This window comes from Sipha flava, unplaced genomic scaffold, assembly GCF_003268045.1.
Source record: "Sipha flava isolate LNK unplaced genomic scaffold, YSA_version1 118_pilon_pilon, whole genome shotgun sequence".
In the NCBI taxonomy this organism is placed as follows: Eukaryota; Metazoa; Arthropoda; class Insecta; order Hemiptera; family Aphididae; genus Sipha; species Sipha flava.
In genome coordinates this window covers 652,453-724,541 of record NW_020271743.1, presented here as the reverse complement: position 1 = coordinate 724,541, position 72,089 = coordinate 652,453, and the positions used below count along the sequence as shown (strand labels likewise).

The window sequence follows — 72,089 nt, the reverse complement described above, 5'->3', positions numbered from 1 at the left end:
TTATATCAACTTTATATAATAACTAATACCTAGTTAAAATGTTTTTATAGATTTTTAAATAAAATATGATTTTATGAATTACAAGTATTATTACATGAAAATTGATTTTCTTCTAATAGTACCAAGCTATTATTATGTTTTTATGTATGTATATTAATATATATACTAACCTTTTATAATACATAAGCAAAGTCAGAAACTTGAATTAAGTTATGAATTATTGGAATAATATTTTAATCTTCGCACAAACTTGTTGATTATATTTACTTAATTTTTGATTTTTTAAATATATTAGTTATTAAATATAACTATTGTCACGTTGTATACAAGTATGACTTTATATTGATTATTGCCGTATTGATTGAAACATCTAGATCAAATAACATGGTATGAACAAATGAATTTTGATTTGACCAAAAGCATCCCACTTTATGATTGGCTGTTATTTAGATCAATATTCTAAATATGGACGCCAAAAATATCATTATCATAATTGCATATGGGGTTCAAATGTTTTAAAGTAAAAATAAAAAATTTAAAATTAAAAAAGTTCTAAAAGCTTTTAATATATTTTGATATAAATAACAAATTTAATAATTTATCTAAATGTAATTCGAAGTTTATTTCCATAGTATAAAATCATATCAAATATTGTAGGTGCATTAATCTCTATTAGCTCTTTACTGTCAATATTATTTTAAAAAGTAAAATCTATCAAATAATACTTCATTAGTTCTTAACAATGTTAAAAACATAGCTAATGATTTTGAATAGTTATTAATTATTATTAATCAGTTATTATACCAAACAAGTTGTAACATAACGGATAAGTTAGATTATTATGTGGAAAGTAATCAAATACACCAACATTGCGGTGTATTTACTACATGCGATGTTATTTATACTACCTATGGTAATGTTACAATTATTAACGCACTTAATAAGTTACTCAAAGATTAAATATTTAAGAATCAATAATAATGTGAAGAGGGGAATTTATGATTATATGTAAATGGACATTGCATTTTTTCCGTCTGTTTATTATAATTTAAAATTTTTCGTAAACATAATATATTTTTTTTGTTGTAATTTTTACTAAATAAGTTATAAATATCAAGAAAAATATAATTTGGTATTCCTCAAAAATATATATTAATACTTTTTTATAGAATTCTATCAATAAATGTAGATTTTATGTTCTTTTTTGGTAGAAATAAGATCATTTAATGTGGTACCTATGAACATTATTTTTTTATTAATGTACCTATAGTAAGAAAAAAGTTCACTAAAATTATAATCGTAATCATTTGTTTAATATCATTAATTATATTAGAATTTAAAACGCAAATAAAATAATTTATTTGCTTGTACTAAAATTATAAATCTTTAAAATCAAAATGAAATATTTCTATTTTTTCTAAATAAATTAAAATAAGTCTAACAAAAATTAAATTATCATTATTTACATGAATAATCATTAATGCAAGGATTTCTAACCTAAAGAGATTTGTCGATTGAATTTTCATGTTATCAGACTCTGCAATATTTTTTTAGAACCACATCATTAATGTCATTCTGATTAAATTTTCGGTAAATCTATCCAGCAATCGTTAAAATTGCACTTAGAAACATGATGGGCTATTTTTCAACAACCTACCTGTGTAAACAAGATATTTCTGCTTTAATTTTTTTTATCAAATAAATATAGGAATAAAGTTAATGTTGAGAGTGATTTAAGGCTAAAACCATCCAGGTTCAATCCAGATATGACCCTCTAGTGAACAATGTCGAAAATCACATTAAATTGTTTATCTTTTAAACAATCGGGTTCAATAAAGTTTTTTCTTGATAAACAATTGTTTTCTAATTATTTTTATTACGACTGACGTACATACATATTATGTATATTAGTAATTTATGGGTATAAAGGTTATAAGTTTATATATAAATATATATAAAAAACTATTCGTGGGCTTCCAAGATTTTTTTACAAAATTAGTGGTCCACGCTACTTAAAAGGTGGGGAACCACTGATATAGGTATTTCGATCAAAAAGTATTGTAACTTAAATTTAAAAATATTGATTATCCTTTACCAGTTAGTATCGTTTCAATCCGAATAGAGGAATTATGTAAAAAACACTAGTTTCAAATATCACATTTAATTTTTATAATTTAATACAAACAATATATTATGTATTTATATGACATTATATATATTCTTTACCATTTATTTATGTGCGCAGTGAAAATTTTTAAAACTATCAAGTGTGCCATTGAATAAAAAAGATTGATAATCCCTGTATTAATGCATTATAAAAAAACCTTAAAGAATAAAAATTAATACATTTGTCGACTAATGCTGTGTAAAATATAATTTAGGTTTAATTTATGTTTATAGTGTATTTAGTATTAAATATGTGGTGCAAATTAATTATTTAAAAGTTTGATCATTGAAAAAGCTAAAATAGCCTTGTTGAATAATAATATATTACTCATTTTGTTTAGAATTCAAAATACCATAGGATAATTTTATATGCCTGGCATAAACCTAATTATCAGGCCTATGTATTAGAGTGTACATAATTTTAATTAATTAATATTTTCGTACTACGTTAATCTGATTTACTAAAACACATTTAAGTTTAAATTGACATTTACCGACAAGGTAAATACTCTAGGTTTCTGTGTTACTTGGAATTTAATCAATAATTCTATAATTTGTCAGTATTTGGTTGTGTACAGTATTTTTTTTTTTTTAAATAATGAAGTAAAATAATATTAAAAATGATATTCAAGATTTATATAAATAGTTAACATCATGATAAATCAAAAATAAACGTAAATTATACAGTTCTTTTATAGGTACTATAACTTTGAAAACTTGATGTTTTAGATTAAATATGTTGTCATACTTTTGATGTGGGACAATAATTTTTTTCTAAAAAGTATGGTTAGATTAGGTTATTGGTTTTTCTTGTAATGATTTTGAGTATCACATAGAATTTATTTTTCTTGCCCTTACATTTTGTATAAAATATACATTATAAATATACTTCATCTAACCTAACAAATGTTAAACCTTATCAGCTTGTCTAATTGTTGGTGGAAAAATAATACTCAGCTCGAAATTTCTGTTTTTCGAGATTGATTCCTTTACACTGGTGCCACAGATAAATCTTAATGTTTCCACTGATCTGAGTCGATGCATTACTACTTTTCTAATCATATTTCCTCAACAAACTATTCCATTTTTTAACTTTTTTTTATCTCATGCATGTTGCTAATGGATATTCGACTTTTGAGTTCTGCTTGCTTCAAAACTACATCTGTTGCCATTTAACAGGATTCTTTTTCATTACACGATAGTTAAAACATTTGTGTTATTTGATCAATATTTTATTAGTTATTTTGTTTTGATGTTTTATTTTATTGTTTAACTTATTTTAACAAATCATAGAATGTGTTATGATAATTTATTTATTGTTACGTATTTAGTTTTGTTTAATTTTTTTTAAATACTATAATTAACAGTTTTCATCAACTAAACAGTAATTATTTTAAAAATGTATAGTGTTCATAAATGATCGTAACGAGTATATTGTGCACGAAATTATGACAACAATATTTATTATTCTAGTCATTGATTCAAATATATTATATTCTTTAATCGGTATTAGACATTTAACTCGAGGCATCGTTATTATTACTTAGTACTAATTATTTTTTTATTTTGTGATAATTATTCTACCAATATGTTTAACTAATGAGTTCTAGGAGACCTAACTGATGTAAACTCCTTATCTCCTTGTTTCCAAATAATCCAATATTTATTCTGAGAAATTGATTGAAATAGTTCTATTTACCAGTTCGTAATAAATGCACGTAATTCTCATAGGTAATATGTATATGTAATAGGACATAGCTATTTATGCATAAAAGTTTAAGCATCGAAGGAAGTGTATATTCGTAATTTAATTATTACTTTCATTACTAATATAGAACGTTTTTGAATAGTATGAAAGGTAAAAAAAAAACAACCGTCGATAAAGAAGTCTTGCTTAATATTTTAATGACTCTATAAAAATCATGTCACTGTATTTATAATTAACATTGTGTATTTAAGCATATTAATTATTATAAATGAGAAAATATTTAATATAATATGGATACTGTTTAAAAAGGATTAATTTATAACATCAGCAGTATGGTCGTACGGGGATATTCACTTAAAATATTCCCTGAAATATGAATAATTCAAATTGGACGTCTTGGTTTGCGAAAGAAATATTTATATTAAATTTGAAACGTACAGATAATACTTTATAATTCATTTTAATAACTAGTTAATTTCTATCCGAGTACAATATTAATATAATTATAATCTTATACACGATCTAGCTTATAAATTGTTGTTAGTCAATCATTTTTTTGTTATTAGTTGGTTATAAATATTTTTACTTATGATGGTTTTGAGTTTTTGAATTTTTAAACAATATTTTAAATTAAAGTATGGGTTTATTTTCTTTTTTTATTAGCTACAATACCTACAACATTAAAATATCGTTATTTTGTTCTACCTTTTTTTTTTTTAAAAAAAAGTAATTACAATCCGTCAAATTCGATTTTCATATTTTTGTGAAGTCCTATTATTTAATATGCAATGTTAAGTGATATTTGAATTTCTAAACGTGAATATTTTCATATTTAATGAATATAAAAAACTTACGCGGAATAGAATAGGAGAGTATAGAATTTATATTTTAAAGTAAAAATTTATCACGTTCAAAAAGTAATTCAATAAAACAAACTTATCCTTTCATTGAATATTTATAACTCTGCATACGTGTGTATATTACTAACTAATTGATAATTTGTAAAATTAATTGTATGTCGTAATGTTTTAAAATAAATAGTCCCTAGTGATTAATTAAAGTCATACTATTTTAATTTATAAATGCTATTTATTTTATAGCAAGAAAAATTACACTACGTACATTCAAAACTCAAAACTTAAACTATGTTTATTAAAATGTCAATACTATCTAAATGCTATGGTGATTATTTTCAATTAGATATTTTATAGGTTATTCACAAGAATACAATATCATAGGATGCATTATGATAAAATTAGTTCTTAGTTTTATATCATAAATATTTTAATTCTTTTACGAATGTAACAACAAATTAAAAATAAAATTACATATTAAATTATATGTATTAACAAATTTAAAGTAAAATACGGTACACTAAATTAAATTCAGATCAAAAGAATGATTCAAAGCACATCTATTACCCTAATAAGTAACTGCCTACGAGTACACACATATATGTTGTGAAACATACAGCATCTTTGCTGTTCCACCTGTAATTTAATACCTTGCATACAAATTATTTGCCTTAGATGAATAAAATCATTTTTATACAATTATCTTAACTCATGTTCAAACAGCGTTTTAAATTACATAATTATTAGGGAAAATAACTAAAATAACTAAAAATGATAAATTAAGTATATCTGCGTGAAATGTTAAAATATGTCATTAACGTTAAACATATAATATTTTATATAGAAATTACTAAATATAAATAACAAATATTATACATTATAATATAATTGGGGTAGTAGAATGATTTATGTAATTGGTATAGTGGCATTTTTTAAGTACTAAAATCAAGGGAAATATCCGCATCGGCTCCCATTTATCCGTTTCGGATCCTTCCTTTCATTTGAAGGTGGCTGAGTTGGCTCCGATCCGATGCCAGTGTTATGGACGTATTGGCTCCCAATCAATAATATTTTCTTTCCCATTTATAGGCTGAGGATTGGCTACGGTGAGAAGAAATTCTCTGTAGGCATGGTTAAAAATGTTGTTGACATTTAAAATAAAAAAATGATGTTCTTTTAAAAAAGAGTTTAATAGACTTAAAAAAATTGTGTTGACTTAAATTTTTTTTTTGAGTTTTAAAAATAATGTTAACTTAAGTAAGGTAAAAAATTAAAAAACTTGTGGTTTAAGCTTGAAGGAAACTTTTTTTTACGTATTCCGCTCTGGTAATTTCTTCTTCTTTAAATTGATCAATACATTTCTGAATAACACTACAAATATTTTGCTGGTTGTTAGTTTTTTTCCTAATATTCATGCTGTGGAGCATTATATACGTGTTAGCTTGTATCTACTTCAAAATGTCCATGAAATTGAAAATGTTAAAATGAGCAGACGTGAATTCAGCATTACATTTTGCGTGGAAAGATTCGCAGCAGTTCGTGGTGCGATCGTCTGTACTAGACATATCAGCCCACATTTCCAGGGGAATAATAATGTTTAATTTCATATAACTATATATATGCGATTAACTAGCAATCAAAAAATTCGTTATCGAAACCGGACGCAATACGGCCATTCAACGGACTGCAAGGAATGAACGACCTGGAGCCGATGTGGACTCATTAACGTCCAGCGGGAGCTGATACGGTATCATCCAAATCAAGACAAATGAATAATTTTTGAATAAACATCAATATTTCAGACAAAATAAGGTTTTTTTAAATCATCAAACTGAATATGTTTCTCTAGAAGAATTAGTAATTGTTTGTAATATCTAGGAATGTTTGAGCTTACTTAAATTTTATAGGAAATATGGTGATAAAAAGTATTTGAATTAGGATACTATAAAGTAAATGAGTTTTGAGGAACATTAATCTAACTCTTAAAAGATGAATGTTCATATAATGAATATGGAATGACAAATTATTTTTTAAAAAGATTATCCAAACTTATATCATTACATCTCTCTTTAATATTTAATAAAGTTATTGAATGTGGGATTTATCCTAATTGTTTTAAAAAATGTATGATTATTCCTTTATTTAAATCAGGTAATAAGAACGATTGTGACAATTATAGACCGATTTTATTTTCATTATCTATTAGTAAAATTTTTGAGAATTGTTTAAAAAAACGTTTGTATAACTTTTTAATAAAAAATAATTTTTTTCTAAAAAATCCATATGGTTTTCAGTCAGGTAAATCAACACTTGATGATTTAGTCCAAGCAGATTAGGGTATAATTATAAGGGATATATAATATATACAATATATAAAGGAAAATTTAGATAAAAATAATAAAGTAACGGGTATCTTTCTTAATCTGAAAAAAGCATTTGATTCGGTAAGCCATAGTATTTTAATTAAAAAGCTGGAATATGCTAGTATCCGTGGTAAAGAACTTGATCTATTCTCGTCGTTTTTTGTTGGAAGATATCAAGCTGTTAGATTTGATAATATTTTGAGTAATTTTTTACCAATTAATTATGGAGTCCCACCAGGTACAGTGTTAGGACCTCAATTTTTTATAATCTATACAAATGGTTTATTTGGCTTAAATTTAAATGGAAAATAATAATTTTTGCTGATGATACCTTAATTTAGTCAGTGGTGCCTCCATCCATTAAAACTTATGTCACGGCCAAGAATGTTCCGTGCGAAGCCAGGTAATTAAGCTAGTTTATAAATAAAATTACTAATATTATCAGAACGTTTTAATTTTCAAATTAATTAGGTAATAAATTAGTTTAAGAGAATTTAATACTAATGGAAAAAAAGAGGTATTTAATTTTAATCATCCCTTCGATAGACTGGGATAAATAAAACATTTTAGTTTGTGAATGATTAACTTTTATTTATCATTCACAAATAAATTATATTAATCATAATACAGATAATACAATTCTACTATAGTGCAATGAACAAAATTATAATTACAATTTAGTTATCTGATATTTACACATCTATATAATATAGATAAATACTATATATCATATTATTAGTTTTTTTAATTATTATTTTACTATGCTTCCATCGAACGCAAAATAATTGACTAAAACAATATATAATATAGTATTGCGTATTAATTTGTATTCGTATTTGTTTTATTAATTATGTAACATGCCAAGTATACACGAGTAAAGTATAAAATGAAAACAATAACTTCACATGCTTTCATAAATTTGTATTTATTTTTAATTTACATTCACTTTTCAAATTGTTAACTTTTTTATATTTGTATAAGCTGAATTCAGAATTTTTTTTTTTTATGTATATTTAATTTGTCATGATCGTCGTGTTGATTCAGAAACCTAAGGGAATACAACGCATATTCATTGTTATAATGACAAAAATATATCTGAATAAGGATCATAACTACATTATACTAAATCAATGCTTACCATTCAAGTACGAAGTAATGTTCTCAGTTTTTAATAACAATTTTAACACAAACGTTTAATAGTTTTCGAATTTTATATCAATTGTACGTAATATTCGAAATTAATTACATTTTGTCAATCCACATTTTTCTCTATTGACATCAAACATTTTCAGGTGGAATACATTTTTTTTCTGAAAGGTTAATCTAGTATTTATTATTGTGTGCAGTCAGCTTCAAATGAATTACCTTTAACAACCATTATGCCGATAGTAAAATTGCAGAGAAATTTGTCTCGATAAAATATTTTAAGGTAACTAATGTTACTGCACCCGAAAACAACCATTCAATCACTAAATTCTAACTTATCATTCTAATAGATTAGTCTCAAACACTAACAAATATAAATGTAAAATGTTAATTTATTATTTTTAAACTGTGCGACATTTTAAATGATTATGAATTTAAATTAATTTTAGCATAATTATTTCACCATCTGAACCGCCTCTAAAATTATAATTTTCAATAGTTAATCGAAAAATACACCGTCTCTTCGTGCAATTTTATAGAAATAATAAATAATAACTACTAAGTGACTTTGTATTTTAAAAACTATTTTTTTTTTTTAGATTTCGTCTAAATTAATGTTTCTTTTATAAATGATTTCAAAACTTAAATATATCCATGAAAATATACATTATCAATGGACTTAAAAAAGTTTTCTTGCTTGCAACTATAGAGGAAGTTTAACAATTAAATAAAATTAAAATAATACAACCAAGTATTTTAATTTCAAAATTATAAATTTTATATGAAAAACCCAAAATTAATGATTATTTTTTTTAAAAAAAATATATGATTATAACCAATATCTTCCTCAAAATTGAATACAATCGCCCAAATATTTAAACTACTGAGTATCTTAATTTGAAAACTATGATAAAAGCTATTCTTATTATATTTCAATCTGACACTAAGAATCATTGATACACCACTTACTTAATACTAATCATCTGAAATAGTTTTAAAATTCGAAATAAAAACTTATTCAAACGAATAACACATGATGAAAGATAAAAAAATCATTATATTTAAACACGATTTCAAAGATATGTACGAAAATAAAAAAAATAACACATATAAAACATTAAAAATTACTTTTATCCATTTGTTATTACTTATAATTTAATTACTTAAAATGTACTTATGAAGTATGAATACTTTTTGTTCTTATAATCATCAAAAATATATTATTCTATATTTTAGTAGTATAAGAATAATTATTTTGTTTCAAATTTACATGACATAATATAAATTAGATAATGCATAAAAATAATAAATTATATAAATAATAAATAATAGTTTTGATCTATTGATACACATTTTTGTAGACAAATAGATATTTTAAATCTTTTATCTAAACTCGATCATTTAGCTGATTTTGATTTGTATTTTGTAATCATACTTATACGTACTTAATGTACATAGATTTTTGTTATTAATACTACTCCAGACAAAAATGTATTATTAAACATTATTTTTTCTCTACGTAATAAAATATACACAATTGAAAGAAATATTTTACAACGACCAATATCTGGTACTTTATCTGTATAATTATACTCTATGAATCAGCTATATAATATCTATTATTTATCGTAATTTATTCGTAATTTATCATAATCGGTTACGTGGTAGAGTCAAATTCATTCAATATAATTTTGTCCAGTTATTAAAATCTGCATACCCGTGGTGTCTAATTTTAATTTCAAGTTTTAGTGCACTTTTTAGGTATATCGAATGTAAAATGGTTTTAAACTATTGGACGGATCCTGTATAATATAATATTAATAGTTTAAGTAAAATGACTTATTTAAAGTATTTTCATCTATGATATTTAAATATTAGAATTACATTTTCCAATAAAACTTTTATTTATTTATTATTTATACAGCATTATATTCAAAATATTTTTAAAATAATGTTTTCTACTCAGGACCATTTAATTAATATTCTTTATTCTGTATCCAAAAATAATTCAGCATAAAACAACATAAGAATAATGCTTTTACTAACAATAGATTTTCTATAATCAATAAACAATTGTATATATATTTGTTCAATCCATACGCATAAACATGCACGTATGTAATAACGAAAGTGCTTATGAATTAAATCATTTTTTTTTTTTAATGTAAAAATTTTTTTGGAAATAAGTTTAAGCGGCCCATACACCATCAATATTTGATATTGACAATAATATTGACTGTGTAAGGATCATGTGAAGATATGTTCAATATAATGAAACAATTAAAATTATTTTGATATTTATTGATCGATTGTCAATATTATTGAGCAATAGTAATAATCACATTCTCTTTGTTAGACATTTTGACCAAAACTGAACAATATATTGATAAATATTATTGATCGTGTAGATGAAAAAAAAAGAAACATTTATTGATGGAAATATTGGTTAATAATATTAATTATTTTGAATATTAGTTTACCTGATAAATTAGTATATTTAATTTGATCTTCAGATTAATAAATTAATGAAATACCCATTTATTAATATCTTTAGCAGCTTTCAATAAATATAGGCACATATAATTTTTTTTATGATATAAACTATTATTATTATAGAGTGAATATTTTATGGCAATAAACACTCAATCCATAAAATTAAAAACGATAATGTAACAAACATAATTCGTGTATAAAACATTTGTTAAATAAATAATAATAATCGGTAACAATAATTTGTTCGTAGAATCCATAAATTAATTTATTATTATTAATTTTGACCGTAATACATTTCATAACAATTCATAAATATTATATTTATTTATTTATTTATTGAATGAAATATACGATCGTGAAACCTTTTATAAAATTATAAATTGGTGGTAAACTATAATATACATAGTGAACAAATATCTTATCGTAATGAAAATATTGAAGTGAGTATAATGAGAAAATAATATAAAAATAATATAGTATACAAAGTAAAGAAGAAAAATACAATTATAAATAATCATAAATAAAATTTTTGTCAGCACCTATTAATAGGTAAGCTGGGAAATTTAAAATATAATTTTTATTAGAAGAAAAAGAATAAAATGGTTTAGAGTTTCTAGTATTGAAGCAGTTAGTTCTAAAGCGTACTAAGGATAAGATTTCTGGGAATTCAATATCACCTAGTATTAATTTATGAAGACATTTAGAGTGTAAAAATTTATGTCTTTTATAATGTCAGTCTTTTCACAGTGAAAAGTTGAGAAATTTTATTAGCTTTATTTTTATAATTTGCGGGAAGAAGTGCAAGGAGAGACCTAGAACAAACTGGATGCAAAATATAAGAGAGTGGTTTCAATACAACTCTAGAGAATTATTTAGTTCAGCCAAGGACAAAGATTTTGTAACCTTTATTAATTGATTTCCAACTCTCGATAGAAGAGGAACATGAATAAAAAGAAGATAAATTTCATCTTGTTTAGTTTTTATAATCTTTATTAGTTTAGCTTCATCAGCAAAAGTAAAACTATTATAGTTAATAATAACTTTGGTTAGATCATCAATACGAGTTATTGAAAATATCGAATATATTGAAAAGGAGTGTCAAATAATGTATGTATAATAAATGGTCTCTTTGGGGAACATTTGGAGAAACAAGAAATTTAATAGATTCAGATATTTTAAATTTGTGTGCGTTCAATAAAAATGAATGGAGTCAATTTAGTAAAGAGCCAGAAAAACTAAAATGATGTAATTTATGAAATAAAATTGTACAGTTAACTTGATCATAGTCTTTAGAAAAGTCAGTATAGATTATATTTGTCCGATCATTAATTTCAAAAGAATTAAGGATTATATTTTTTGTTACAGCGAAAATATTGTTAGTAGATCGACGAGGTAGATACCATAATGATCTTTGTCTATGAAAGAGGAAAAAGTTGATAATTTTAATGAAATTAAAAGTGAAAAAAGTTTTGGAATAATATGTAATTCAAAAATAGAACGATTGTTAGAAATTAGTGTTGAATCACTTTTTTTTCTTTCAATTATAGAAATGACATACGTTTTCCAAAAATTTAAAAAAAAATATGTATAAATAGGTATGTAATAAATTATTCATTATATAAATAATAATGAATCTATATTATTAGTAATTTAAATGTGAACATTTGTTCAAATACAATCAAAAATAACATTATTACAATTACGTAATAAGTTGAATTGATTTAAATTTAAGTGTGATTATTTACTAATCAAATAAGATTTTAATTGCGAATTAAAATTTAGTGATATAAAATCCAATTTAATGACAGTAAGTTAAAATCATCTAATAAAATTATTTTTCCTTTGGAATTAAATAAATATAATTCATTTATAGCCGAGAAAAATAATTCGTAGGTAGAGATAAGTGAATAGGAAGGCATTTAGATGTACCCAAAGATAAAAATATTAAAATCGAAAATAATTTTACCAAATACTTGTTTGGCACATTTAATAGAAACAGTTAAAGCTTAAATTTTTAATGCAAAATTGACTAAAATTAATACTCGTGTACTAGAATTATTACAAGGAGATATTTCAAAATAATAGATTGTGTAGTTATTACAATTTCATTAGGGATTATAAATACTACAGGAAAGATAAGTTTCAGAGAAACCAAAGGTATCAAAGCAAGATATATTCAAAAGAGGGATAAGAGTATTCATTTTTGAAACTGAACTTCTAACATTTTCGTATTAAAGACGAAGTTCGGGATTTCTTTTATGACCGGAAGTAGAGATGATTGATGGAATGCTCTTGATGTATTCGATTGAGATGTTTGCTTCACTATTGGAACGGATATCTAGTTTTTTTTCGAATGTTTTGAAAGTACATGCGTTGTTTAGGAGTCTTATCACTTATGATTTTAATTTCATTAAAAATTTGATCCGATTTTAACTGTTAAGATGAACCCAAGATATTAAAAACACCTAAAGTTTAATTTAAGGAAATTTTCAACTGACGGGTTTTTCCCTGACTTACAAAGTCGTTGCATAGTAATTACTTTAATGCCCTAAGAAATTGTATTAAAAATACGGTTAACTGTTGATATACCAGAGTTGCTGGAATCAATAGGGACTTCAGGGATATTAAATACAATAATGTTTTTAGATCGAGATAGGCAATCAGTGAAATCAGAAAATAGGTCTTCATTTGGGGTTTTTTTTTTCAAAAGAAACAACTCTTTTGACTATAGTATTGAAATTATTCCAGAACAAATTTTTCTTTTAAATTTTTTTTCGAATACATCAATTTCCTCATTTTGATTATTAACGAAGCTAATGAGTTTGGATTGTTCGAGTTTTATGGAATCAAATTTATTTCAGACCAGTTTAAGATCTAATGATTCGTCTGATATAAGATGAAATGTTGAAAGTGAATGACAATTAGAACAGATTATTTTAGTTTTTTTAATGCATTTGAACCAAGATTTGTTTACACTATTTAAATAGTGGATATCATCTTATTTTAAATAAGTACAATTAAAATGAAAAATATTCTTACAAGAAGTACAGGTAATAGTTATTTCTTGACCGCGTTTTATATTTACTATACAAACAGCGCGTGAAACTGTTATAATTTGTAAAAAATATAGATAAAGGATTAGAAATAATGTGCGTACACCATGACTGCTTATCAAAAACTGACATGATATGAAATTGATTTCAGGTAGAAAATTCAATTGCTACTTATGAACCACACGCTTGCATTGTTATTTACTCGGTAGTTTCCAAAGGATCGTTCAAAGTGGCTGAAGAAATCTTAAATTATTTGTGGCAAGAGAATTATTCTCGCGAGAAGACTGTCATCGTAGTCGGTAATAAAGCTGACCTAATGAGAGCAAGATGCATTACTACCGAAGGTAAAGAATTTAAATATAAATTAAAAGTTTAAAACTCGGAGATACATCAAATTCACTGAATGGTTTATAATCAAATATAATGGTATTTTATATATGTTTACAAGTGTCATTTTTTAAGGATATAATAAATATATCGTTAATAAAGGCCTGATATGACCTCGAATGACGTTTTAAAAGATCCTAGAGGATTTTAAATAAAATATGTCCGTATGAAAAACATAATTCGTGTTTATTGAAATTAGAGCGTTGATCAGGTTTTAATTAAACATTAAATGAATTTAAGAAAAAAACAAAAGATAGTATTACATTAAACTATTTTTTTCAACTCCATTTTATACAATCGGTATTACTACCAATATTACCTATATACGGTTTTCAATTGTAAAACCAATACATTTTTAATATTTGTAAAACATATTTAACAAATATTTATAATCCAAACATTAAAGTATTTTGTTTGACATCAATACAGTTTTAATTAATTAAAAACTATATTAGAAGGTAAATTAACGTTGATAAAGTGTAAAATAATAAAATATATGTATTATATGTACAGCCCATGACGAGAATTTGGTTTAATGTTATGTAACATATTAAAATATACTCTTTGGATTCAATGTTCTAAGTATCCATTTTGTAGTTTCCCATTATTTATGTTAACACAATTATTAATATTTATAAACAATATTACGAATTTCAAGTGCAAGTGCTTGTTTGAAGTTCTTTGTCTTTGTAAAGAAAGCGTGCGTCCCCAGCTCTGCATTCCCCTCACTTTTGAAATAACGACCCGCTTGCTGGTATAATTTCTCCTTTTCCACCTAGGCAGCTCAATAGCTTGCGGCTCACCTGTTTTACGCAAATTCCGTACGTATAGAAATACACGATTTTCCGCGAGTCAATAAAATATTCACTGTACACATGTATTTTATTCGGTTAAATAATTCATAACTACAGATTTCTGGATTATAGCGTTACTATACACCATGCATAATATTAATGATATTACTCTGGAGCAATTTAATTCAACTATAACAAACGCAAAAACTGTTATTGTTATTTTTATATCGTTTAATAGTTTGAATTTTTGGATATAAATTATATGTATGTAATATGCATAATATGTGTGACTTTTTGATTAAAACGACATTTTATGTTTGTTCTGAGGTTATTAAATGTCCGGATTAAGTTCACCGTTCAAATACCTCTATGATGGTAGAGGAAGAAATAGTTACTTTTAGATTCTAAATAGGCATTTTTCCCCATCTGTTTCAGAAGGTAAACAATTGGCATGCTCGAGGGAGTGTAAGTTCATTGAAACTTCAAGCGGTATTCAACACAATGTGGATGAACTGTTGGTCGGCGTTTTGAAACAAATCCGCCTGCGCGAAACTAGGGACAAAAAGAAACAGAACCAACGGAAGACGGCCATCCACGGATCGAAAACTTCACTTTCGTTACATATCGCAAAAGAAATATTGCAGAAAATGTGTTTGCTGGACTCCAAGTCAAAATCTTGTGGCAACCTCCACGTGCTCTAAGTCAAACAACAACAATAATTACAATTACTTGACGTTTTCTATAATCCCCTTTATTTATTATCTTACATTCGTATACGATTTCTACACGTGTACATTATAATGTATTATGTTGATACGCCTAATACAATCCTTGAACTTCTTTACAGGGACAGAGTTGGAAACCACACGGTTCAGTAACCATGTGATATTTATAGCAGATAGGTATACCAATCGATGATTTAAGCCGACTTTGTATTGGCCGTAGATCTATTTTGAGTGATTGGCGAGAAGGCAGTGGCCGTCGTAAAAACAATTATTACTTTTCTTCGATATGAGTATTCCTATATATGATGTATTTTTGTATTTTCCCAATTCTGCCGTAACAAAAACGAACGTTTATAATACGCTTCCAGGGTCACGGTATTTGAAACCCTTAAGGTCGGCGGGACTAATCCCCCGCCCTTCTCCATCGACTGTTCTATATTTTCTTGTGATAAATTTATGTATACACAGTAATCATTTCAATCTTAATTTCAATCGATCTTTTATCAGATTATAATATTATTATTATTATTATTATTACACTAACTATTATAAGAGTATAAGTGTTATCATTTTAACTATTCGATATACATAACAAACGTTATAATATCAATGAAAATAACGTTTACAGAAATTAAATTAATATTGTTTAAAAAACTTATACAGCATAGGTATATGTTGGTTCACTATAATATTATAAATATTTTTACGGTTTTCAGATATATAAATATATACCTTCCACTTATTATGTAGACAAAAACATAATGTGTGTAATTGAAAATTTTTATTTTCTTCTGTGATAAAGAAGCAAAATCTATCAATATAAAGTTTATATAACTATTAAAGTGTTATATGATTTTACTTATGCAGATGTATTTACTCATTGTTTTTATCAAGAGCCTTTTTATGTTTTGTCACTTTAACTTTATTATAAGTACTATTATATGATAATATGACGTTTACAAAAGTACATTGAAGTTATCACAACGTATGTAACGCTATATATTATTGTATGTTTTACTTATATAATTTTAGTTTATTATACTACTCGTATAACTTGAATGGTTTATTATACATACTTAGGTATATTTTTTATTTGTGATATTTTTCTATGAAATATAAATTACTTATTTAAATCAAAAATGCATTTAAAATACAAATGTTTTGAAGTACATCATCTTGGTTAATGAATTTAAATTATGTACATGTAATTTAAATATTACGATTCGTATTTATTGTATGAGGAAATGTTATTAAATTGAATTCCAATAAGAATTATTTTAGTTTTCAAAGTCAAAGCCTCTAAACAATTTGAAGTATTTTTAAAGTGATAAAAAGATTTTTTCAATTTTAATGTAGTACTACTATTGTTGCTTTTTAAAACTTCATAATACTTAAAAGTATAATATAGTGTATACGGTCTTCTTTCGGAATCAAAATGAACTTAAACGTTTTGTGAAATAGTACACGTACATACTCATATCATAACTATAAAATAATATTAGGATTTCTTCATTCAGCTTTTACATAATTATTTATTTCTTGTCTATAAAGATACAATAATAGGTGAAACTTAAACTCCAATAAATCGATGACGAACAAAACTTTGGCAGTTTGTAATGAAATCTATAACTAAACCGAACCGAATTTAAATATTGTTGAATATTTTATTTTTCAATATTTCTAAAGGACATAAAAAAAATAATCAATTTTCAGCATAAATATAATACAAAATAAGCGTTATATACTCATATATATATTCGTATTAAATATTTGTTATATATATACTATACGATACATATTTAAAAAAAAATACTTTTTGAGATTAAATATTATTAAATATATTTATTTTATTAAAGTATTATAAATACTTTTATATGGTAAAAAGTATAATTCATCTTTGTTCTGTAAACGAATTATATTAAATATTAATATAACCCGCTATTCATTTCAAATCCCGTTGTAATGCGATTGTGAATATAATATGATTAAATATTTTCAATGTCTTGTGTAAGTCTTACGTAAAAAGGTATTGGTTACTTGAATTAAGTAAAAGTTAAATTTTTATTTTATTTTAAACAACTTATGACACAAAATACTTATCATCATCTGATGAATTTTTTTAAAATGCTGTCCATTATGTTAAAAAACATTCTTCTAAACGTTGTATGATTTAATCTTGAGTATATAGTCACCGCAATCAGTTCATTTTTAGTTTGTTTTCGATTGCCCAATGTGAATTATTCCTTCTCTAAAAAGGATTATTTTGTTTATTTATCACACCATTATTTGTGATTTACTTTCATCTGCCCAAAGAATGTAATTTTACCCTAACCTAATTTAACACCAATTGATTTATTTTTCTATAGGGACATTTAAAATCTGTAGTTTATGCTAACACATCGAATAATCTCCAGCATTTTTAAAACAAAAAATCACCTAAACATGCGCACAACAACTGACAAATTAATAAATTATGGCAGCTACTCCAGATAAAGTCATACAACGTCTAGAAGCATGTTTACAACATAATGGAAAACATTTCGAACAATTCATAAGATGGCGATGATTATTTTGTGTTATAAATGGTTTAAAATTAAAATTAAAATTTATCTTTTAGTTAAAATAAGTAACCTTTATAATTCCTTCTTCCAAGTACCCTGTTTTCAATCATAAATCATTTTATAATGAAAAAAATACAGACATTTTGAAATCTTTATAAATTGAGCAAATGTTTTTTTTTATTTCAACTTTCGTTTGCTGTAAATCAGCCAATTTTTTACATAGAAAAATTGTATAGTTAAAAAAATGCTTAAAAAAAATTTGGTCTATTCGAATCTGGAGTTAAATATACCTATTGCTATAAAAAAAAAAAAAATAATAATAATAATAAAATTGTTGCACATGCGCGCATTGAAAGAATTAGAAATTTGAAAATCGCCAAAAAATGTGTATTTCAGTATTCTCTGTCTCCCTCTGAAAAATACCCATTTCAATCCGAGGTATCGAGATAGAAATATTTCGTGTTACTATTTGAGTGAAACACACTTTATATTGATATGTTCGAAACCCACGCGTTATAATATTTTGCGATTGTGAAAAATCAATCACATTATCAATGTAATAAAAATATATAAATACCACACCGTCGTGGAAAAAGAGGAAAATGGCAATCCTTTCTACGGGTCCTCGGTCTACATAAAGTAGGAATGTGTACGGATAACGAATATAGGTATACATAATACACCCATGGATATAATAATTCGCAAACACGTATCCAACGGCATTTTTTCTGCTCTTGCATTCCGGTTTAAAATAATAACAACGCAATGCGACTAAGGTATACGGTACAGTATCTCCTAAGTGCACTACAGTATTGTTATTATTAAAATAATTTTTGCGTTATTTTTTAAATACGGTCAGACTTGGAAAAAAAAACATTTTTTCCTGTTTAAATTTTCTATGCATATTAAAAAAAATATTAAAAAAAAAAAAAAATAACAACATCAAATCCATATAATGTGAAACGGTTTTTATCCGGGTGAAAATACCGTGCACCATTATTTCGAACCCGGTTATCTGTATATTATTATATAATAAACACTTAAAAGTGAAAAATTATAATATTGAACTTAACGAGCCAATTAAATGCGAGCAAACAGCCTGTTTTTACGAAAGGGCGGCGAAAAAAGTGCGAAATAAAAACCCGAACGTTATCCTCGAACCAGCGTGTACCGAATGTGTACGTCGACAGAGTATCGGAAAAAAGAAAAAGAAAAGATATTTAAATAAAAATATGCTTATTCTTACTTTATATCGATCGGACAATAATAATATAGTGACTGCGCCTACGTTCAACATGAAAACGACACATGTTTCGAGAGGACATTTTAATGGGTTCGTAATATTCATTAGAGCATCAATAAAGTATTACATCATAATGCAGTTACTTGAAAACAAAAATAATGGTTCTATGAGAAAATGCTTTATACGTACTCCGTTCGTTTAAAATGACAAAGGAACAGAAATCTATGTAGACTAAGAAAATTGTTAACACACGTTTAAAGAGTTTTCCATTTAACGGTTTCCTCTGTGCTACACGAACATGGTTATTCGTTATATTATGCATTATCGTTCCGATAACCTAATAGTGCTGCTTTTCATCAATGTGCACGGGACGAGTAAAGAAAATGATTAAAATCAAATAATTAAAACGCCATTATAACGTGGTGAACGATTCCGTGAACTACACGTGTCGACGTACTGAGAAACATCCGAAATGTTAAACAATGAAAATCAGCGAGTTTCGTGCGAACAACAAAGATCGATATAAATCGATTCTAGCAGGGATCCGTCCGGTAACCCGGTGCTCATAACGTTAACGCAGGTCCGGTCGGTTGGTATATGTACCGCGTTCGACGTGGGAAAGGTTTGATCGAATTTTTGAAACGGATCCACCGCCGCTGGCACAAAATTATTATATACATTACAATATATGTACAATATTATAATATATTATGAGCATTGTTCACCGTCGTTCGCGCGCGGGGATATTTCGGATCGATGTGCGGGCGACGACGTGTCCAGACCCCGCCGGGCCCTTGCAGTCGCTGTTGCTGCTCGACCAAAATATACGAACCAGTGGTTACGCGTCAGAGTTTCCAATGTACCTGGTGCCGCACAAGCGTGAGATCGAATTCGTGGGACAATTTGAAAAACAAATCATTTTGTTATTGTTACCGCGCACGTAGCTGCCGTTCGTAATCGACTATTCAATATGGAAACTTGTGAACTTTTGATATCAGATGTGCAAGAGCGAACAAGTTAAACAAAAAGTATGAGGATAGACTAGTTTTCGATAAGGTATGGTAATATACTTGTATACTCGCTCAATGCAATCGTGTTCATGTGCGTTTCGGCGCGTCCCTCTCGAATCGCGAACGGTAGTAGTGCGGGCACCGGATTGGTCTTGTTATTACGACACGGTTTTTGTTTGTCGCGACGAGACTTGGCTCCGAATGTTTCACGCAGAGAAGATCGGGAAACGGATGCTAACAATTATTTTAGAGATGATTATTCGAAATTTTTCTACGTTGGTCGCGATAACCATCCGTCAGAAGGAATGAAAATACATTGGAAATGTTTTTTTTTATTTTTGCTGAGAAAAACAACATTAACGATCATTTTTACGGACATCGACGGTTATTTTCTGCTTTCCAATACGTTTTCTTTTTGCGTTTTTAAGCAATCGTGATATTCGCTTATTTTATTACAGGCGACACGTTTAACGTAATATTACGTTCAATTGCACTAAATTACATCAACCTATTCTCAAAACATTGTTCTTCCAGTGCGATAATTTATGATTGCATCCGAATATTAAAAAGTATAGAACATTTATTACACGACGACAAGGGATATACACTAGGTTGAAAAAAAATCGGATGCCAGATTCCAGCATTCTGATTCTTTAATTATTATTAATATATTATTGTAGGTACACGAAAAAGAAAATAATTTTTTGGAACAACACATATCTAGCAATATACATTATACACATTATAGTGGTTTAACAAAAACACCGTGAACTCGAACCAAACGTGGTTTCGTAATCGTATTCTAAACATTTCTGCACTTTTGTACACGGTCATGTCGTATTATATACATAAATTAAATAACCCTAACACATGGTTTTGAATCAAATTATGCGGCGAATAAAAACGAGTTATTCGTCTGAAAAACAATAACACTCATGGTATTAACTTTATATGGTTTAAACTACCAGAGAAAAATACGGAATTGAAAATACGCGTTCTTCTACATGTATACTCATCTCGTATACATTATTTACGGTACATACGTATCAGAAAAATTTTAATATTGAAACTTTTATCGTTAGAATAATGGATACACCTAAGTGCTTTGAACACTAAACATATACCTAAAGTTCTTCTTTGAAATAAGTATAAATAATAGAAACGTTTATTTAAGGGACCGGCTATTGCAGAACAAATGTGCGTATTTATATATTTATATACATACATAATATGTACTCGAAGCGAGGGTCGATATAATGTATATGAGCAGTCAGTTCATTTATTTAAATCAAATACGGGAACACATGGTAAATCCATGTTGCAAATACATGTTTAAATTAAACTTTTCCCGTAACATAGTGAAAAACAAATCTTGTCCGATGAGTTGTATGAACAAGGTAGTATTTATGCAGTAGAATGTCACGGGTTCCCAGAGCTACTTCTTATAAATTTGAAAGCGATTATACAACGAAAAAAAATTCAAATAAAATCAATTGCTTACTAATTTCTACTAGAAAATTTATTTTGGTTTAGATCAACTAGCAAAAAAATTATTTTAATAATTTTTTTTAAAAACGAAAAAAAAAACATCATCGCAAACTGCAGAAATACCAACACCGATATAAATACTAAAAATATCAACAATAGCAATAGAAAATGAAATCAGCCACGTATTTTTCCAGGTGATATTTTCTTGATTTCTACCGACAATCAATAATCATTCGCTTTATGTTCGATATATTTTCGAGCACAATGCGCTCCGTCTGTACTCGCATAACACACATACCGCATCACGATATTTGATACGATCCATACTCATGTTACCAATGACAATGATTGCTGCAACTACGCAGTGAAAAAACGATTTTACATATTATTATTTAGCTTTCATTTTGCATTGGATTCCATTATAACAGAATGGAAAAAATCAAAATATACGGTACGAAAATGTGCATGCGTACACATGTAGATATTTTTTTTTAAAAAAACTTTGCAAAGTTTGTGGTTGAATGCGAATCGAATATCATACGTATATTGTTATGTACACTTCATCCCACGCACATGAAATACTCAGATTATTACGTTCATTATAATATTGTTATTAGTTGTCATAAATAGGATACGGATGACAATGCGAAATATTCCTGCTTCACTATATAATAAATGTAATCATAAATGAGCAGACATTTCAATTAGATCGGGTAAAAATCACAGCCCCCGAGAATATCAAAATTGTATGTTAAGAATGGTGGTGCACATTACAGAGATGATCAATTGGAAACATTTCGGTGGGATTTCATTTTCTTAAACTTATTTTGATTCGAAAAGAGTTTTTTTTAATTTGTATAAAAAAATCTTCTGGAGATTATTAATATCAAAAATGTGTTTTTTAAATATATAATAGATTAATAGTATCATTATTGTTAAACAAGTTTAATATAAGTGTAATGAAGGGGAAACTAATATTAAGATTAACTGGCTGATCATGAATTCAGCCAATTTTCCAGCCAATCGGTTAATGACAAAATTTCGCAATTAAACTACGAATACAAATGAATAATCCTAAGATCAGCCGGTTTAAATAATCCAGTTATCATTAGCTAGTGAATAAAATATAAAATTAGCAAGTAGGAATAATAATAAAACTTTTAAATTTAAATTTGTTTTGATATCATGGGTAAATAGAGATGTCTGTAATCCATGCACATGGTAAGTAAAATACTTGTTCAAATTTAAATAAACGGAATACGTTACAATATTATAAATTATATGTTATACCTACATTAATAATAATTGTATATAATTGTGTGTAGTTTAATATTATTTAATTTATATCGATTTCAATATTGGTCCACATTTATTGTCAAACGATAGTGTGTCCGATAAGGACCTCCGTAATCATTTATTACCGAGTAAATTTTGATTGAAGCCATTAAGGTATGGCAGCTCGTAGTACATCTTTTATCGATTTATTATCGAATAAGTTTAATAAAATTATAATATACATATTTACAAAAATTTCTATATACTCAGCAGTTGCAGTGTATTAATAAGAAATGTGAGTGTAAAAGTTTACCTTTATTGATCAATTCACGATTCTATAGTAGTTAATCATAAAATAATAAATACTAAATAATAAATAAATCTTTTCAATACACTTTTTTTCAAAAATATATATAGTTTTTATTTACAGTGATTAAACCTCGGTTATATTAAAGTATAGGTATTTTTAAATTGTAATATTTTATATGCCACATATCGTTAAGTTATTTTTTTTTTTTTACATGAATAGGTTTTTTTATTTATTAGCCATGTGCAGTTGGGTAGTGTTAATTATTTATCGATAAAAGTTCCAACATTTAGAAATTTGAAGTGACAAAACTTGTGATTATTTGTACTTCTAGTATCAGCCGTAACACTCATACATTCATAGGTGCCGCCAGGAGTTTTGTTAGGAGGGGTGCATCATGCATAGTATGATCTTACTAATTTATTAATAATGCTTAAACTATTCAAGTTAAATATATAGGAATATTTTTTTATATTGTATGACAATACAAAATTATTTTTGTTTTTTTTCAACGGCCACAAAATAATGCAAGAAAATTCTACTATAAAATTCGATAATGATAATAATAGGCTTTATCAGCATTAGCATTTTTAAATTTAATTTAAACTTTTTAAATAATAGGAGGGTGCAAGTGCATCCCCTTGCGCCCCTCTCGCGGCACCTATGCATACATTTACAATCGTATAAATCAAGAATTATAAATATTATATTAATATAAGTATAAAAATATTTTAATGTGCTTTAATATATGTTTACATTTAATGCCATCCTTTTTAATACTTAACACATTTTGATTACATACCGTTTTATTAAAATGTTATTTTCTTCATTTTTATTTCTTAATACAATTTTTTAACAATGTTCTCACTAGTTAACACAACCTATTGAATAATATAAACAGCTTATTTAACTATAGATAATTCTCAATTATTGACATCTAATTGGCGGTAGCTCTTTTGCGGATTCAAAAACGTATTATCATCAAATCCTACCTATAAAATATCGTACGATCGCTGTAAATAAACGACAGTCTCTTTTTCTCCTCTTCGGCAGCATTACTTACGCTGTATACATCAAACAACGACAACTAATGACAATCTAAAGGCCTGTTCTCACTAAAGTAACTTGCAATTGTAACTAGATCGTGCGACTCGTTGTGTTGCAAATTAATTTAAATTGCGTTCTCAAAAACAAAAAACAAAGTAAACAATGTTCTCATTGAAGTATGGACGTACACAGACTTTTTAAGGTATGCAAAAAGCTGCCACTGCTGTTCAACTACCATCAACTTCGAAGCAACACCACGAGTTTGTGTAGCAAGTCGTCAATCAACAATCCGTCCGTATCACAGAAGCTATAGTGAGAATCATCAGCAGCCACATATTGTTAATGTTGTACTGTCATATTTTCGTAAACATAAACATACTTAAAACTTTCAACGCCGTTGATGCGTACATTATTTCAACGGGCCAACGACGCGTTTATACATCAAAAACGTACATCTTTGAATTTGCTACAATTCAGTAATTTTTATTGAAATACAATCTAAAGCTTACATAGACCGTAGACAATCAACTCTTAATTGAATTTCATCATTGGTTTTAGCTTTCGTTATATAGTATATCGATGATAACGTTAATCGTTGTTTCTGGTTATTGTTTGTTCTTTCAGAAGAATATTTATATATAATAATAATATTATAATTTTTTATACAAAAAAAAAAAAAATATTATGTATATAGAGTGTATATAAGCTTTAAGGCACATATCTCTAACTTATACTTAAAAAGGTACAAATTTAGAACTATTAGTATAAAATATTTAAAATATTATGTATATTAGTAATGGGAATAATTACGAGAAGCTTTTAATAATTTTAATATTCATTCGGTTCTATGAAACATTTTTTTTAAATTTTTTTTTATTATTATTTCCCGGCGTAGGAAAAGTGGCGCTTCCATCACCTAATGCACTTAGGTACATTGCAATAGCCCTGCTCTGGTTTTAATTGATTGGAGCAGTCTGGTCCTCCAAGTTAGGGGTCATGCGATGGGCTAACAACCCATCCATATAAAAAAAAATGTATGTTCAGGACTCAAAAAACAAGCCTCGGGATAGAGTTGACGGATACAGAAAGAAAACTGGAAATCGGATTTACTATGTGGTACATGGAACGCAAGGAACTTGTACAAACCAGGAACAAATTTGGATTTAGTAACATAAGTAAAAAAATATAAGATGAAATATGAAGCCTAGCAAGAAATTAAGCGGGAAGATACTAAAATAACTAAAGTATCCCAAACAACCATTTTTAATGGGAAATATGAACACCCTCACAAATTAGGGACAGGATTTGCTATAAACGAATCAATAATCCACACAGTTAAAGAATTTATAGATATAAGTCCTAGAATCTCGACCATAACAATAAAATCTGAAAACTTTTATGTTGTTTTGATTATTGCATATGCACCAACAGAGAAGAAGGATGAGGCCAAAAGGATTTGTTCTGTGCAACATTGACGAATGTATTGGCTTCTTCAGCTGGCATAATAAAGATAGTACTAAGTGATTTCAACGCTAAGATAGGCCTAGAGATAATATATAGAAAGATTACTGGAAACCATAGCCTACACAAAAATACGAATAACAATGGTGCAAAACTAATTGATTTTGCAGCAGGTAATAGTCTGGTGATAAAGAGCATTATGTTACCAAAGAAAGATATACACAAATATACATGGGTATTTCCAGACGGAAGATATAAAAACCAAATAGACTATTTACTAGTAAACTTTAGATTCAAAAACAGCATATTGAATCTAAAATCATTACGTGGAGCAAACATTGGTTCTGATCACTTACTACAAGGTATATGGATAAGAGTGAAACTCAAAAAACTTGGTAAACACAATCCAGTGAACTTAAGGAGGTTTGACATCGACAAATTGAAAAATCAAGATATAGGTAAACATTTTGTAAATAATATCAAGGACGCTCTACGAGGTAAGCAAATAATAGTCGATGGAAATGTTGATGAGGGTTGGGAACAAATAAGAAATGTCTTAAGTAATATAGCAAATAAGACTTTAAGAATAAAAAAACGTAAACCTAAACCTTGATTCAACAGAATTTGCGAAGAAACATTACAGAGAAGAAAGGTTGCAAGAAAAAAGTGGTTGAACGATACGAGAAACGCAGAACTATTTGCAAGGTACAAAATTCGTCTAAGAAAAACAAGTAACATCCTAAGAAATGAAAAACAGAAATATGTTCGAAATATAATGGATAATGCTGAACTAGATTACAAAGCAAACAGGACTAGAGATATGAACAAACGCCTAAATTATCTTACAGGTAGATACAAGAAGAAGGAGAAATTCCTAAAAGATGACGATGGATCATTGGTAACCACGAATGAAGCTAAAAAGTGGGGAGATTATTTTGACATTCTACTTAACTGTGAAGAACCAGATAAAGTCTTTAACCTTAACCTAGATACCGGAGAAGAACAACAATGTCTAGAACCATTATTGGATGAGATAAGATCCCAAATTAACATTCTATAAAACCACAAATCACCTAGTGAGGATCAAATTCATACAGAACTTCTCAAAAAAGGAGGACAAGAAATGACGTTAAGATTGGAGAAATTGATTCACCGAATATGGACAACCGAAAAGATACCGGAAGATTGGAAAATAGCTTTACTATGTCCAGTTCATAAAATAGGGGATAAATAGAATTTCAATAATTATCGCGGAATTGCCTTTCTAAGTGTTGCGTATAAAGTTTTCGTGAACTGTATATTGTCAAGGATAAAAAAAAAAATCGGAGAAAATCTTTGGAGAGTATCAAGGAGGCTGTAGGCTAGGAAGATCTACGGTTGGCCAAATATTCATTCTTCGACAACTATTCCAAAAGACCTGGGAATTCGACAAGGAAATGCACATGCTCTTCATCGACTTCAAGAAGACATACGATAGTATATATCGCAAAAGCTTGATAAATATACTTAGAGAGTGTAACTTCCCACAAAAATTAGTAAAGTTAATCGAAACATGTATTATGGAAACATCCAATAAAATAAGAGTAGGAGAAACCGACTCGATAATAGTGAATTCAGGCCTAAGACAAAGGAACTCTATGTCACCTGTTCTCTTTAATTTGGTATTAGAAAAGGTTATTAGGAAAACTAATATTGGACCCCAAGAAGGGATGCCACTTTAAGGATCCACCATAGCGTTATAGGCTTATGCAGACGATTTGGTTCTCATTAATAAATCACACGATGGACTAAGAACATTACATAGCCGTATGGAGGAGACAGCTAAGAAGGTTGGCTTACAAATAAACGAAGGTATAACTAAATATATGGTGGTGGGAAGAAGAGATAATATGAGAATGTATTCTTCCTTAAGAGTGGGCCACTATGATTTCAATCGAGTCAAACAATTTAAACATTTAAGTTCGGTATTGACCGAAAAAAATGAAGCTGAGAAAGAAGTAGTAGCAAGAATCATGTAGGGAAACAAATGTCTCTACGGACTCACAACGATATTTAGATCACGGTCCCTGTCAAGAGATATAAAATTACAATTATATATTACACTATTACGCCCTATAATTACATACGGAGCAGAAACGTAGACATTAAGAAAAACAGAGGAAAACTAACTGATTATTCTAGAGAGGAAAATCTTAAGAAAGGTTTTTGGGCTAGTACAAGACGAGAAAACTAAGGGATAGAGGATAAGAAAAAATAAAGAACTAGAAGAACTCTATCAGAAGTCAAACATATTAAATATAATCCAGAGTAGGAGGCTACAGAGGTCAGGTCACGCATGGCGTAGTTAAAACCGACCACTGCACATAGTATTGACAGAGAACCCAGAAGGGAAAGGCCCCTTGGACGATCCCGTTTAAGATGGGAAGATATAGTAAAGAGAGACGTGGAATCGTTGAACGGTGGCCCAGATTGGAAAACAAATGCAGTTGACAGAGAAGCCTGGAAGATTGGTTGTTTGAGGAGATGGTCCTAGTGGCCGGCAATACCCAAAAAGAAGAAAGAAGAAGAAGACTTTACTTATTTTTTGATAATTATATTAAAACAGTAATTTATTTTCATACATGATATACGATAAATGTTAATAGACATTTCTTTAATGTACAAGTAATAATATTAATATTTTAATACCAAGGACAAAAAAAAAAAAAAAAAAAAAAAATTAAAAACTAGTATCAAAATGTTATAAAATGTTATAAATGTGCTTCTAAACGCGTCAGAACATTTTCGACGCATCGTCGTGGTATAACCACCAAAAACACGGTCGGCATTGAACGTGTTAATTTGAATTTTATACTGTAATCACTCGGATTAATTATTCATGCCATTTTGCTTATCCAACGGTAAACAAGCGTATTGTACTATTTAAGCGTCGTTATAAAATTGTATCGCTGAACGAAAATTATTACCTTAATCCATATTTTCTTACTATAAATGGTAATTATTGTTTTCATACGGTTTTCGTGAATATTTCAACTCGATAATAAATCTAATTATTACACTAGGTCATGACCTATAGTCGTCTAGGCAATAGTTTTTCCAATTATTATATTACAAAGTATACAATATTAACCGAATGTGTCTGTTGCATAGCAATAATTGCGTACGAGTTCACGCATTCACCAACCGAATTGTTTCGGGTTGGTTCACCGCATTCCCACGAATAGACTTTTACCAACAGTGAATTCAAATAATAATGTATCATAACGTACGTGTGTGAGGACTAACTAAATATAACATATGTCTCATATATACGCTTGTGTACCGAAAACATTCGAGATCGGTATTTTTTTCTACATTCATTCGAAATATATAGGATAATGTGCTTTTATTAATGTCTTTGAAAAAATGAAATGTTGAACTGCAGTAAGCTAGTTCTTTAACGCATATCCACGTCATCTCATTAGTGATGAGATGTAGAAATGCAGTGCTTGATTAGACAAAATTAAAGAAGGGGGACTCTGTTTGCTTAAAAAAAAATTGCCTCCCCAAAACTTGCTAAGCGTTATAATTATAACGTATTAATAGTAGGGGGACGCTAAAATTTTTAGAAATTAGAAGGGGTACTCCATCCACCTGCGTTCCCCCTCAAATCAAGCACAGTAGAATTGTTGAACAAACAAAAAAAAAAAATCTTTTTGACTTACCATTTGCCGTCCAATAGTGATTTGTTCAACAGCATACATCACATAGGTAATATTTTAATAGTTTTAACTATTTAAACTCTAGTGAAATTATTTTCGCATTGGGTTTAGCTAGCATAAGTTTTTTAGAAAATATATCGATAGCACACATCCGTATGAATAACAAATGAATCATTTCGACGTGAAGTAATATTTATTCATGACATTTGTAGTTATAAAATGAATAACTATAACTAATGCTTTAACTATAACAGACGACATATGATCAATAGCGATAACTCATGTATCGTTGTAATATAAGAATGTGTAATACATCTATCATAATGTTCTCCACAATAAAAGTTGTGAATATTGCAGAATAACGGTGAACATCATACTTCAATATTGACATAATGGCTTTTGGGAGATATTACATTTTACACATTTTGAATTTAATGGTAAGACTATAACACTATTTAAAAACTTTTTTGAGTAATTAATACAGTTATTGTATATCATTCAAAAATCAACTATCAATAGATTACATAATAATTATCACTGTTACAATTTTTATACTAAAAATAATCTTGATAATATAGATAATACTAATAATAGATACTATAGATATTTAAACAGAAGCTTTTTTGATTTATCTGTCTAAATATTATTTTACTATAAATTTTCGAAAGTAACAATTTGAACGTCCCAGACAAAAAGGATTTAAATACTATATAACAATACGTAAAACCAAATACATAATATTGTTAAGCAATTTCTAATAATAATTATTAGAAATTATTATTATAAATAAGGTGTATCCACGGACCGTTTTACACTTTAGACTTTGATAGAGTACAAAAATCTATTCAAAAGCATTTCATAGCTATTCGATAATAAAGCATTGAATGTCTTATTATTTTTTTCAAAATCTTTTTAAGAACAACTTTTACCTTCGATTTTTATTTTACATAATCATTGAAATTGCCTATACAGAACCCCTTAAACCTCATTACTATTGTAGCACTCTTCATATATAAAATATACCTACTACATAATTCATTCATGAACAATGTACTACGTAAAAACTTACATAAAATATACATCAATAAATATTTATTCCCTATTAAAATTAGTTTTAAATCTGCAATTCGTTTTTATATCATTCGTTTAATATTATATTAGGTTTTAACATTGAATTGCTCTATACAATATTTATTGTATTTTTACAATACACTTATTTTTAAACATTTTCAGAATATTAGAATATTCCAAAGAAATCCAATAGTTTAAATTGATAATGTGTAAGAAATATAGTATTATATATAAATATATTTCCATAAACAAATATCAAGTAAAAAGTGTTCGATTTTATCCACCAATTTATTTAAATTTCGAAGAAAATATTAAAATGTATCAAATAATAATAGAAATTAGTGTAATTATTATTTTGTATTGTTAATTCGATAATTATTTTAAAGTCTTATAGCGTTATTATGTGCAATTTAATTATAGTTATAGTCGTAATGTAACTATTTACTTTATAAGACGTAACCATATGTTTTATATTATTATTAATAAATCAATTTATAATTATAGTATACCAAATAATCAAAAACGTACTACGTTTACAATAAGAGAGAAAAAAGTTCCTTCCATTTCTTATATGACAAAAAGCAACTTAAAATTGTACGTTACAGTCGCAAAATAATTCACATCCATTAATGTTAATAATAAAATAGGTTTGTTCAAAAAGATTACCAGTTTTCTTTTTTTTTTAAAAAATATAAAGATACAAATACGTTTATAAATATCTAAAGTACTAACCGAACTATGTTTAAGGCTATATATTTATTGATTTTGACTGATTCTGAAATCGAGAATATATTCGTCCATATAAGAACAAATGTAATTTGTGTTTTATAAAGTCAAAGAATTAGTCTTTTTGGATTGCACAATTACAATACAATTGGATCTCAAAAACACATGTTAGGTATATCATAAACTGCGAGGAATAAATAATTTCATTTGTAGCTCTATAGAAAAAAAAATCAAAGCATTTTTACTGTAAACTTCTTCCGTACCACTCACGGTGCTTATGTTGTACTAATACATTAATAAACGATAAACAGTTAAATTTTATTATTGGTTATTTAACGATTACGTTTTCATGGCAATATTAGGTACAATTAAGCTTTGTATTCGTGTCGATTTACCTCTACACGTTTACGCGGATGAACGGTTCCATGTCAAATCGATCACATGGATTAGTCGCCTATTATAAGAATAACGTAATTTAATCGCAATTATAATCAAAATAGATATTTGAACGCAATAGAACGTTCCTATCGTTGTTGTTTTGATTGGTAAATTTACCGTGCAATCATTAGTCGGAAAAGGTGAACAATTCTTATTATTTTCTGAATCGGTTCACTTTTTAACGCTTTCGTAGATTGATATGATAGTATATTTCCTTTTTAAAAAATATCAAAGTTGTCGGCAGTAAATACTTCAAAATGTATAATCATAATGTCGTTGTTAATGCATTAAAAATATAAATGGAAATTTATCAATTTTTTTCTCACTATTACAGTGATTTCAGAAACGTCACTGTGATAGAGGATAAGGGATTTACTATTTTAATAAAATCTTTACATTCAAAAGAAAAATGCTTCTCATACTTTGTACATAAATTTAAAATTTTTTCTTTTGAATTTTTAATCCTATGTACCGAATCTCGAGAGAAGACTATTACGGTAAGCCGACTCAATTATAACAATGGTTCTCAACCTTTTCGCTGTCATGAATCAGTAAATTACTTATTAAGTAGGACATGTCCCTTATAGAGTTTTTATTCAAAAATATCAAAAACTATTCCTTTTTTCTTAGTTCTGATCACACGTTTATTTATTAAATTTAAAAAATATTAAAATGTATATAAATATCTATTACATTATCGATATATCAATATAACCATACAAAATAAATATAAAATAAGTATAATTATTTAAGTAAAAATTAATGAAATCATTGTTCTCGTTTTATTTTGACAACTTTATCTATTCTTGATTCCATTGAAGTAGTCGAAATCAAGCGTAGACTATTTATGACACAAAGCTTATTCCTGGTTTAAGTTTTTATATGCGTCATTCCGAAAAATCCAGCTTCCCACAAACACATAAAAGAAAATGGAAGTAAAATATTCATCGCTCTTTCGAACAGTACGAAATACTCGTCCAACAACTTAAAATTTGCTCAGGGATATTGATTTAGATTGTAGACCAATTTCGATAACTCAAATAAAAGGTCTTCAGATCTTCCTCTTTTAAGCCCAATTTGTGTTGTGAGTTCGTTACAAACGGATATTTTATAATAATAAGGTACAGACAGTATCGTTAAAAATATTCGTCTATAAATTAATGCCAAACGTTTGGTTGAGATTACTAAAGAGTTCATTAGATACTACAATAGTTTGATTCAAATGACAATTCAATTTGGTAAAAATAGGCATTATGTTTGAAATAAAGTCCCAAAGATTAGCTAATAGAACAGTTAGTTATTGTAAAAACACAATATCCACAACGAACGACTGCCTTATTTTCCACTTATTTTCGACTGCCGCTTTTCCATATGCTGCAGAACCCGACGCTCGTTGATTACCACTCGTATGTTATACGCGGTTATTGGTTAGCGGCTACGAAACTACTATCGTGCATATTTCAATGCATTATTATTTTATTTTGATAAAAGTACCTTTTTTTCTTCTAAACGATATTATACGTGTTTCTGAACGAACCACCGACGAAAAATGTAAACTTTTCACCACGCTGTAGCAATAGTTTTATTAATGCCATTGCCGTGTCGCTTGCGCAGTGCAGTTCTTACTCTTGATGTAAATAAAAAGTCTCCCCAAGTTTGGTATCATTGATAATATCCTTACAATCATAAATTAATTGTGTTTAAATGCTTTCAATTACCTACTATAATTTATTTTTTATCACTAAGCATAAGTTTCTTAATATTCTTCATATTGTTTGCAATCAAATTTTTAAACATGACATTTTTTGTAAACTGTTTTAACAGTACATTTTTTTTTTTTTATTGTTTTATTATTATATGTTTATTTGTATGTATAATTATGAAATTATTTCTAATATAATATAAAATGTAAATATTATAAAAATAACAAATTGAAATATAAGTTTATTAAAAACAATAATTTTTGTAGTTTTTTATATATATTTATTTATAATTAATAATGGATTATACTGAGCATGATCATGTAGGGACCCAAATGAAAAATGTAATTATTTTGTAATTACATGTCACAAATAAAAACAGAATTTAGAAAAATAACAATAAATAATACAAATTTTACAATATGGTACTGGTTAAATTAACACAAATATATTATAAAATGTAATAAAAAATGCATGTAATGATCTTATTATGCTATAAAAAGTACATAATTATTTTGTAGGTTTAATAAAATAAAATTTTTTATTTGTATGAGAAAAATCAGTACCAATACCGAAAATAGTGTTTTAATTACCAAATTTTTGATAAGTATTGCAAAATAATTAGTAATTAATTAATTTTTGTTAGTAACATTTGACATATATGAATGCATAGATATAACCATAAAACACGGTAACCTCTACCAAAGTCAGGTAACATAAAGTACATAGTAAATTTTAGTAAACTTTTGTTGTCACAGAAGCAACCAAAAACATTAATTTAATTTACAATATTTTAGTGTTGACACCGTATATATATATATATATAGTGTATTCCACCGTAACAATAGTTAAAATTACCAAATATTTTTTTCTGTGTAGATTTTGACAAAATAAAGAAAAACTATTATTTAAAATCTCTTAAATTTTTATAGGTTAAAGTGTATACTATTTTAAATTTTATACTGATTGAAAATTGGATACAAGATTATGTAAAAAAAATTACTGACAATTTGTAAAACAGATTTATAAACGCTACAAAGGGAATTTTAATATTTTCTACTTTTATTTTAGGAAATGTAATTTCAATAAATTTGCATTAAACAATATTAGTTATTTAGTTACAGACATTTTATAGTTTTAAAATATTTTTATTAAGTTTATGCTGTTTATAAGCACTTGACATTTTAAATTTTCCCAAATTTATATTTCCTTTTTTTTATTTTTGGTGAAAGTTAGAACATCAAAATTTTAACGTACCCTATTAAAAAATTTGGTTTTTTATCTTATCAATTATTATCTCTCGACCGTAGAGTCAATTCAATCCTTTTTGATTTTCTAATTTAATGTAAAAAGTAAAAATAGGTATAGTTTTTGGATCTTCTACTCTGGAACAAACAACATATAGTTTATCATACATAAAACATAAACTTTTTAAACATCAATGCTGTCAATGCTCAGTTGACTGTAAAAAAATATTTATAAAAATACAGTCTTTGAGTTGATTATCATCTTAAAAGCAACATTCAGGGGAACTGTAGTCGTTTGAATTTGGAAGGCAAATCAATGGAAATAATTGGAATGTGTGAAATCAACACATTTTTTTTTAAATTTCCTATTAATTATTGTTGCCTCAATCCCATTTGGTATCAGTTTTTTCAAAACGTTCCGTTTCATAGCTTTGACGTGTTGGGATTCCGCGGGGAGTATTGGTGAGACAACTTTTAATGACAACAGTGTGATGACATTTCAAAAGGCTAAAAAATACAACTAAAAAAAATTTGACATATGCCAACAAAAATAATAATAAATAATAACTGTTTTTTATTTCATCTGTGTTACCAAAGAAGTACCACCCATACTCACCCACTATCCATATTTACCTACTACTTTTGCTACTTACCCATCGCCATAGATAGGGGTGGTAATTAAATGGGGTAGGTATGTTAAACTAATAGGTTAGACTAGTGATTTATTTGATTGGATAAGTATGGATGGATGTGTATGTGAGTTGGTTAGCTAGATAGATCGCAAAAATATAAAAAGTTCTCTGATAATTATAAAAAGGTACCGAAAATGCCTAAAAAGTTTGGGTAGTAGTAGTGAGCTATTGTAAAATGTAAACTTATTATAATCTTCTTCAAACAACGTAGATAATTTTATGAAAAGTTTCGTAAAAATCGATCTAGTAATTTTTAAGACTATTAATCTCAGATATAACAACATCCATTTATATATATAAAGATAAAAAATTGTAAAATATTATAATAAATACAAATCGTATTTATTAATACAATTCTCTTTTTTCCTCGTTTAACACTTAAATTGTGTTGATTGAATTTATTAGGTCCAACTCGATGTGCTTTATTGATTTTATTTGTCTTGGTTTGATTTTGATTTGTTGACTTAATGCAAAAGAAAATAAAATTTAAGCTTTCATATTTATTAAATGTTCAAAATAATTTATTGATTTTATATTTCTCGTTAAGAAAATTTAATAATTTTAAATTAAACGAATAACTAATCTAAAATAGCATAGACAAGATTAACAGTATTACGCGTACAATCAAGTGTATTTATAATTTATGTATATTATATATTCATACGCGCTTATACGCTTATACGCCTCCTCAGTCCTTACCTTGGATAAACCGCTTACAGCTATTATAAAATATGCTCGAAATTATTTTAGCGAATAAATTAATTAATATTTTTTAACGAATTTCTAACCCGCAGTGTGATTATTGTTTTAGACATCTCGAACTAATCAATGAACGTGTTATTTCGACCTCTAAATAAAAAATGCTAGTGTATTTGTGTGTTTTAATGTTTCTCCATTTTACCGTAACAAAGAATAGCCGCAGAATGTTTGTACGCATGTCCACATCGGCCAATTATTAACACGGCAGACAAACCAACGAATTTGGATGCAAGCTCTCAGTGTCATCCTCTCTATATTATTATTATTACTATTTTTTTTTTTTTTTTTTACGGAAAAGTAACAGGGAACCGAAATTGTTTACAGGTATATGTGAACAATATTATTCGAAAATTATACCGTTGTGTATTTTGTCGCAGAAACCCGAATGTACGGTGTGGAACCTATTAGCCCGGTCATTAAATATTCATGGATTTATGAAAACCGTGCGATGGCTCACTCGAATACATACGAGTTAGCGAATTATTTTACGGAAAACACACTTTTTATAAGTCATTGTATGGCAAAGAACCCAGCCGGAGAAAATTTACAGGCTCGTTGTATTATTCTGCCTAACAATAATTTATGAAACTCTATTCGTATATATATATATATATATATATATATATATATATATATATACGAATATATAAATTTATATAGGATGTGAAACCTTTCGGCGACACATGTATAGTATACATGTGCATGTGGTGTTTAAAGAATAATGATAGATTCTGATAATAATAATTGAAAATTTGTTAATATTATCTCCAGTTTGCACTTTCCGGAAGGAACCATATATATATATATATATATATTTACGTGTGCGTATTTATCCATGTGAAATGAAGTGAAATTGATTATATTACAATATAATTTAAGGAATACATCTTATATATTATTATTATTATAATTAGTATTATTGTTATCAATCACAGAATATCATAAATGTGCAGGAATATACTCGTATAATACAAGTATGTTCAATTTCGATCGGGTTTAAGCCTACGATAATATTACGCGTAATATTATATACAACATCTATCCATAAGTAATAAATAGAATGATATTAAAAAATGCAACTATATGAAACCAGTGATTATATTTCCGTGATGGTATATTATTACAATATAATAAGACAGAAATTTGATAAAATTTTAATGCATATGATTAACTATTTTGTTTCATAGAAACTATTGTAAACCTTGTTCTTATACTGAAAATAATTTTTTTTTTCGTTTTCATTTCTGTGTTTTTATTTAACATCTACAATATTTCTCTGTTTCATGACTTAATCCAAAAAAAAAGTGATTTTTTTTTTTTTTTGCGAACGAAATAAATGAACTATTTTCAGTGGATTAATTTACTATGTGAAACACATCAGTAGATTTTAAACATGAAAACCAAATATATGAAATTAACATGAAAATTATTATTATATTAGGTATTATACAAATACATGTTAATGATACAAATATCATCGAAATAGAGGAATAAGTTTTTCGTTTAACGTAGATTTAAAAAAAAAAATGTATATTAATACACGATTTTAAACATCAAACACAGATGTGATAATGCAAGCAAATTTAAATTGATGCGCTTTTCAATAATGCAAGAAAATGATGTATGTATTTACTAGGCAAATTATTATATACGTTTTGAATCGATTATTTTAAATTGACTACCTCATAAATAACTCATACAGCATTTGTCAATCATAAAGATCGAAATTATATTTATATACGAATGGAATTGAATTATTTAAAATAAAAACGTTTTACAATATTTAATATATATATTTGATTTTTTATGTTGAACCTAAAATATGTAATAAAAATTTATAAAAATTCGAACACAAATATTTAAAACTGTATAAATGTATAATACTTAACTAAATATTTAAAAACGTAAAACCAATGGATATTGAACATTCATCAAATATTTTAATTTTTTTTTAAATATTAAAATAATATATCTATGATGTGTGTGAATATGACAAATGTTGTATTCCAATGCATCAAAGCTTATCCTGCACACATACGCATGGATAATTGTGAACTTTGGACCATTTTGAGCATTTGATGTAAAATCGAAAAGCTAAAGCTAGTCTTGAACATATTTTGTTAAAAGTGGCACTTTTTGGCGCTTAAAGTCCAGGGGACTGAGTCTTTTTACGTACACTCCATTAACCTCAATGGTATTCATGCACGAAAAACGGTAGATATTTAATGGAACTCAAAACTCTTTTGATTGATATAGATTTTTTCAAACTCAGAAATGATTCACGAATTTTCTTTCCCGGCAATCTCTATTGATGTGAATAATACACAATACGTATAATTATAATATAGTGATTGGAATCGTTGTGTCACAGTTCACTAAACTTCGCATTCGTACTATTATGATTTATATATTTATGCAGTTAATAATTGAGAGAAAATGTAATTTATTCAATAAAAATGCTCATTAAAAATAATTAAAAACATTAGAAAATAGTATTAATGCAGTAGCTATAGAAATTATTTAAATTGTATAGAATCATTATCCAACAGTTCAAATTAAAATAATATGTTTATAAAATTAAATAAAAGAAACCTTTATTAAAAAAAATTGTCAAAACAAATTAAAAGAGTCTTTAATACAACCAGCTTATAAAATTGGTTTTTTATTTCATTTTTTTATTTTATAATATAGTACATTTTTAATTTTGATTCGGAAAAGTTTAATATTCATTTTATGATTAAACATTTTTTAGTTACAGCTTTCCTCTAAAATTGTTTGCAAATGAAAAATTATTTTTTTTTTTTTTTTTCTAAATAATTAATCTCTCAAGATTTATTGAATTATTTAAAAAATAATAATAATTCAGTGAAATTCAAAACGGACTGTTTTTAAAACATTGAATAAAGTATTATATAATAAAATGCTCGGTTAAAATTCGACATTTTAAAGCCTGCCTACATATTTTTAAAAAAATATATTTGTTGTTCGATTTAATTATTATTAATTTTAAGTATTAAATATTAGAGTTTTGATTCTATTACATATGAAATTTTTAATTATTACTAATTTCTGTTATTGAGCTCAGATAAATACTTTTTTAACGAAATAAAAATAGAGATAGTGAATCAAAAATCTATTTAGATAAAGATAAAAATAAAATCAACTAAAATTATCTTTATAAAAAATATAAAATAATCTAAATAAAAAGCATCAATTTTTAAAAATAATCTGTATTTATTTGAAGCGTTTGAAATGTGTTTATTTATTGAGAATAAAAAAATTTAGATAAAAATTTGATAATATATATTTATTTCTGAATCTCATTGAGGCGTTGACGCTATCTGATATAAAACCGTTCGTGATGGAAAAACACTAGCGAAAAGTTATTGGTGGTAGGTAGGAAATAGGTTAAAAAATAAAAAGATAAAAAAATAATTTGATGATTGTTTTAATTATATTGTAACTAATGTTTTTATGGTACACAAAATACAATTGGATGGGGAAAAAAACCAGGTGTATACACATTCAATTATAAATACGCAGCTAATTTTATTGAAATTATAGGTTATAATACGTTTGATCTAAAACGAAATAACATGTACATAAACGATAACGATTAAAAAAACAATATGCAGTTTGATGCAAAACACAAATATTTGAAAAGACTCTGGTAAATTGAAAAAAAATAAATTACGCCACTAAAACGAATTCTTTCAGTTCGAGTACCTACTTATATTTATAATAATTTAACCATTTACATACTCCGTTAAGAACAACAATGCGTAGAAAGTATAATAATACTTTAAATAAAAATGCGGCATTTATAAAATTTTATTATAAATAAAAAAAAGTAATGCTCTCTGGAATCAATTGATATGCGCCGTGTGTGTGGAGAAAAAATAAATATTTTTTCGAGGTATTAAACATGAATTACGTGATTTTCTCGAAAAATAAAAATAAAATCTCCGACTGATCAATTCGACGAAACACAACATTTAATAATAATAATAATAGTACGTATAATATTGTGTGTACGGAACGCGGAAAACGTTTTTGTAGAACGCCGGCTTGCCACCGATAGGCGTGTGGAAATGTATTATATTGTGCGTATTATACATCCCAACAATGATATATAGTGGTATACGGTGCATATTGTACACAGCGCGTATATGCGATATTATTCAAATATGAATACGTCCATTTAGAGCGTAACGTAGTGTAAAAGTCTTCTTTATTTTCTTTCCTTTTGCTTCGAAATCGTCTCCGTTTCCCTAAATACTAACGGTGATCGGTTCGTTAAAAATACCACAAGTGAGTGGGGGGGGAGGGGAACCTGATTATTATTCATTTTATGTGCACAAATCGTATAAGCATCCGACACGTATGTGTGCGCACGAGACGTGTATCATGACGTTTCGCCAGTGGCGTGAGGAATTTTTTTTTTTTTTGTTAGCGTTACACGCACACACACAAAACAATAACAAGTGCGAGTATGGAGAAAGAAAAAAAGAAAAAAAAGAGCGATAAAGGATTTCAGCAGTCGGCGGAATGCACGACATCCGCCGCAATGACCGCGATCGTACGGACCGTATGACGTGGTCGCGCGGTAGCGGTAATTCGCGTAAGACACATTTCTACGGATTTCGTAAGAGGGGAAAAAAAAAATAATATAAAATAATCGAATAAACAAAACGGAATTTCATCAATTTCCAATTGTACGCGTTATCCCTCCACGGCGATTTTTCACGCTGGTCACGTTAACACCCGTGAAGCTGGTTTCGAAAGAAGAAAGTATAACGCGTGGTACGTTGCCTCGGCGTACGCGCGGCACTATCTCGTCGGTTTCCTGGTCCGCCGCGGTCGAGACGCGTGTCCGAGTCGCAGTGCCAAACAACAACACGTCGCGAACGCATATCAATCTCTCGTGACCGTTCGCCATGTCCGATTCGTCTTCCAGTACAACGGTAAGCCAAACTCGTTCGTTTCCGTACGCGGCCCAGTGGTTCGCAAACCGACCGCCGGTTGTGTGGTGTGTGTGTGTGTGTGGGGGGGGGGGGGGGGGGTGGGTAGAAAATACGCGCGTTTTTTCGTGACGTACGTGTGAAAACGCGCTTCGGCTTTTCGAAAATTAACAGTCCAATGATGCCGCGTTAGGCGACCGATTTCGTTTCGTTTGTCCGCACCAGGTGCGATATGAATCCGTTTTTCGTGTCTTGAACTGAATCGGGCTTGGACGACGAGAAAACGTGGAGACCGCCGGTGGATTATTTTATTTTGTTATCGCCTAGAATCGCATCCGGTACGATTTTAAAAACTCCATTGCTCGCGCTTTTCTCTCCCCGGTCGAGTAATTCATTTCAACCGCTCGAAACAACACCATTGGTTCGTTCGTTCCGGCGACAGCTGACTTTAAAAGTTCGTTCGCTGTATAAAGGTACACCTGATCGTTGTGTTTATTTACCTATATCGGTACCTTATTGTGTTATGGCAATGACTATCCGACTCGTTAACCTTTTTGTTACTTGATAATTGTGTCAATAAAGACCATTACCAAAAATGTTTAACTACATAACATACCGTGTAAACTTTCATTAAAGTAATTAATCTTTTTATTATTTCCATTAGCCGGAGGGGGATGAAATAACGACTTCTTCGTACATAATGTCGGTGTTTAAAAATTGATAAAACGTTTACGATCGTCGCTCATACTCAAAATAGAGTGCATGATCATTAATAGGGGAAAAAAATAATATTTTTTGAATAAAAGTTTAACATCAAAAGAGCACCGAAAAGAAAAATGTAAAAGATGATTCAAGAAATCACTTAAAAAATGTACGAAAAAGTAAACGTTTCGAGCAAATACACCGATAATAGGAATTTAAAAAAAAAATAAGCACTCCTTTAGGTCTTATATAAATTGGTGCGCGTGTATTTTTCATCACATATAGATTATCTGTTGATTCTAAATCTCAGGTTCGTCAGGAGGCGTGGAAGAAAAATCAAATTACTAAAACTCTTTTCCGTTAGGAAGATTGTCTTAATAGACGATGTTCGGAATATTTAGTCTGACAGTATAAATACAATCTCGTGCACGCGTTACTTCGTCAATTGTAAGTGTAAACTTCCGTATATATGCTCTTGAAGACCGTATCCAGTCTTTATTCCAGTGGTGGCGATGGCGGATTTTCTTTTAGTCACGATTTGCTTAACGTTTTCTCACCAACAGAAATTTGTACCGACGTACAGCGAGACTCGCGTTGTACGCACATATTGAAATCAGCGACTATGTTTACGTGTGTTTTTCAAACCTGTAGCAAAAATATGCCCATTCGTTTGCGGTCTTAGAACTATTTGTACATAATTTCAAATAGGGTCTGGGGCGCGTAAAGGGTTACAAACGTTATAATGTGCAACGGGAGAAGACCTAATTGCTATCGTTATCTGAGTCCGCCATAAATTAACGTACAACTAAAAGTGCACGTAGCTCCATTATGCCTTCGAGATACATTATAACTGAACCATGCATTTACATTTATACTTGTCTATCGGCGGCGAATCTAGGCACGTACGCTACATTTCAATGAAATGCAAATACAAATATTGGTACAAACACAAAGATCGGATATTTTATAAGCGTTTTTTTTTTTTTTTAACTATTGTTTTAATACCATAAGTGTACAAATAGATTATTAATTTATAAACATACGTGTAACATTTACAAAAGATTTGGTGCCCGACTTGAAAGAGGTTCGCAGACTGATGCTCGATCGCTAACTCGATGTGTGTTAATAATCATTAAAAAAAAACACAAATTATTTATACGAGAGGTATATTTAAACACAAAATATATTTTAACTAAATACAGAACATGTGATGATAATTGAATATTGTACTTTTACCGTTGTGACGATGACTATTAACTGGTTTCAGCACCGCAAATACGTCGATCCGTGGGACCTGGACCTGCGTGAAGTGTCGTGGAGACACTCGAGCGACACGACGGACTGTTCGGCCGACCAAGTGGTGTCACTGTCCTCGGCGGCCGGGCCGGAATCCACGAGGTCCGAGTTCGTGTACGTGCCGGGTCCGTCGCCAAAGACCAAGGCGGGCGGCAGGACCAGGAGTCGATCAGTGGCCCGGTACGACTGTTGCCAGTGTTCCCCGAAATCGTCCATGGCCCTTCTACCCCCTGATGCGGGTAAGAACGAATATAGTATTACAACTGCGGTAGCACAAAAACGTGTCCATCGATTGAGGTTCAGTCCAACGCCGTGTATGAGAATTCCTCGGACTTTTCCGGGTCCGACGAAATTCATACAACGTACGGAAGCCCCGAGTTAGAATCCCAGGTTTAGTGGATAAGGTTGCATGATTTTTAACCGCTGTCGCGATGGAGAAATCATGTTTTCGATACGTTTATTCGGTCGTTATCGGTGTCTCGACAACAACGTTTAATTATGAATATTAATAACGTATAAAAGCACAGTTAAAAATTGTTTTTCTTCGCAATATCATTATAACGCAGCAGACTTTTAAATTACAATCATTAAAAACTTGTAGACCAATGGTGATGGTTCGTGGATAAATAAGTAGAAGTTGCGAACATCTGAGATATTAAAACTTAAAAACTACAATAATTATAGTAACAAAGGAAAAGCACGGTCGCGGCTCGGCGATGGTGCAAACTTCGAAGGGACTGTATAGTATAGACGTAAAAACGCCTAAACAAAGGGGGTATTTTCCTCTCCAGCCTGTTGTATCTATGTTCATTTTGAAAACACAGGAAACAATCTGTCGAACTTGGCAACTCACCGTTCTACTTCATCGCGGTATTTTTCGCCTTTATGTACCATTTGCGTATACGCATGCGGTGAATATATTATGAACGAAAATTATAGGACAACAATTTCCATACGAATAATAATCATACTAATATAAAAAAGTTTATAGAGAATATTTGCCATGCCAATCAGTATATTATTGAGGGCTTAGGGAGACAGATTCTCAAGTACTGCCAAAAGCACAAATAAGAGGACGAACTGGGAAGGGGTTGTTTATAGCTTCCCTTCAAAACTAATAACTACACCGGTTCACCGTATCTAGTAAGATGCATTGTGTTCAATTTTCCAGTTCCATCTCACTTAAACATCTTAAACACTGTTCGCGCCAATGAGTACTATCCCACAGTGAGTGGTACAATCGTTACGCAATGATCGATTCTCAATAATAACGGTAAAACGGACGTTTTCGGCACGTTCTAAACGTGCATTTACGTATAATATACGTATATAGTTTATTAGTATGTACGTGCGGCGGTATGTAATGATAGGTATTAGCAGTAGTGTTAAAATGAGTAGCCCCTAGTATTACGGACCGTAATTTAACCGTAATTTACGGTACGATATTGTATCGAATCGAGCGAGCGGCACGCGTTAGACCAGTTAAGCACGGTCGATATGGCCTGCATTGAATATTTATTTCTTCAAAAATTTCTAATTTTTTTTTTTTTTTTTGAAAAGAGATGTCAAGTATCAAGTGCAACTCAAAAATAAAAATAAACTATTATTATTATTAAAAAAAAAAAAATCAATACGCAGTACAATGTTAATTTTTTTCTTAATTATAATCAAAAAAAGAAATACGTTTCGTTTCGATTTAATTCGTTTATTTTAGATTTAATATTAAAATGAGTAAAAAAAAATAAAGTTTTTTTGCCCCGCGCGAACCTTTGACGTGAATATACAGTCCATTGGCAATTCGAGTTAGAAACCAGTTAGACGATCGGAACCCGACAGACAGTGACTGTATACAGCAAACGAGACGCGGTATCGAGATCGGACCTCGGGCTTGGAAGCGCACCCCCGATCCGTATAACATTGTGTTTTTTCCGTTTTCAGCCGAACCGTACGAGTGCTGGGAACCCGGTTGCAAACGGCCGCTGTACCGGTACGACGATCGCGTTTTCTACCCCGTTGCCGCGGGGTCGACGAATCAATGCCGTTTGCTGTACAATGCGTCGAGGCCGGAAGTCCGCCGGAACTCGCGTTACAACACCAGGTAAGCTTTTTCGTAGTGGGTTTTCATTACGGTGTGTTTATTGACGTGACGTGCACATCCATTATGCGCGCGCCAGTACACGTTACACTGTATAATTTTGTGATCGCGTGCGGGTACTTTTCCCGTCCAATAAAGCTCCGGTTCGCTTCTCACCCCCCCCTCCCTCGTCATTTCCTCGATTTCCTTCGTCAGTAAGCGATCGCCTACTTACCGCCGCCGTGGTCGACGAAATTCGTCGACGGCACAGGGACAAAAGGCGCGCGTTCGGGCGAAGGAATAAAAACGAAAAGCATCGGACTCGCGTGAAACAGATAGTGTAACGGCTCGTTATTCCTCCTCGGCGACCCGTGAACTCCGTTCCGAAGGCTAGCAGATGATATATCATAAAAACGTGTGCGCCTAAGTCGAAACTGTCGTTTACCCCACGCTATTTGGCCGACCGCGTGGTGCTATGCTCCCGTTTCGTATAAGAGACAATATATACATCGATAGCCCGAGGGCGCCTGAAGTCACTCGTATTAAAATTGTATTTTCATCCCTTGACATCCTCAAAACGTCAATATAATTTAATACCGGTATTGTTTTTAAAATCAATCGAAATAAATTATACTGTACGTAATAGTACACGGACTGTTTCGTATCGCAATTCACTAACCTCTCGCTATTGATAAATGGAAATTATTATCAATTTATTTTTAGACGTTGTACAATTACTCATCTAGTACTGGCATTATTATTATTATTATTATTATTACTTTGGATTTCAAACTCGCAAGAATCTATAGTTCAGTCATTTTGTTTTTTCAGAGTAATAACATAAAATATGGTACAAATATCAAGAAGTTTTACTAAGTTGGTCCAAAGAACTAATTTAACTATTGATTACAATATTATACAGTATATTAGCATCGACTACCCTGAACTGTTTATAATTATTTATTTTATATATTTCATATCTTAAGATTTATTACAATAAATAACCAGATAAACCAGAGGCACATATATTAGGGTTTAAATGTTTATGTATTTGTAGCGTTCTCACAGCGTTAATTATTTGACAGAAATTCTAGTATTCCAGAAAATCATTAATAATAAGATCTACAATTATTGGACAATAGATCTAATGATAATTGATAATTATTAACCTCAATCCTTCATACAGGAAATTTATCGATACATCATTATTTACAGTATAAAAGTATTTTGTATAAAAGTGTTCAATCATTTCTAACGAGCCATATTACATTTTTAGTTGTTTTAAACTTTTTTAGATTTAGATAAAAAACATTTCAAAATTACCAAAATATCATCTGTAAAATGTACATTAATTAATAAAATGGCCTTCTTGAGCATATCTGTCATACCTAAAATTCAAACAGAATAATATTTATAAAGATTGACAATGTGAGAACAGGAATTGAGATAAACTGAGATAAATGGGTGGCGTAAAATATAAAATATATTTTTATTTGTGTATTATACTAAATGCCAATTATAAATAATTTTTAATAATATCAACATGTACATTTACTTTCACGGATTTACTCATCGACTTATAACACTAATTAGAGTAGATATATATTACAATAATACAATATAAACCCATATTTCATTTTATGAAAAATAATTTTCGATACCTATCCAATTAGTTTTGAGTGCTACGTTATAAGCACTTTGGAATTATAAAAATATTTTATATTTTATCATTGAAACTTGTAGTACTCGTATTTAATATTGCATTTGATCTGAATAAAATATTAAGGTAGGTAGAAACAGTAATAGAAAATAAATTTTAAATAAAATGTTATTAAAAAATAGAGAGGAGGGAACAAAAAAAGAAGAAATTGACAATGACGTAACGTTACGATACCGTAAGGGCCAAAAGTTGATAAAGAATTCAAGATAAATGTCTGGCTATATCTCACCATCCAAATCGATAACGTTAGATGAGAAACCTTTAAATCTTTAAAATAGATAACATTAGGTTTTTAACCAACTTAAAAAATAAAGTAAAAAGTTTGATAATATTTTAACTATAATCAGCTGAAATATCGCATAAAGATATAATTTCAATAAGAAATCCGTGAATAGTTGTCAATATTTTCACATAGACTCAACTTACATTCTAATTCAGCAATATCGTGTAAATTAAGTGAAGAATATTTTTACTAAACATTTTACAATTCATAATAAAATAGACAAAACCTAAAACAAAACAATACTCTGAGTTTCTAAAATATTCAATTTAAAGTCTAAAGCAATAGAAGTAAAACAATAATAACAAAATTAAAATATTGGACTTTCAAAAATAACTGTTGACTAAGCTATAGAGAATATAATGACATTTGTTAATAAAGGAATCAAAAATATATTGTTCAAAAATTGAAAAACAGATCTCGGTGCGCGATGATAAATGTCACAATAATAAAACTTGTACGATAAAATTATAACTAAAGAACCATAAATACATACAGGTAACTGGCTTAAATAACTCAAGAATGTTAACACTGAAATGGTTGCATAAATTACACTAAACTATTGAATTAGGTAAATTTTAAAGTATTTCCATATAATTGATTAAATTTTATTCTCTTACATAATATAATAGTTAAATAATTATTACTTAATAGCAGTGATAAATTAAATGAATTTCAGTGTATATGTATATGAGCTATCTATAAAAATAACCTTTGTTTTTTTTTCGATCTAAGACGCTAAGTGGCTGAACAATAATAGTTCCATCGTGGTTCTTACAAGAAATGTTTAAAGAAGGTTGTCTTGAGACGCAATCGTGAGTTTCGCAAAACGATAACTTACATCCACTCCTTTCACGATGGAGAATGTCTTCGCGTCGAAACTTTAACGGTAGTTGTCTGATTGTCATTTTGTCAACGTTAGTTGCTGGTCGAAGGATGTGTTTTCGATGAGAATCTCTATTACCGCGAAGAAACGATCGAATCGTGAAATTTCAACGACAGTTTTCTTCAAATATTTTCCACGCGACGTGATGTGTTACAGCGTTAAGTTTTGATCGATTATTTTCTTCGCTAAAGCATGCGTAATCGGCTTACCGAGCGTTTCGCGATCCATGTGTTTATTTCGATGCGCACGTAACATCGTATAATATTGTATACAAAACACACCTAATATTATGTGTATATATGAATGTGTAACTTATCACTGCGTCATAATAAAATACACGAGTGTAAATAAACTTTGTAAACCGATCACATATTTTCGGTTGTATGGTCCGTTTCGGTAACACACACATACTATTTACAGATTATCGGAAGAGTTTCCCTTTCAAAATCTGCGTGCCGAAAAAACCGACATGGAGTCCACGTAGGTACTGCGCCGTGTTGTACGAATAATACATTCAAGGTTCGGAATGCGTCTTTATCGTTCGTTTCACGTTTACTCGTACAATATGATGTCGATCATAAATGGTCTCGAGTACGAGGATTTTTTTTTTTTTTGTTCCAAAAGTCTCGGAAAAATATTGAACTCTCTCACCAACGATCGGAAAAAAACGTCTTCTTTCGGCTCAAATTTTTCATCGTAATTGATAAATTATTTTAAAACGAGTGTGCACAACAGAAATTCCGAGTTGCGATGGAGGCTACAAACCGCAGGGATGTCGTAGCTTTGATATGTTAAAATAAGCATATAAAAATAGCATTGTAATTATCAATTAATATTCAATTTTGATCGTTCTTAAGCGAAAATCGTAAGAACGGTGTTGCGCAATAGTGATAAAACCGTTTCTTAAAGAGAAAAAAAAAATCAGACGTTTAAAACACCAACAAAAAAGGTAGGGCCATAGCCAGGTGGCCACTGTGTGCATATTGCGATGTCGATATAGTCGCCGAAAAATGTCGCAATCTTTGGAAATAATTTTAACGACCTCATCGCTCAGTAATGTTTCTACTTATTTTTTATCTTTCACCGTCACGCGTATTACGTGCGACTCTTCTGTTGCTTTTATGCCTGCCGTTTTACGCGACTTGACGGCTGCTTTTTATGCCTTTCGATCGTCTGCAGAATCTTCCTCGGAAATAAAATACTGTCTGTACGCATCGTGCGGACGCACGTTATTCGCTCCCGGAAACGTAGACGATTTCTGTACGGGTTTAAGTATCTGTTTAGTGCGTATATATATATATATATATATATTGTCGTACAGGTACGGTTATTGTTCGGTAACAGTGTGTATTCACGTCGGCATATGCACTCATGGACACACGTACGGACGACTGGAAATAACAACAATAAACAAAAGTGTATTGCGAGTTTGTTTAAAATATAATAACTATTGATTATTCCTAGCAAAACCGCTTGCACTTTTTAACGCGTACAGAAATTCTATACATTTGACCCGCGCGTAAACCATTTCGGCAACGTAATACAATGCCACGTAGCTCATTAAAACAGTAATTCAACCGTGATGATCAAATCGTTGCTTTTCGTATTTATTACATTAAGCATTCTGCGAACGATCACTGTTGAGCACTCCAAACAACAACTGTGTTGCATTTCAAAAATATCAGCAAACACAAAAATATTGTAGTCCATATTTTTCCGTTAACATTGTTTGGGCCATATTGTTCATCGTGAATTATTCGGCTACCGTGACGAACTATAAAATATTGATAGTAGTCTGCGCTCTGCAGTAATAATAATGAAACATTAAAATATAAAAGAAAAATTATTCGTTTCAACCGTGCACTTATTATGTATTGATGTTAATTTGTCACCGTACAACATTATATAATCTACATACGGAATTACATAACACATTTTCTGCATAACGGAACTGTAACACGTGCCACTGTGACATAACGTAATACGATGGTGATATACAATATTATTGGAATTTTGAAAGGTCCCACAAATTCAACTGGGTTTTATTATATTTTTCCTAACAATCAAAATGTCACTTAGCTAACTATTAGAATTCGAAACCATGTCAATTAATTTTTTCACGTGCAAATAATGTAGTTTAATGTATGGAAGTAAATATAATATTTTCATTGGACTAAATGAAAAATAAACTTTTACTTGATAGTAATCTATTTGACTGAAAAATAATACTTCTATATATATATATATATATGAATAGTATTTGGTACTTCGTGTAACACAGTTAAAACAATAAAAATAAAAGTATAATTTGGGTAAAGTTCCGAATCTATAATAAAAAATGATATGATATCGGAAAAAATTGAACACATATTTTAATCATTTCACCGAACTTTTGATTTTATTTTGTTATATAAACTCATAAATTGTTCGTTTCAACTTAATATTTTTATTATATGATTTTAAGGAATCGTCACTTAGCTAAAGATATTCCCATACACAATGGTGAAACTACTATCATTGAGGCTCTATTATATCTGTAATCCAACTTTTGAAACATTGGATTGTTTATTTATATACAATAAAACAAAAAATATTCATGATCAATAAATAATCTATTGAATTATTATTACAAAAACAATAATAATTTTTTGTTTGCGACAAATGAAAATGAAAATACGATGAAAATAATTTTTTTTCTGATCTTGAGCAAACGTTTTTTTTCGCATGCTCATTTTCTATCAAAACCGTCGCAAGATCACTAAGCCACGTTTAAGTCTTAGTGCTTTTTAGGTAATTTTTAATTAATTTAAGTTTTGAGAATGTCTTTTCGGTACTTGTTACATTAACCGGTAATGCAAGGAACAAGTAAAACGCCGTTAACAAGTTAGGGAAATAACATTGTAGGCGTATAATGTATTTTTAACAATTATTAATGATAATCTAAAAACAATCTTGTTGACATCGGATAATTCGTATACACGTTCAATAATCACTAATCAGTGTACTTCGTATTATTTCTATATTCCATGGTTTTATTAACTTGAATTGATTTTTTTTTTTTAACGGTACAGAACTTCACTGCGAGGCTCTTTAACGATGAGACTTGCGAATAATAAGTAGTTTTGCCTCTAATCACAATTTTTAAAAAATTAAAAAATCTAAGAAAAAAGTAAATAAATGTTAGCCAACTCTTGTTTTAAACAAAATGTTGATCAATTTTATAACAATGAAGAATCAATGAAGAACGTTTTTGAAATTTCTTTTTTCTACACTTAAAATATGATCGCACCACTTTCCTCTACAAAAGTGAATGAAGCGAAATAATTTAATTTTTAAGGATCACTAATTACTTCCTATACTACTCTGAAGTTTAAAAATGATAAGACCATGAATTTTTTTCTATTATTACATTATTTTAAAATACTATAACAAAGAGAACGATTTTAGTAGATGACTTTAAGTTTCGAAGTTATTTCAATCTATCAACATATAATAATCATATATGATAATGCATATTTGGCCATTTTTCATATGAATCGGCTAGACAATTACGAAGAAGAACAAAGTAATTTTAAGTATTCGAAAATGTAAATGTGAAGTAAAATTTTAATAAATATATAAGATAAAAAATAATATATATATATATATATATATAAATTACGGTATTTTAAATAAAAAAAACCTAAAAAGTTATTTTAATTGCGACCGGTTCAAAACATACAAACTAATTTTTTTTATTTTAAAATAATTTAAAATTAATGTTTTACGGAGACTGTGTATGCATGCCTATATAAATAACGTGACATTGTATTATTTTATTTTTACCCTATGGTTTTTAACAGGTATAAAAAAATGTACGGAAGCACGTAGGCAATGGTTTTGAAAAGAAATCGACCGACTATCTATAAATCAAACAACTGCACGTTGTTTGAAAAAATGCAGTTTTTAAAAAAACAGTAATTTTTAATCCTACTTATTGATTTATTTATATAAAACTATTAAAAATAAAACAAAATAGCAAAATAATCAAATTAATATGATTGAAATTCTTTGATTGTCATGGAACATTTGAATTAGATTAAAAAATTGTAATGTGAAAAATACAATAAAAATGATACACTGAATTCCATTTATTTTTAATTAGATAAATTGTAACTCATGTCAGCATAAAGTTATTTTAATATTGATTGAAAACAATCAAAAAAAAATAAAAAATCGTAAACAAAAACGTACAGAGCTTCAAATATCTGGGCACAGAGATCAATGAAAGTGCTAATAGCCACGAAGAAGTTAAAAAACGAATTACAGCAGCAAATAGATGCTACTATAGTCTAATGCCACTTTTCAAATCAAGACTACTATCAATAAATTCTAAAATAACGTTATACAAAGTCATAGTCAAACCGGTTGCCCTGTATGCATGTAGTACATGGGCCACGACAAAATCGGATGAAGGAAAGTTAGGATTTTTCGAAAGAAAGATATTAAGGAAAATCTTCGGTCCAAAGAGAAATAACGATGGAGAATATGTGGTGAGAGGCAACAGGGAATTGTATGATCTATACAAGGAACCTACAATTGTTGGGTCCCTGAAGAGTACGAGGATAAGTTGGGCAGGACATGTATGGAGGTCAGAGGGAATGATTGGATCAATAACTAAATGGAAACCCGACACTAAGAGACCTCGAGGACGCCCCAGACAAAGACGGGTGGATAGAGTAAAGGAAGACTTGAAACTCCTGAACGTAAGAAACGAAGAAGAATGTGCAAATGATAGAGGAAAATGGAAACAATATGTTGTTGCGGCGAAGGGCCTTAAGGGCCTGTAAAAGCCCAGAAAGAAAAAGAAGAAACAAAAACGTATACATATATAGTAATTGGACGGCATCCAATTTTTTAACTAAATCGTAGGCTCCATTTTATGAACGATTCTCCCACGAGTAAAAAAAAAGGAAAGAAATATTTGGTTACTTTAGTGAAACGACTTTGGTTAAACGTTCAGTTTGAAAACAATGTTTCATTTATTCCGAAAAATGCTGAGGTAACATTAGCCATCTGTTATTTAATAGATAACATCATCTAATGTAGAGGTTTCCAACCTTTTTTGACTCACGGCACCTTTTATTATTTTCTAAATATTTGAAGGCACCCTATCGGGTGCCTGCCTATGCCCTGTACTCTATAGTTAATACCGAATACGCAATACTAATATATCGTACATTTAAATTCATATATTGTAACTTCGGTTTTATTTAGCATTAATAAACAATAAAGATAAGATAAAGTCACAAGTACTTCAACGTGAATAACTTTAAAACAGTTCACATCAAATCGATAGCAATCGAATCAGTATGAAAACTAAAATAGATTGAACATCTCAGTATTACTATGTAAAACTTATATGTGTTAATAATTAATTCATTAAATTATATTGTACATACCTAATTAATTATACACAATAGATTTTATACTATAGACATAGAGTATAGTCTGTTTTATTACTCACAGTGCTATATTTTTCATGAAATCATTTAAAAATAAATATAAAATTCAAATATTTTTGCGGTACCCTAAATTTAATCTCGCGGTATCCTAGGGTGCCGCGGCATCCTGGTTGGGAATCTCTGATCAAATATATGAAAATGTTAAACGAAATAATACAAGACGAAGACAAAAAAATATATAAGTATATCAAAAACAAACAGCCATTTTGTTTCCTAAATATTTGGGACGATTTTCTTTTTGGCTACTTCTATTTCAAGACATTTAAAATAGTAGTTATCAAATAAATAAACAAAATGTGAATAATAAGGATTGAAAAATTGCAAGAATCATCTTTCTCAAACATTCTTAACTCTCTCCCACAAAAAATCCTGATCAAAATATTGGTGTAAACATGTTATTGAACATTTGAGTACTGCAAAGAACTCAATCCGCTAAAATATGATTTAAGTTTTGTTTATCCATTAATAGATTACCAAAATTATCACGATTTATCGATCAATCGATAGGAAATGATTAATTTTATTATATTTTCTTTCCGAGTGTTCTTTATTTTTAATTTTTGAAATTTCCTACGTATTTTAAATGTTAGGGGAAAAAAATTATTTCAATTGTTTATAACTTACAAGTAACAAAAAAGAAAAACAATAATTCATCAGTAGAATACAAAGTTATTTTCTGGACCATGTGTGTTTGACAACAACTTTTCTTTTTGAATCAAATTACTGAGCTATGTATTATGCACCTCACATAAACTGCCGAAGGAAAATGCGAAAGAAAAATAATTTTTTTGGATAGCAGCTCAAGTTACTCAACGAAGCATAATTTTCTCTCCTGAGGCATTTTATAAATAAATAATGTAAATAAATAATGTATACATATATACAATATACATATTATGTGTCCAACTGAATTTTCTTATTTATTTGAAAATATTATTTACCCATAAAAAATGTTTTGATTGACCAATTAATACAAAATATTGTAATTACATTTTTAATACATTTTTATTTTGATAAAAATATTTTTTTGTACAATATCGTATCGTTAAAAATCTTTTAAGTTAATAAATCAGAACCACAATGGGACGACAAACTTTACTATTGGTCCGAAATCACGAATCAATAATATATTAATAAAATATCAAAGTTTTACATCGTGATACCTTTTTTTAACAATATATTTTTACAAGCGTAGAATAATTTGTAATTTGTATTTTGATACATACTTCTCGAAATAATGAATATAATAATCGACTTATCTTTTACGGATTATAATACATACTTGTATATTCTAAGAAAATAAAGTACTTAACAGGAGTAATCTAGATAGTAATCGAACATCAGACAATATTCACGAATATGCAAGTATAAAATATTTACTCAACGTAATCAAATACAAAATAAAAAAAACAACAAATAAAAAAAAAATTATACACCACATATGAGTAAGATGTACGAAGTATATTTACCCTCGTAGCATATTTATTTTACTTCATATTTTTAACCGTCTAAAATGTAAATACTAGGGAATAGTAGTGGGTATATTGATTATTGTTTGGAACTGATGAACTTAATGAAATTACAAAGATTATGTTTTATTAAGACTACGTCTGACCATTGCTTATGATTCATTTGAGATTCCCGTATATGCCAGCATTCCATTCAAAGATGGTTTAACATGTTTCAGTCCATGGTTCATGAATAAGTGGTACTACACATCCATCACAAAATTACATTTAAAAATCGAAATTTTCGTCATTATCCTGATAAAATAGTTGATGTAGTTAATTTATCTACATTTCTACTATCTACATATTTGTTTTTATAACTACTGGGTCGTCAAGTTAACTTGTCAACGTTACCTAATGGCTACCGATTACAAGTGCTTGTCTATTCAAAATTGCATTCATCCCATAATTTTTTAATGCTTTGGCGAAGTCCAATGTCAAGCTACTTGAAATGTTCATAAATGCTTGGCACAACAATGAGACAAAACCGCTGCCCTTTTCTCGCATTTTTGGGACTTTTAAGCAAAAATACTAAAACTATATGGATCAGCCAACTATTGGGTAGTCTATACAAATATTCATCTGTTTTAAGTGTCGGTATAATACATTTTTAATTAGATTATGATTATATTAAATTTTTTTCTCAGTATTGTAAATATAAAATTGACACAGACTTAAATATATAAACAAAAATCTGTTTTCGATTTGAAAAGTGTTACGTATTGGCTTAAAATTATTTTATTTATCTGACCTGCAGTGGTTATAACACATTATTTTCAGATAAAAATCCGTTTTTTCCTTGTGATCACATCCTCCAACCGGTCGTAATAGTATTAAATGAGTTTTCAAAAATGGTCGAAAAAATATAACTGAGACGATAGATGGCCTTAAACTCCAAGATATCATTCCCGACACAAGCATACGTATTTAAACTTTGACTTCGGACAGATACTGTTGAGTAATTTATCGGATTTTTTTGTTTTTTTTATTGAAAAGTCTATTTACAATCTGTAAACAAATTTTTACAACAAGAAAATTTTATATTTAAAATAGGGTTAAAATAACATGAATAACGTATTGAGATAGAAACCCATTAGTAACAAATCTATTAATAATTTAATATATCTCTACACCATTTTCATTTTAATGGGTAAAACACGACTGTGTACGTTTGTTATCGGCAATACCTTTTTAAGCTACACGATTCCGTATGGTTTTACCTGATTTACACCTAACCTACACGATTGCGTACGCAGTTTTAAACTTTGATGCCAATTTTCATACTGGTATTAGTGTATACTAAATGCCTACACGAGTGAACTTGAAAAGTTTAATATATACTTTGTGTTTTATTGCTTTTATTACCTATGTTTAAAGTTAATGATATCAAATATATCAGATATATCGAAATTTCATAATTTCCGTTATATTATACGGTATTTTCCGAGTATCTGTAAAAGTAGTAGGTTATATCTAGATGTCAGAGAATCCAAATTTAAGCATTTTCAAATAATTTACTAACAATAATTTCATTGAATTAAAAACTGTCGATTTTATTTATTTATTAATTATTTTTCTTTTATTTAGCTATCCTCATTGTATTTATTATTTTTTTATTAATTTTTTTTATGAACTATTATAAAACTCTTAGTATATTTATTCTATATTTATTTATTATATTATATTTATTTATTATTATATTTATTTATTAGATATAATATGGTGACATTAGTAAATTTAAAAACCTTACATACAATTTCATATGCAATCGTGTTTATTTTTCTTACCCACCTTTTTGTTACCCATCTACAAACGTACGCAATCGTGTTGCCAAAAAGGACAAACGTACGCAATCATGTTCTACCCGTTTTAATCTGCGTGGCTGATTTTTTGGGAGGGTGGCAGTGAACATCTAGGATATTTTAGTGTTGCTATAAATATGTCAATGTACTTGAATCTTAGTGGAAACGTTTGTACATTTTCTTGGTCAATTTGGTGGTAGTACTTATTTTTAAGAATAACTAAAATATTTACCGTTCAAAACCAAAACTATGATCGTTATAATATATCTGAACGATTGTTATATTTAAAACCAACTTACATATCACATCATTAATACGAAAGAAGCGATACGATTTTATCATACTAAAATGAAAATAAAAATTACGTAATACATAATATTTTAATATGTGCGCGAGTATAAACTTTCATTGTTTCTAACATACGAGTATAATCATGTTCCGATAGAAAACATTTTTCCGGCCAACAGGGTTGCGCGTTAAACAGCATTAGTGGTTTTAAATACATTGCTATGAACAAACACGATCATGGGTATGATCAAATAATATGATTATACGTAGTTGAACGGAGCTCCAGGTATTTTAAATTTTGAATAACTAAAAACCACGAAATCTACAATAACTCCAATCTAAAACAATGCGCTCATAATAACAAGCATACAATGTGAGATAGGTACGCTCGTTCTGATTTGTTGTAAAATAAATTGACATTACATTATGTATACGTACAAAGGTGTACATTTGTATTACAATCGGTATGTACAACATAGTGCATACCGTATAGAATTCCAAAACATTTCAAATGTTTTAAATGTTATTAAAAACCAATAACAAAAGCTTTTACGGTATTTTTGGCTAAATATTTAAAATATTAGTCTAAAGAATTTTTTCTTCATTTAAAATAATTTATTTTCCATAAAATATAATTACGTACTACAAAATATAGGTCATTCTAGTCTATACAACTCAATATCAAAAAATATTTTATTGTTGCTATTTCGGTAAACTTCAAATATAACATCTATTGTTTGCATAATATGTTTTACATAATATTGGTAGTTATCCAGTGTTATTCTTTTATTTGAAAAAAAAGTATTTTTGATTTGTGAAAGCTCATATTTATTATTGTTTGTAATATGACTTTTTTCCATTGCTATCAAAGTATATTATACTACCTACATTGTAACAGCTCAACAACAACGTAAGTACGAAACGTAAATAAAGTAAAAATCCACAATATAAGAATGTTTCTTGCAGGTAATTTTTTTTTTTTTTTTAATAAAAGCAAATTAAACTAAGAAAAAAAAGAATGATTCGTTTCAGATGAAATAGAATGTTATGCGGTGATTAAATTATAAATTTCAAATGTTCAAGAAGTTTCGATAAACTTTTCAAAAATATACTGAAGGATAGTATTAATTATGTAGATTCAGGGCCGTCCCGAAAATGAAAATCAAGGGGGAGAGGTGGTGAATAATATGAAAAATGCCGACTACAATTTTTTTACTCAATGTATGTAGTGTAATTAACTATATGTAGTCGTATTTTTACTTTTTAACATGTATATATGTGTCAGTGTCGCACGTTATTAAAATTGACAGTTTAATTATACATATATAATATTTTATATTGTATAAGTAATTCTATACATTTTATTCGTGTATACACTGTATTACGAAATATGTAATATTTTTTTCCCGTAAGTAAAATTAGGTCCTTCTAGGGTATAATGAAACAAGTTCGACCGCCGACTAGTTTTTCGTTGTATGGGTGGTGAGACACCCCCACAAGATCCCCCCCTTCGGGACGGCCTTGTGTAGATTTATATCTTTTTATGTGTTAACAGGAGCGTACGACTGATGATATATTGAATAATTACTAACTTATTGAGTTTTAATCATTGATATATTCGTAAGTCAAAGGATTCGATAGATTTTAAACTAAATACATCCATTTTTGACCTTACGATCATTGTAAATAAACAGTAATCAACATAAATTTCTTACATTTTTTTTTTTTTTTAATGGTGTTCGGAACATCATATATATTATGCATAGTAACACATGAGTTTCATTATGCCGCAGCGTTCAAAATATGATAGTAGTAACAATATTCAGTGAAATAGCTTAGTAGTTTTAACATATTGCGAGATTCCTTTCGAAATTTTGGTTTAAACAGTGTTTTTATGTAAATTATATAATAAATATTCCATATCTTTCAGTTACCAGATACCTAGATGAAATGAAAATATATATGTGAACAATTTAAAATATGGTGATTAATATTGTGTTACATTTAATATTGTGTTACGACTTAGCAAGGTAGTATTTAAGTTGAGGCCATGGGGGAGGGGGGCGAAACTAATTTTTCTTCAATACAAACTTAAAAATAATTTACAGTTCATTACAGGGGCACACCCAAGGAGGGTTTTCGGGTTCGAACCCCGCCATTGAAATTTCTACATACTAGTAAACCTTTGTGCAGAATATGTGTGATGTGTGTATAACTATTGTGACTATTACAATAGTTATTAACAGTAATTTGTTGGTATTGAATTAAACTATAGTTATAATTAGAGACCAGATGAAATAAGAAATTTTGAACCCCACCTAAAAAATTCCTGGGTACGTCCCTGGTTCATTATCTACGGCTCATGTTCCTGTTGCTTATTCGAGTGAATAAATAAAAATACAAGTAATAATTAAATTTATTATTTATTTGATAAATATATTTAAACAGTGCTGGATTTAACATTTGTGGACACCTAGGCAATTAAAACTTTTGGCTTAACAAAATTATTTTTTACATACATCTTTGACATTACAATCCAATTAATTAAAATAAATAATTTTATTAATAAATAGAATCATGTTTATTAAATTTTTTTATTTGCAAGAAAAATGAATGAATTATCATATTATTTCTATTTTTTTCAAAATAATTTTGTTATTATTACTGCATATAACACCTACAACTTAATATATATTATATTTCATAATTAATTTTGTCCTGTAAATTTGTAAATAAAATACAGGTATTATTAAATAAAATAAAAATATAGTTTTCCGTTTTCACAGCGTGCCTTAAATGAATGATGCCCTAAAGGGGGCGCCTACTCTGCCTAATGGGTAATCTGGCTCTGTATTTAAAACCTACTGCATATAAAATAACTATTAATAATAACAACACAAATAGTTCTTATATTAAAATTGTACCTTCAGTCTGAATCCTGTATAAAAAATCAATAAATAATAATAGTATCCATTAATTATTTTTTAAAAACTTTAAAAAACAATTAATATAAGTAACTTAATTTAACAAATATCTAAGTAGAAAACATAAGGTTGGTAAGTAGGAAAATAACTAATTCCAATTTTTTTTTTTTTTCATTTTGGCAAATTTGTTGATTGTTTCATCAATGGATACAATAATATTTTTATGCACATGCAGCAAAGCCAAACCTGTTAGTCTATGTTGGCCTATTCTTGATCTAAACCATGATTTCAATTTACAAAAATATATTTGTGGCCAATATTTGCAAGTTAAAGAATATGGAAACAAATATTGTCAGTTATTATGATTTTTATTTGGGTTAGGAACTTCTAACTCCATAAAATACACAAATATACATGCATTTGTGCACAAAAAAAATGACTAAATACCTATGCACAACAAAAAGTACCACATATCATGTTGTAAAAAAAAAAAAAAAAGCGAGTAAAATTATTAAAGATTTATATAGCTCTAATAAATACAAAAATATACAATATGCATAAATGCACCAAAAAATGACTAACTATTAAATATGTGGTGAAAAAATGTTATTTTAAACTACTTTATACTATCTGATAAATACTTCGGTTATGGTTGTAAATGTCTATAACCGTAGCAATATCTATGGAAGATAATACTACTATTCGTTCCACAACCAAAAATGTTATGATATATGAAGATAAATAAAAATTGATACCCATGATCAAATTGACATATTATTGAATTTATTATCATAATATAATGACAGACTAGTAATTTATATTCTTAATTATTTATACATTACATTTTTTAAATAAATCAATGTATTATATTCAAAAAAAAAACACGAACCATAGGGGCTACGAATGCCACATTCCCCACCACAAATACGCCCTTGTGACTTGATATGAGTTACGAAAATCATCTCATATACAATAAGATTACACATTAAAAATTAATTACGTCTTAAATTTCAATTAAAAGCATATAATAATATAATATAATAAAGAAAAAAATAAAATAATTATTTTACAAATAGGATGGTGTAGTTTAAAAAAAAACTTTAACTATGTTTAAGAAATTGGGTACGATTGTATAATTTTTTATAAAATTATTTATTTTTGCCAATATTTCAAATATTTTTGTTTGATTCAACTTTTAATCGTTTAAATTATTTAATTTCTTAACTTTCAAAATCTGTAGTATAAATGAAGATTAAAAAAAAATGTTACAATTGTATCTTAAACAGGGACAATTTTAACACAGGTAGGGACAAAGTAACATTTTTAATTTTTTCAATTTTCAATGGTTTATTTTCATTTTTACAAATAGATATTTTACACTAACAATTATAAATAATAACATTTTGGTGGAGAACCTCCAACTCTAGAGCTTTTAATTTTTTGATGTATCGATTTAAACAATCGATACATTAAACTGATATGGAAAACCTTTAATATTAATAATCTTTAACCGCTAATCGTTCTGATTATCTTTCTGTAAGGCATATCTCTACAGAATTTTTCATAATTTTTCATCAGTTTCACGATTCGAAATTATCTTTCTTATCTACAGCATAACTATAGTAAAAAAAAATAAAAAATGTAAATTTATTTTTTATTATTAACCTAATGAAATATTGATCAACAATTTAATGTTACAATTGTCCCCCGATAAATTGTTACATTTTACATTCAATATAATTTAAAAAATGTAAATACTAAGAAAATTACTTACTAGTTAGTGTATTTTGAAGAAATATCTAAATAAACTACACAAATTTCTAACTAAATTAGCAGGAAAAATAAAAAAAAGAATAAAATGCAACATGTACCAAAAAAAAAAAAAGTAATCTTATAATTTTATTTACTTTCAGTTATCAAAAACACAATTTATTTTATTTTTCGGTGTTAATTATAACACCAACATTTCGATAAAGAAATATTGATAATTGGACTGTGAAACAACTGTCGTATTTATTTGATGTTTTTGTATTGGCTGTGAAGCTAGTTATTGCTAATGTTACAATAATTTAAAAAAATAAATTAAAATGTGAGTTCAAAGATTCAAGCGATAAAAAAAAAACGAAAATTATAAACAATTATTGTCCCTTAAAGTTATTTCAATTGTACCCAGTCTCTCCTACAAATTATGAAAATCGATGATTTCAATAAAAAATGCATACATTTTAAAATCTTAATATAATAATTGTTTTCATTTTTTTTTTTTTTTATCACTCGAACCTTTGAACTCACATTTTATTAGTAATATTAGATATTATTCGACTAATTTTTATCCGGTATGAACAGATGAAAAATTCATCAAACGAATATTTTTATTCTATCCAACACAAACATTAATTAACATTCTTTCTTCACAACCAATTTAAATTTCCACGGTTCGTTGGATGAAAATATTTCGTGTTTAGTTGCATTTTGCAAATTGCCTTTTTTTTCTTTTGGAGAAAATGAAACGTTCGTATCTGTATATGTTTCTAAATAAACTATGTCAATCGGACTCATATTTATTTGACGACCACGTTCTTTGAATCACAGCACACAAAATGATGATACACGTTTATCCAAATAATTATATTAACATCGCGTGAGTATGTTGTATGTGGAATGCATTTCCGCCGGGCTATTATTTTATATTTGTGGGAAAAGGGATGAACCACTTGTGTACGTACAAAACGTTCCTAAGAAATAACAAATACTCGAAGACAATCAAGGTCGCTGTCAGCCGTTAATGATAGTAACTGAACGTTATGGTCTGGTAGATATTTTACCCGTTGATGATATTAACTAACCGTTGTTCACTAATGATCATCCAAGTAGAAATCCTACATACATGTATTTGTGTGTGTATATAAGTTAGAGTATACTTTTAAAATATTATTTTTGTTAAAAAAATGTTTCAACTATAAAATCAGTCCACTAGAAAATAAAAAAAATTATTGAAAACTTTTCACATTAAACATTAAGGCTACCGATCCAACTGTACTTAAATACTATACGTAAAATACAGTGGGGCGGCCTTTAAAATTATTCCCTAACATTTTTTTCGAATAATTTAATTCGAATATAGCGAAACGTTCGATCATCAGTCATCATCATAAAAGGTTAAATTTCGCTTTTATTTTATATATATATATATTTATTATTTACTATGGCTTTATTTCACAACATTTAAATGTTTCTTAATAAATGAGGGTTAACCTAGGAGGTACGATTTATACTATTCGTATAATAAATAGTATGACATCATTATAAATTTTATTATTTTTAAATAAAGAGAATATACTAATTTGCTAATTACTATGCACATTTAAAACATAAAAGGAAACAACGTACTAACGATAGCATCGATTATTAAAAATAAAAGTTTTATTTTTATTTATTTGTTGTGTTCGCTTAACCAGTTATCGACTTGAGGGGGGAAGCAGGGAGACGGCGTACCACAACTAATTTTCAGAAATTTTAGCGTCCCCCTACTATTATTACGTTGTAATCATAACGTTTAACAAGTTTTGGGGATGCTCTTTTTTCTTTTTAAGTAACCAGAGTTTCCCTTCTTTAATTTTGCCAAGTCAAGCACTGCGCTCAAAGTTTATTAAACAAAATATAGATATTGATGACATGAAATATTTTACTGACATTGAAATTCAAATGACTTTGACTATTAGTTTTATCCCTAATGTGAATATTTTATATAAATTCAGAATGGATAATGCGGTGTGGGATATAAAAGTATATTCACATAATATTTTACAAAAATCGTTTATTTTACAAAATGTTGTTAAAAATAATTTTTATATTATAATAATATGTTTGGTTTTCCATGGTTTCTAAAATAATTCCTGATATTTTCAATATCATAACATTTTTGTACCGATCTTATACTTACATTAACATTTCTAATACAATAAGTATAAAATAATATCCAACATTATCTTAGAATCTAATATAAAAATACTGAATGAATGAATAAGTACACTTTTCATTATAATAATGTTTATAATATAATATTATTATACATTATATTTCTGACACATAATTCATTAGGAAATAATTAATGATTTTTTTTTTTTTTTGCAGTGACATGGACTCGATGTTTCGTGCCTATGAAACCAGTAGTGGAGAATATGATTCACCTGAAAATGTGATAACTAGTCAATTTCGCTATAACACGCTGGGTCATATGAAAATCGATTATTCTTCCAATTGGAATAATCTCGATAAATATATCTGTCAGGTTTAACATATTGATAACACATTTAAATGTTTTACTGCATAGACATATTAGTTGTAATGTTCGTGACTAATATTCGAAATATATTTCGAATTAGTTTTACTCTTCAAGTCTTATAATCATCTAAAATAGCTATTTTTAAATTAATTAAGTATATATTACAATGCAATAGTCAATCAGTATTTATATAATTAGATAATTTTAGGAAGATTTGCTCATTTAAAATGAGTGAAATAATATAATTCACATTATTACATTGAACATAATTTTAAATTAATAAATTCTTAATTATTAATAAATTAATAAAATAAAAAATTCTCATTCAGACTTTTATCTATTTGTAATATATATATAATATGTTTTTTTTTTTTTTTAACAGAATAAACGTACCTAGTATGAAAAATATTACAAAAATTAAAAGCATTTTATGTTATAAGTGAATAATGCACATTTTAAAAAATGCATAGTAACTAAAAAAACAATTAAAATAAAAAAATTTGAATTTTTATTAAATTTGCATAATATTCTTTTGCAATGTTTTTTAGTTTTTCATAACTATTAATAATGTTGGATTGCCAATTTAATTTCAGCCACTTGATCTTTATTAAAAAATATGAGTAAGCTATTTCCATTTAACATTGAAATAAAAATAGGTTATTTTAATTTTTTTACTATTAATATAATTTATAAAAATAATTTTTAAAATAATATTTACTGAGTTGAGGAATAATAAATAATAAATAATATATTTTTGAAAAAGTACAAAAATTCTCAAATTTAAAAAAAAAATTTTAATGCTTTAAAAAACGGGGAAAGGGTAACTAGTATAAAATCGAATAGTTACAATTTTAAATTATTGTTCAATACTTTAAATTACCTGTTACGGATGCCTTAATTTTAATTTATATTATAAGTAAACCCAATTTAATTTTTATATTCCTTGTTACATTTATAATATAAAAACAACAAACTTGAGGTTGATAGATTTTCAAAATTATAAAAGTAAATTTAAAATGTATAAAATTGGAATGAGTAACACTGTATAGAGAGCTAAATGTATTGTTATGTTTAATACATAAAAATAATCTTATTAAAACTTAAATAAATGTATTGTTTGTATTCGTATTGTTATAAGTTATATTTATTTATATTCCATCAATCATCAATTAAATAAGTAAAATAAGAAAAATATTTCTGTTTAATGTTTAAAACAATAGATTACTTTTATTAAATTTAAGTTATGTAATTGTAATACAAAATTAAATATTGTATTTATTGTAATATAATATTATTCAACGTAGGTGAAATAGAGAAGATACATTTTTTATTTAGATTATTTTTAATATTTTACTATTAGTACTGATATTATAAATTACACAATACCTATTTTATGTAGCTCCTGTCATTTATCCGTTCTGCATTAAATAGTTTATAAAATAATTAATCGCAATGTGTATATTTCATACTTATCTAAGTAAACATTTACACACTATAAAATAGTACTAACATTCCATACCTCTTCCACAGCATAGACCAATAAATATATCATATATCTATTATTTAATGTATGTATATAAAATTTTTTCATTGATCATAAAAATAATACTAAAAAAAAAAAAGATTTGATCATTTCATACACATTACATTTAAAATGTAAAGTATTGATGAATAACGGGAATCGATAAGTTACCCTTAACGTACACTAAGCAATATGTTTGCATATTAACGGATCGAAATCAAATAAATTTCGTAATTTTTTATGATGAAAAGAATACAGAGATAAAATAGTTCTATTAATTTATAATCAATAATATTTATTTTATAATAACTGTAGTATAGTTAGTTTTCTATGTCGTCACATTTTGTACACAATATTTTACATTGTAAAATGTCTTATATAGAAAATTATCAATTACCCTCTAGTCAGCGTAAAGTTGGGAAAATTGAAAAATAAACGACAACACATGGTATCAAAATATATTTTTTTACTTTTGAAAATATCTATGTCAAAATAATAAATCATACGAGTATGCCTATTAGCAATTACATGCCTCTTATCAAATTTAACTTAGATATGAAAAAAGTTGTTTTTAATAAAATTTAATGATTTCGTCGTTTAAAACCATAAAAGTACATAATTATGCTAATAATTACTAAATAAAAAAAAATTGTTTTTAATCAAAATACATTTTGTTGGTCACGTTTTGTCTTGAAAAATATATGGTTACCTTACTCGTGTATAAATAATATGTATGTATAAATGTATATAAGATGTATTAAAATATGAAAAAAAATACTATCCATACGCTTTATCTTTCCTTGTAAATATATCACTAGGATAAAAGGATAAATAATTCCCAAAGACTTCGTATTATTTTGCATTGAAAACATGATAACGTGAATTTTATATATTGATTTATTTTATAATACTATTCAACCTACCCATACGTTCATTATAATTTAATATTTTATCTATATTATCAATCGCGACTATAGAAAATCTAGGGTTTAAATATTTGATTTATGGACCTAAAATACATTTGATAAAAAGGACTCTTTTATATGTTTTCATCGGATCAATTTCTTTTTTTATATTTTTTATTTTTAAATCGAAGTATGAACATCATGCGTGTTGTACTGAATGTAATTAAAACCACTAAATTTACCGTTGTTTGAATATTTTTTGATTTAAATTAACATGTTCGAAGCAAATTATTATAGAATACATACTCGATAAAATTAAGATTATGTTACAAGGTTTTTCATGCAAAGTATATTATAAGTCTGAGTTCTCTGTTTGTAACGTATTAAAGAGCCGCAGGCCACAACCAAAGTTGAAGTGTGAAACATAATTTTCCTATATTAAATACTAAACAAACTTAACAAACAAAAATAATTAATTCACTTAATATTCCATCTCCATGGAATATTTAATACTTGGCGTAGATGTTTCTTTTTAAATATATTTTATGTTTTTAGTCTCTAAGGAGAAATCAAGTTGATTTTTTAAGACAAGAAAGAGAAAACACCGATTAGTTCTTAGATTACTTCTTCTGCAAATGTCGTCACAGAAAGTTTTTTTCTGTACTAATCATACATACATTTTGTGTATTACTTGAAAATATAATAAACAGTGTACAGTATAAATTATAAAGTATAAACATTTGGTAAATGCCCTCGGAAAAAATAATAATTACAAAAACTTGCAATTAAACTTCAACGCGGAGAAATTATTTTTAATTGCATGTTATATTTAAGATAATACAATAATAATTACTGTTTTAGAAAACCACCTGTCAAAACAAAATGTAAATTGATTTGTTTGTAAACAATATTAGTAACTGCTAGTTAAACTTTATTGTTCGTATCTTTTAATCGTTTTGATGTTACTAAGAAGAATATACACAAACAGTACAGTAGAACAAGTGTCCAAACATTTTAATATCCTTGCAGCGTTTCCAACATGCGTTTATTGATTTATTTTTTTAATGCGATATAGTGATGTCCATCAATCATCACGTTTAATGAATATAATTATTATAGGTGCTACTTATTTTTATGTTATACTGAACAATATTTACCATAATTTTTCTCCATCATCTTCGTCACATTTACCACTCTTGTACAAAAACTATCACATCGAATCTGAGTTATCACAACAAATGTCATTCCATATCACTATCTTGCATTCCGCTTATTGCCCCTTTAAACCAGCCATTATTATAACTACCAAATTATATTTTTCTTCCGACCTGAACCGTCATCCTCGCTCATGCTCACATCTTATGTACGTCCAGTCGACTCTTAAATACTGTGATATATAATACGATTAGTTTTACACTTAACTTTGAAATTACATCTCATACATGTAGTTCATCACTTCATTTATTTTTCTAAAAATATTATAACCGTTTATAACAAATAAAACTTTAATATTATAATAAAATTTAACTATCCAAATTAAATATTTCAGATTCTGAGCGGAGCGAGGAATGTAATGGTTTTACAATGATGTTTATTAATTTTTATTTTTTATTCTGTAAACACTTTTTCTCCTTCTAAACTTGCTCAAAAGTATCAACTGTAGCATCTTTCCTGAAAAGTAATATTCTTGAGCTGGTACTATAAAGAGGTCATTTTTCGATTTTCGAAACTCTACTCAAAATAAAAGCAGTTAAAGGAGAAAAAACATACGATTTCACGATTTTATAATATTAAATAATTACAGATGACGTTTTCTACCAGAAATATTACTTCAAATGAAAAATGACACAAGATCTTTTTTATTGTATTTTTGATTCTGTTCCTTACGGTTTAAAGTTCAAAAATTTTTAGCCATTTTTGAGCTATTTGTAGACATTTTAATTTCAGGAGTTTTTTGTTGTAATTCGGTGAAAAACATTCGTAAAAACTTTAAATTTGAGTTGTTTACTTATACTATCTTTACCTAGGTACGGTAAAATTTTCAAAACATTCAAGCGACTTTTGAGATTTTTCTTTTATTTTATATTTTTTTCATTTTTATGATATTTCTTAGTTATTATTATATAAATTACCTATTTATATAAATCGTTCTTAAGCTGTTCTTTAAACGCTTTTTTTATCACCATAGAAACGAATAAAATTAAATAAAAAAAGATTCCCTCGTTTGCTCAGAATCGTTTTTTATCGAATGCAATCATTGCATTCAAATTTAATACAGTAAAATTACACTATCCTGTCCGAGTTATTTGTAATCATTTAACCGATTATATATTATACATAATATAATGATTTTATTTATAAATATAATGTGAATCAAGTAAAAAGGTAAATATAAAATAAAAAAAGCATATTCATTGTCCTTTTTTTAATTTTTAAAGCAGAAATTATACATAATTTTGCAATTTATTAAAAACACTACATATTGGACCCTCTGAAACTCCTTAATACACTAAAAAGAGTTATGGAATAAAACATGTAAAATAAAAATAATGGCAATATTTCCCATGCTCCACTCTTGATTAAAAATGAAATAATTTCTCCTACATAATTTTATGTTTGATATTTTCATAAAATGTGATTCAACCAAATTGAATAATTTTTTTTATCCAACATATTATATTCTATATTTTAAAATGTTTATAATATTAAAGCCTCAAGGTACAATTATCATTAGTGAAAATAAACTATGCTTATTAAATTATAGGATATCTATCGAACCCTATAATAATTCATCACATTAAATAAAATCATTTTTCATATTTTACTTTCAGGTAATATTTACGCGCGGATCAAAAACGAGTTGTGTTATAAAGCATTTTAATTTTACATTTAATAATTTGTGATTACTCAAAAAGTATCAAAATTTATTTCTTCAAACTAATATTTATTTATACCTCCTATTTTATTATTGTATAGTACCTGCCTAACCTACAAACAGAAATCAATATACTTATACTGACTGATTAATTATACAATGTATTTTTCAAATATAAATCGGCATTTATAAATAATTAATGAAATTTCATAAAAAGCATCCATGGTTGAATATTTCTCATGAATATTATAAATTATAACTATTATGAGGATATCTAGAAGTTTAAAGATTACTTAAACAAACCACGATTTCTAATAGTTCTAAGAATTTATTACTTCAGAGAAGGAATATAATATTTACATATTTAATGTAGTCAATAAGTACAGTTAAACAAATTTAGAATAAATATTCTATTTTATGTGCATCAGTTATTTTTTTAAATTATTTTAATTATACTGATATATTAGGTGTATAAAATAAATTATGCAGAGACATGCCAAGACATTTTTATTTGGAGGAGTTCAATATTTTTATAACACATATTTCAAATATATCTGTTTCAAAAGATAATAATTTTGGTAATAATTAATTTTTCAGTATTAGATAAATCTACAAGGGATTGTAAAAACAACGCTGACAAATATTTATGACATTAAACTTAAATTTTACAAAAATATTAAGCAATACTTTTTTTATTTTTACGTAAAAAATTTCAGGGGATAGGAGGTACCTTTTGAGCACGTTACTGATACTATATACGTAATAATGCTAAAAGCTTCAACGTGGTATAAGCTGCAATATACATTTGAGATAAATATCCGGGAAGTAATATTGTAGGAATGCTAATTCTAAGTAATTTACGGTAGATAATAATGATAAAAAATAATACATATATATATATATATATATATATATATATATATATATATATGATTTTACTATCATTGTGATTACTTCGAATCTAATTTCTTTTATCAACGAGAAGAACCATCCCGCGCAGAACAACGAATCCAAGCACAATACATTTGAGGAGCTCTAATAAATGTAAGTGCACTCGACATATTGGCGGAACAATTGTAAGAGAAAACTTAAATTCATATTTAAACTTATTACATGTGCATACGTTTTACATTTATGGATGGGTTTCTCGATAAATTAAATTCACACAGTAACTCAATGTACCCAAACATTGGATATAGTCTATAAGGAGAAATTTTGCAATTTTCACTCAGAGTGCGTCGGTATCCAATTATAATTTAAAACGTTTCTGCGCATTACTGTCAAAATGTGTAATATCTCAATCGTATTAATCGTACATTCGTAAATAGTAAACTGACGAGTGAATACTATCAACAAATTTGACAGTAAAAATATACGAACTAATAAACAAAAGCTCTGACAGTTACTATAGCGTCCAACAAAGTTACATGCTATAGAATAGTAAATTCGATATAGATAATTCTTTTTTCGAATTTATACATGTCTTCAGTACTATCTTGACGTTTTGAACCCGTTGCAGATTTCATTTTTAGAGTATACCTATATACTATATACCCACAGTGTTACTGTTATCATCTTTCTTATTTGCATCTTGATGCATAATTATACTATTGGCTTCACTTTTTTAAGTGTTGGTAGTTGGAAGCTTTTGATATTGCTTATTATGTTTGATTTTTCTATTAAATTGTAATCTACATCTGTTTCGTGTTTTTGTTCTATACGTAATTCATTTGTTCTTCCTATTTATCCAATACATAGTTCACTACACGAACATGATATTTCATAAGCTATTGAGTTGTGTGTTCCTTTTAGGCTATTAGTTACTATAGAATAATGCTTCTGGTTTTTTAAATCTGTTAAATCAATTTTTTTATCGGTTTAGGAAATTCTACTTTTTAATCTTTGCATGTATTTTAATAATATTTATTTCTTTCTCGTGAACGACATAATAACTATTTTCATACGTTAATCATCTGTAAGTAGCTCATGTGCGAAAAAATCTTATTTTTTATGAAGGGCAGTTGAGTAAATTATATAGTCTGAATATGTGAAGCCAGCAATGATCCAAACACAACAGTATTCTGCTGATAAGAGCAAAGAAATGGCTATACCGAAAAAATGAAATAGATTATTAATCAATTT

At 27.9% G+C, this 72,089-nt stretch overlaps 2 protein-coding genes across 2 annotated transcripts in view; both read left to right on the top strand.

Annotated features, from left to right (window-relative positions):
* LOC112693808 overlaps positions 1-16,289 on the top strand; it is a gene marked incomplete at its 5' end in the record, with an annotated part of 84,484 nt that extends 68,195 nt beyond the window's left edge. The window contains 2 exons of the mRNA XM_025569030.1: positions 13,935-14,127; positions 15,400-16,289. Of these exons, the coding sequence (XP_025424815.1) occupies positions 13,935-14,127; positions 15,400-15,665 (459 nt within the window). The remainder of the gene's footprint in view (positions 1-13,934; positions 14,128-15,399) is intronic.
* A 24,878-nt stretch (positions 16,290-41,167) lies between these two features.
* Positions 41,168-64,829, top strand: LOC112693853. Its single transcript, XM_025569099.1, has 4 exons — positions 41,168-41,379; positions 43,346-43,613; positions 45,313-45,472; positions 64,495-64,829. The coding sequence occupies exons 1-4, from the start codon at positions 41,353-41,355 to the stop codon at positions 64,655-64,657; spliced, it is 618 nt and encodes a 205-aa protein (XP_025424884.1). The 5' UTR covers positions 41,168-41,352; the 3' UTR covers positions 64,658-64,829.
* The last annotated feature ends 7,260 nt before the right edge of the window (positions 64,830-72,089 follow it).

What these genes read in the sequence shown, in the direction of transcription:
- LOC112693853 (XM_025569099.1), top strand. Translation starts at nt 41,353, where the DNA reads ATGTCCGATTCGTCTTCCAGTACAACG. An exon ending in ATTCGTCTTCCAGTACAACG is followed by an intron (nt 41,380 to 43,345) that starts GTAAGCCAAACT and finishes AACTGGTTTCAG; the next exon opens with CACCGCAAATACGTCGATCC. An exon ending in CCTTCTACCCCCTGATGCGG is followed by an intron (nt 43,614 to 45,312) that starts GTAAGAACGAAT and finishes TTCCGTTTTCAG; the next exon opens with CCGAACCGTACGAGTGCTGG.